Here is a 72,089-nt window from a genome sequence, read left to right as displayed (position 1 = left end):
AACCAATTTATTATTGCCTCTAGGGCATATTTCCAACAGTCTCCCACTTGCACTAGAGTCAATAATCTAGTTCACATCACCATGTGATTAACACTCACAGGTCACATCACCATGTGACCAACATCCAAAGAGTTTACTAGAGTCAACAATCTAGTTCACATCACTATGTGATTAACACTCAATGAGTTCTGGTTTGATCATGTTATGCTTGTGAGAGAGGTTATTAGTCAACGGGTCTGAACCTTTCAGATCCGTGTGTGCTTTATGAATATCTATGTCATCTTGTGGATGCTACCACGCGCTACTTGGAGCCATTTCAAATAACTGCTCTACTATACGAATCCGGTTTACTACTCAGAGTCATCCGGATTAGTGTCAAAGTTCGCATCGACGTAACCCTTTACGACGAACCCCTTTTCACCTCCATAATCGAGAAAATTCCTTAGTCCACTAGATACTAAGGATAAGTTCGACCGCTGTCATGTGATCCATTCCCGGATCACTATTGTACCCCTTGACCAACTGATGGCAAGGCACACTTCATGTGCGGTACACAGCATAGCATACTGTAGAGCCTCCGTCTAAAGCATAGGGGATGACCTTCGTCCTTTCTCTCTCTTCTGCTGTGGTCAGGTCTTGAGTCTTACTCAATACTCACACCTTGTAACACAGCCAAGAACTCCTTCTTTGCTGATCTATTTTGAACTCTTTCAAAATCATGTCAAGGTGTGCGTTCTTTGAAAGTATCATCAGGCGTCTTGATCTATCTCTATAGATCTTGATGCCCAATATGTAAGCAGCTTTATCCAGGTCTTCCTTTGAAAAACTCCTTTCAAACAACCCTTTATGCTTTCCAGAAATTCTACATCATTTCGGATCAACAATATGTCATTAACATATACTTATCAGAAATGTTGTAGCGCTCCCACTCACTTTATTGTAAATACAAGTTTCTAACAAACTTTGTATAAACCCAAAAACTTTGATCACTCCATCAAAGCGTTTATTCTGACTCCGAGATGCTTGCTCTAGTCCATGGAAGGATCACTGGAGCTAGCATACCTTTTAGCATCCTTAGGATCGACAAAACCTTTCTGATTGTATCACATACAACCTTTCCTTACGAAAACTGGTAAGGAAACTTGTTTTTGACATCCATCTGCCAGATTTCATAAATGCAGATAATGCTAACATGATTCCGACGGACTTAAGCATCGCTACGGATGAGAAAATCTCATCGTAGTCAACTCCTTGAACTTGTGAAAATACTCTTTGCCACAAGTCGAGCTTCATAGACGGTAACATTACCGTCCATGTCCGTCTTCTTCTTAAAGATCCATTCATCTCAATGGCTTGCCGATCATCGAGCAAGTTCACCAAAGTCCATGCTTTGTTCTGATACATGGATCCTATCTCGGATTTCATGGCTTCTAACCATTTGTTGGAATATGGGCCCACCATCGCTTCTCCATAGCTCGTAGGTTCATTGTTGTCTAGCAACATGACTTCCAAGATAGGATCACGCATTACTCTGAAGTAGTACGCATCCTTGTCGTCCTACGAGGTTTGGTAGTGACTTGATCCGAAGTTTCATGATCACTATCATAAGCTTCCACTTCAATTGGTGTAGGTGCCACAGGAACAACTTCCTGTGCCCTGCTACACACTAGTTGAAGTGACGGTTCAATAACCTTATCAAGTCTCCATCCTCCCACTCAATTCTTTCGAGAGAAACTTTTCCTCGAGAAAGGATCCGTTTCTAGAAGCAATTACTTTTGCTTCCAGATCTGAAATAGGAGGTATACCCAACTGTTTTTGGGTATTCTATGAAGACGCATTTATCCGCTTTGGGTTCGAGCTTATCAGCCTGAAACTTTTTCACACAAGCATCGTAGCCCCAAACTTTTAAGAAACGACAACTTAGGTTTCTCTAAACGGTGTCGTCTCAACGGAATTGCGTGGTGCCCCTTTTAAAGTGAATGCGGTTATCTCTAATGCCTAACCCATAAACGATAGTTGTAATTCGATAAGAAACATCATGGTATGCACCATATCCAATAGGGTGCAGTTATGATGTTCGGACACACCATCACACTATGGTGTTCCAGGCGGTATTAATTGTGAAACACTTTCCACAATGTCTTTAATTGTGTGCCAAACTCGTAACTCAGATACTCATCTCTATGATCATATCACAGACATTTTATCCTCTTGTCACGACGATCTTCAACTTCACTCTGAAATTACTTGAACCTTTCAATAATTCAGACTTGTATTTCATCAAGTAAATACACTCAGCATCTACTCAAATCATCTGTGAAGTTAGAACTTAACGATATCCACTGCATGCCTCAGCACTCATTGGACTGCACACATCAAAATGTATTACATCCAACAAGTTGCTCTCTTGTTCCATCTTACTGAAAACGAGGCCTTTCAGTCATCTTGCCCATGTGGTATGATTTGCATGTCTCAAGTGATTCAAAATCAAGTGAGTCCAAACGATCCATCTGCATGGAGTTTCTTCATGCGTTCTATACCAATATGTCTCAAATGGCAGTGCCACAAGTATGTGGTACTATCATTACTATTTTATATCTTTTGGCACGAACATGTGTATCACTGCGATCGAGATTCATTTTAGGTGCAAGACCATTGAAGGTATTATTCAAATAAACAGAGTAACCATTATTCTCCTTAAATGAATAACCGTATTGCGATAAACATAATCCAATCATGCTCAACGCAAACACCAAATCTTGATGGTAGAGGGAGCATGCGATGCTTGATCACATCAACCATGGAAACACTTCCAACACATATCGTCATCTCACCTTTAGCTAGTCTCCGTTTATTCCGCGGCTTTTATTTCGAGTTACTAACACTTCGCAACCGAATCGGTATCTAATACCCTGGTGCTGCTAGGAGTACTAGTAAAGTACACATTCATTTAATGTATATCCAATATACTTCTGTCGACCTTGCCTGCCTTCTCATCTACCAAGTATCTAGGGTAGTTCCGCTTCAGTGACCGTTCCCCTCATTACAGAAGTACTTAGTCTCGGGTTTGGGTTCAACCTTGGGATTCTTCACTAGAGCAGCAAATGATTTGCTGTTTCATGAAGTATCCCTTTTGCCCTTGCCCTTCTAGAAACTAGTGGTTTTACTAACCATCAACAATTGATGCTCCTTCATGATTTCTACTTACGCGGTGTCAAACATCGCGAGTTGCTCAAGGATCATCATCTATCATTGATATTTATAGTTCATCACGAAGCTCTAATAGCTTGGTGGCAGTGATTATGGAGAACCATCACTATCTCATCTGGAAGATTAACTCCCACTCGATTCAAGTGATTGTAGTACTCAGACAACCTGAGCACATGCTCAACGATTGAGCTTTTCTCCCTTAGTTTGCAGGCTTAAGAAACTTGTCAGAGGTCTCATACCTCTTGACGTGGGCACTAGTCCGAAATCCCAATTTCAGTCTTCGGAACATCTCATATGTTCTGCGACGTTTCAAAAACCGTCTTTGGTGCCTCAATTCTAAACCGTTAGCATTACGCACTGAACTATCACGTAGTCATCAAAACGTGTATGTCAGATGTTTCGCAACATCTACAGACGACGCTGAGGTTCAGCACACCGAGCGGTGCATTAAGGACATAAGCCTTCTGTGCAGCAATGAGGACAATCCTCAGTTTACGGACCCAGTCCGCATAATTGCTACTACCAACTTTCAACTAAATTTTCTCTAGGAACATATCTTAACCAGTAGAACTAAATCGCAAGCTATGACATAATTTGCAAAGACCTTCTGACTATGTTCATGATAATTAAGTTCATCTGATTAATGAACTCCCACTCAGATAGACATCCCTCTAGTCATCTAAGTGATACATGATCCGAGTCAAACTAGGCCGTGTCCGATCATCACGTGAGACGGACTAGTCATCATCGGTGAACATCTCCATGTTGATCGTATCTTCTATACGACTCATGCTCGACCTTTCGGTCTCTTGTGTTCCGAGGCCATGTCTGTACATGCTAGGCTCGTCAAGTCAACCTAAGTGTTTTGCATGTGTTCCGAGGCCATGTCTGTACATGTTAGGCTCGTCAACACCCATTGTATGCGAACGTTAGAATCTATCACACCCGATCATCACGTGGTGCTTCGAAACAACGAACCTTCGCAACGGTGCATAGTTAGGGGGAACACGTCTCTTGAAATTTTAGTGAGGGATCATCTTATTTATGCTACCGTCGTTCTAAGCAAATAAGATGTAAACATCACATGCAAATCATAAAGTGACATGATATGGCCAATATCATCTTGCGCCTTTTGATCTCCATCTTTGAGGCGCGGCATGATCACCTTTGTCACCGGCATGACACCATGATCTCCATCATCATGATCTCCATCATCGTGTCTTCATGAAGTTGTCTCGCCAACTATTACTTCTACTACTATGGCTAACGGTTAGCAATAAAGTAAAGTAATTACATGGCGTTTTCATTGACACGCAGGTCATACAATAAATTAAGACAACTCCTATGGCTCCTGCCGGTTGTCATACATCGACATGCAAGTCGTGATTCCTATTACAAGAACATGATCAATCTCATACATCACATATATCATTCATCATATCCTTTTGGCCATATAACATCACATAGCATACCCTGCAAAAACAAGTTAGACGTCCTCTAATTGTTGTTGCATGTTTTACGTGGCTGCTATGGGATTCTAGCAAGAACGTTTCTTACCTACGCAAAAGCCACAACGTGATATGCCAATTTATATTTACCCTTCATAAGGACCCTTTTCATCGAATCCGATCCGACTAAAGTGGGAGAGACAGACACCCGCTAGCCACCTTATGCAACTAGTGCATGTCGGTCGGTGGAACCTGTCTCACGTAAGAGTACGTGTAAGGTCGGTCCGGGCCGCTTCATCCCACGATGCCGCGGAATCAAGATAAGACTAGTAACGGCAAGTAAATTGACAAAATCGACACCCACAACTACTTTGTGTTCTACTCGTGCATAGAAACTACGCATAGACCTAGCTCATGATGCCACTGTTGGGGAACGTAGCAAAAATTCAAAATTTTCTACGCATCACCAAGATCAATCTATGGAGTAATCTAGCAACGAGGGGAAGGGGAGTGCATCTACATACCCTTGTAGATCGCGATGCGGAAGCGTTGCAAGAACGCGGATGAAGGAGTCATACTCGTAGCGATTCAGATCGCGGTTGATTCCGATCTAAGCACCGAAGAACGGTGCCTCCGCGTTCAACACACGTGCAGCCCGGTGACGTCTCCCACGCCTTGATCCAGCAAGGAGAGAGGGAGAGGTTGGGGAAGACTCCATCCAACAACAGCACGACGGCGTGGTGGTGGTGGAGGAGCGTGGCAATCCCGCAGGGCTTCGCCAAGCACCGCGGGAGAGGAGGAGGAAGAGGGGTAGGGCTGCGCCATGAGGGAGATGTGTTCTCGTGTGTATGGCAGCCCCAAAACCCCAATATATATAGGGGAGGGGGAGGGCTGCGCCCCCATCTAGGGTTCCCCCCCCAAGGGGTGCGGCCAGCCCTAGATGGGGCTTGGGGGGCGGCCAAGGGGGGAGAGAGGGGGCGCACCACTAGGTGGGCCTTAGGCCCATCTGAGCCTAGGGTTTCCCCCTTCCCCCCCTTCCTGCGCCCTGGGCCCCTTGTGGGAGGCGCACTAGCCCACCTAGGGGCTGGTCCCTTCCCACACTTGGCCCACGCAGCCCTCTGGGGCCGATGGCCCCACCTGGTGGACCCCCGGGACCCTCCCGGTGGTCCCGGTACATTACCGATAGCACCCGAAAGTTTTCCGGTGACCAAAATAGGACTTCCCATATATAAATCTTTACCTCCGGACCATTCCGGAACTCCTCGTGATGTCCGGGATCTCATCCGGGACTCCGAACAACATTCGGTAACCACATACAAACTTCCTTTATAACCCTAGCGTCATCGAACCTTAAGTGTGTAGACCCTACGGGTTCGGGAACCATGCAGACATGACCGAGACGTTCTCCGGCCAATAACCAACAGCGGGATTTGGATACCCCTGTTGGCTCCCACATGTTCCGCGATGATCTCATCGGATGAACCACGATGTCGGGGATTCAATCAATCCCGTATTCAATTCCCTTTGTCTATCGGTATGCTACTTGCCCGAGATTCGATCGTCGGTATCCCGATACCTTGTTCAATCTCGTTACCGGCAAGTCTCTTTACTCGTTCCGTAACTCACATCATCCCGTGATCAACTCCTTGGTCACATTGTGCACATTATGATGATGTCCTACCGAGTGGGCCCAGAGATACCTCTCCGTTTACACGGAGTGACAAATCCCAGTCTCGATTCGTGCCAACCCAACAGACACTTTCGGAGATACCTGTAGTGCACCTTTATAGCCACCCAGTTACGTTGTGACGTTTGGTACACCCAAAGCATTCCTACGGTATCCGGGAGTTGCACAATCTCATGGTCTAAGGAAATGATACTTGACATTAGAAAAGCTCTTAGCAAACGAACTACACGATCTTGTGCTAGGCTTAGGATTGGGTCTTGTCCATCATATCATTCTCCTAATGATGTGATCCCGTTATCAACGACATCCCATGTCCATGGTCAGGAAACCGTAACCATCTATTGATCAACGAGCTAGTCAACTAGAGGCTTACTAGGGACATGGTGTTGTCTATGTATCCACACATGTATCTGAGTTTCTTATCAATACAATTCTAGCATGGATAATAAACGATTATCATGAACAAGGAAATATAATAATAACCAATTTATTATTGCCTCTAGGGCATATTTCCAACAAGTAGCCCCCGGGACTGAAAGCAGTTGGTATAACTGATTTAAGGACCGTTGTATTACCAGGTTCTTACAGAGAAGAACAACCTGCTAACCCAAGAGCTGGAACAGTGTCGGGCGCAGCTAAATGCTGCTACCACCGAACTGGAAAACTTCAAGAAGTTGTCTACTGGTAACGTCCCCTCCATCGAGTAACAATAATTGTATACCAACTGTGCTAATATTGCCACTGATCACATAATAGGGTCGCCTAATCAACTTGAAAAGAAGTTGAAGATCGGCCAAGAGGGAGAAAGAGAGGCAAAGAGGCAACGTGTCGCAGGCGAGCATGTGCTGACCCGCGTTAGGGACGAGAAAAACAAGCTACAGGATTCCAACACTACGTTGGGTGAAGAGTTGAAAGATGTGCGGGCCCAGCTAGCCGATTCCGTGAAGGAGAACAAGAAGCTGCGGGGCGGCATATTCAGTATGTGTCTGAACTATTTTTGAAGTAGTTCAGAGAAAGGTGGAACTGATATAGTTATGATTGCAGGTATATTGACGGGCCTTCCTGAAGAGGAGGTGTCCGGATCATCAAGTGATCTGCTGCAAGGGCCATCGCGAGTGCACGAACAGGCTCGGCTGGCGATGCGGAGTGTTGCCAAGGCTCTATGGCCATCCGTCTCCTCTCCAGGAAGTATGGAGGAGCTTGTAGAGCTGTTCAAAGGAGCGCGGCGGCGTATGCGACTATGGAAGATATCGGCCTGTCGAGAGGGTGCGCAAGAGGCTTGGGCCATGGTGAAAACTCGGTATACCAAGCTTGATCCTAATCACATGGCTCGGGTTGGACCGCTAGGGTCGAATGGGGAAGAAATTCCCGTTAGTTTAGTGTATGACCAAGTAGAGGTGGCCACCAAATATTCCCAACGGGATTTTAAGTTAGACCGCCTGTTGGACGGTATAGAGAAGGAAGTGTTCGAGTCCAACTGACTATGTACTTTCCTTACCCTATGTAATTCTAGCTGAATTGTATAGCATTTGTCATGGCAGACCTTTTCGCTTCAACCTCCGGACTCGATGGTGCGGAGTGCTTCCGAATACCCTCGCGGCCGAATAGACCGGGGTATGCCTGGAAAACTAGGCGTAGGGGTCATAGTTGCTTGAACAGACAAGTTGTATTCTGCTAGTTATGTTATATTACATTGAAATAGTAAGAAACATCTTCCAGAGAGAATAGTTCCGTCAAGGGTTCCTTTCCCTGGGTGTGCATGCATTAGTGTACATGTCCGAATTGTGATGTGAAAATCACAGTGTGTATAGCTTCTAGGGGTTTATAATAGAGTGAGTGCAAAAAACATTTTTCATCTACCGACCGAATATTCCCTTAAGAACGCTAGCTTTCGGCTTCACCCAGTCTAAGGTACACATCCGGATGACCTGGCAGTAACAATCACAGAGGTGCTCCCTTTACCACCTAGCCGAACAATCAGGAACGTAGGGGTAAGCACAGGAGCCAGGCAACCCAACTTGGCCAAAACTTAAGTCATATCGATGCATATAATGGTGAAGAAAAGACATACGGGGAAAACGCATATGTGTGATGAGCTTGACGCTTGGAAAATAATATTAACAAGCTTCTGTTAAAGAAGCCCCCAGGTATAATGGGCATACATATGTAAAGATGTGTACGTCAGCAGTGTTCGGTCAAGCCGAATGAGAGCTTTAAAGCGCAAAAAATGTGTAAAAGAGAGAGAGAAAAAGTAATGGAAACTATAGGGGAGAAGGATACTAACAAAGAGTTCAGCGCTAGGCATAGAACCTTCGGAGTCTGGCCGCGTTCCAGGGGTTCGGCTCTAGGCGATTGTCTGATGCGTCACGAAGACGGTACGCTCCTCCAGTAAGAACTTCGTAAATTATGAAGGGACCCTCCCATTTGGGCTTGAGTTTGTCCTTTTTCTTCTCCGCCAAGCGTAGAACGAGTTCGCCAACGTTGTAAGTCTTGGCCCGTACTTCTCTGCTTTGATATCTTCGAGCCTGTTGTTGATAAAATGCTGAACGGGCTTTGGCGACGTCGCGTTCCTCCTCCAGGGCGTCTAGGCTGTCCTGCCGATCCAACTCGGCCTCTTTCTCTTCGTACATACGCACTCGAGGTGAGTCATGTATAATATCGCAGGGCAATACATCCTCTGCACCATACACCATGAAGAAAGGTGTGTATCCGGTAGTACGGTTGGGCGTGGTCCGCAACCCCCAGAGTACGGAGTCAAGCTCCTCGACCCGGTGCTTGTCTGATTCTTTCAAAGACCGCACTAGCCTGGGTTTGATGCCGCTCATAATAAGACCATTGGCTCGCTCGACTTGACCGTTTGTTTGCGGGTGGTAGACAGAGGCGTAATCGAGCTTAATACCCAGATTAGCACACCAGGTTTTCACCTCATCGTTTGTGAAATTGGAACCGTTATCAGTGATGATGCTGCGCGGGACACCATAACGGTGCACCACATCGGATATAAATGCAATCACTGGTCCAGACTCGGCCGTTTTAACTGGTCTAGCCTCTATCCACTTGGTGAATTTGTCCACCATGACCAGCAGATATTTTTTCTTATGGCTTCCCCCTTTAAGGGGTCCAACCATGTCCAAGCCCCAGACCGCAAAGGGCCATGTAATGGGGATTGTTTGTAGGGCGGTTGGGGGCATATGGCTTTGGTTGGCGAAGAGTTGGCATCCAACGCAGCGCTGGACGAGGTCCTGTGCGTCTGCCCGGGCCGTAGGCCAATAAAATCCTGTCCGGAAGGCCTTGCTGACAAGTGCCAGGGCTGCGGCGTGGTGCCCACCGAGACCGGCGTGAATTTCTGCCAAGAGTTGCCGCCCCTCCTCCTCGGAGATACACCTTTGAAGGACTCCGGTAGTGCTTTTCTTGTAGAGCTCTCCTTCGTGAACTTTATAGGCCTTCGAACGCCGGACAATGCGGCGAGCCTCGTTCTGATCTTCTGGGAGCTCCTTCCTATTAAAGTAGGCCAAGAATGGTTTAGTCCACGGGGCAATTACTGCCATGATGAGGTGGGTCGATGGTGTTATTTTGGTGGCTGAGCCTCCGATGATATCGGCGTGTTCGCTATCTATGTTTGTGTTCGGAACGGGACTGTCGTTGCTGTCTCCCCCTTGCCACACCACGGATGGCTTAAAGAGCCTTTCGAGGGAGATGTTAGGTGTCACGGGATCGCGCTTAGCGCCGATGCGATCAAGGACGTCTGCCGCCTGATTACTTTCGCGGGCGACGTGATGAAATTCGAGCCCCTCGAACCGAGCCGACATCTTTAAGACGGCATTGCGATAAGCTACCATCTATGGATCTTTGGCATCAAAGTCTCCATTAATTTGGGACATTGCGAGGTTTGAGTCCCCGCGCACCTCCAGGCGTTGTATGCCCATTGATACGGCCATCCGAAGGCCATGTAGCAAGGCCTCGTATTCGGCTGCGTTGTTGGAGTCTGTGTATAATATTTGGAGTACGTACTGGATGATATCTCCTGTGGGGGACGTTAATACGATGCCCGCCCCTAGCCCTACCAACATTTTGGAACCGTCAAAATGCATAACCCAGTTGGAATACGCGCCGTACTCTTTAGGGAGTTCGGCCTCTGTCCATTCGGCGACGAAGTCAACCAGTACCTGGGATTTGATGGCTCGACGTGGTTTGTACGTGATGTCGAATGGCAGGAGCTCAATGGCCCATTTGGTAATCCGGCCTGTTGCATCCCGATTGTTGATTATATCATTGAGGGGCACTTCAGAAGCCACCGTGATCGAGCACTCCTGAAAGTAGTGTCACAATTTTCGAGATGCCATGAAGACTGCATATGCTATCTTTTGATAGTGAGGGTACCGGGATTTGCATGGCGTGAGGACGGTGGATACGTAGTATACCAGCTTTTGGAGCGGAAATTTGTGTCTGTCCTGTTCTCGCTCGACGACGAGTACGGCGCTCACCACCAGGTGTGTTGCCGATATATATAGGAGCATTGGTTCGCCGACGTTTGGCGCGGCCAGGATTGGGTTACTTGCCAGAAGGACTTTTATTTCTTCCAGTCAGGCTGTCTCCACATCCGTCCACTCGAAGTTATCGATGCGCCGTAGAAGGCGATAAAGGGGCCGCACCTTTTCCCCCAACCTGGAGATAAAGCGGCTTAAAGCTGCCACGCACCCGGCGAGTTTTTGGACCTGTTTGAGTTCGGTTGGCGTGGCCAATTGTGACAGAGCTTGGATTTTGGCTGGATTTGCTTCAATTGCTCTATTGGAAATGATGAAGCCCAGTAGTTTACCGGCGGGGACGCCGAAGACGCACTTTTCCGGGTTAAGCTTGATGTCGTATGTGCGGAGGTTGTCGAATGTGAGAAGCAAGTCGTCTATTAGTGTTTCGACGTGTCTAGTTTTGATGACGACGTCGTCGACGTAGGCCTCCACTATCTTGCCGATTTTTTTCTTGAGGCATGTTTGAATCATGTGCTGGTAGGTGGCGTAGACGTTCTTGAGCCCGAAAGGCATGGTGTTGAAGCAAAACGGCCCGTATGGTGTAATGAATGCTGTTGCGAATTGATCGGACTCCTTCATTTTGATTTGATGGTATCCGGAATATGCATCGAGGAAGCACAGCGAGTCGTGTCCTGCGGTAGCGTCAATGATTTGATCAATGCGAGGAAGGGGGAAGGGATCCTTAGGGCAAGCCTTGTTAAGGTCTTTGAAGTCGACGCATAGGCGCCAGGATTTATCCTTCTTTGGTACCATTACCAAGTTTGCCAGCCAGTCCGGATGTTTAATATCTTTGATGAATCCGGCCTCGGTGAGTTTGGCTAGCTCCTCCCCCATAGCTTGTCATTTGGGTTCGGAAAAGCGCCGCAGTGTTTGTTTGACCGGCTTATATCCCTTTAGTATATTGAGGTTGTGTTCGGCCAACTCGCGTGGGATTCCTGGCATATCTGAGGGGTGCCAGGCGAATATATCCCAGTTTTCACGCAAGAAGTCCTGCAGTGCGGCGTCGACTATGGGGCTAAGTTGCGCTCCGATAGAGGCTGTCTTCTTCGGGTCTGTTGGATGGACCTGAAATTTGACCGTTTCTTCTACTGGCTTGAAAGAAGTAGATTTGGGTCATTTGTCCAGGATGACATCGTCTCTATCCACAGTGGAGCGTAGTGCGGTTAGTTCTTTAGCCGCAAGGGCCTCGGATAATGCCTCGAGGGCCAAGGATGCGGTTTTGTTCTCGGCGCGGAGTGCTATATCCGGATCGCTGACGAGGGTGATTATTCCATTAGGCCCCGGCATTTTTAGCTTCATATACCCATAATGGGGTATGGCTTGAAAGCGCATGAAGGCCTCTCGCCCTAATCAGGGCGTGGTATCCACTGTTGAAAGGGGCCACCTGGAAAGTCATCTCTTCGGACCGATAATTCTCCCGCGTGCCGAATACCACATCAAGTGTAATTTTTCCCGCACACCGCGCTTCCCGACTGGGAATGATGCCTCAAAAGGTTGTGCTGCTTTTCTCTATGCGGCTCCTGTCTATTTCCATCTTGTGGAGCGTGTCCTCGTAAATGAGGTTTAGTCCGCTGCTGCCGTCCATGAGGACTTTTGTAAGTCGAAAACCGTCCACGATGGGACTAAGGACTAATGTAGCTGGCGCTCGGACCGTTCTGTATTTGGGTTCGTCACTGGCGTTAAAGGTTATGGCCGTGTCATTCCAGGGATCAATTGCGGCGACCTGGCAAACTTTGGCGAGATCGCGCAGTGCCCTTTTACGCTTATTGTTTGAAGCGAATGTCTCGAAGACTGTCAATACTCTAGTGTCGTCGTTTGTTGGAGGGTGCTGTTCTGGGGTGTCCTTGATAAGGATGTCCTCGCCGCTCTTGGCTACCTGCCGAAGTATCCAACATGCTCTAAGGCTATGGGTTGCCACGGTATCCGGCGTCATGTGTATTTTGCATGGGCCATTGAGCCATCCCTCCAGAACGGTGCCGTGCAGCGTAATGGGTTTATGTTTTTTGACTGTTCGGCTGGGCGTGCCATGGGGGTGCGTCCTCTTCGCCTGTAGGATGAGTTGGGTTGGGACCGACGGTTCCCAGCGAGCTGCCTAAGTTTTCCAGGCGCTTTCCATCGCGCTGTACTTTTGTACGATAGTTGCTAAGTTAGTGAACTTTAGTACGCGGCGGTGATTGATGGCATTGAGGATACCCTCGTCCGTGCAGTTGTTGCAGAATGCTGCTATCGCGTCTTCGTCGTGGCAATCTTTTACCTTATTTTTGACAAGGAGGAATCTAGCCCAGAAGTGGTGGACCGTTTCCTGAGACTGTTGTTTGATGCTCATGAGAGCGTCTATGTCCGGGTAGGTGGGTGGAACGAAATCCGAACCCTGACCCGATTTTGGATCCGGAGTTTGAAGATCTACCGCACCTGGCAGTTCGGCCTTTGGGATATCGACTGATTTTTAGGCTCATCGTCCGACTCCATGTTCGGAGGACGGGACATGCCTTTCTGCCGGAGAATATCCAGCCCTTCAAGATCGGAGATCTGAACATAGTTCGTCTTCAATATGGTAGAAGAGTTGCTCCGCTCCTCGACTACCGCTATCTGGTGGGTGATCGGTGGAGTTTTAATTTCTCTCTGGTCGGGTTTAAGCCCAACCCGATCGTAGTCTGTAGTGACCCCCAAGGCGGCCATGCGATCCAGGAGTTCATTCAACGACGATAACTCCGTTGGATCCATTCGAGCGGAGTATTCGGGATCAACGCGGAGGCGATTTTTGATTACTTGAGAGGTGATCGTCGGCTTAAGGGCCGACCCGACGGTCATGACGAAGCCGCCCAGCCGGAGGGTTTGGCCTGGGGCCAGGGCTCCTCCGGAGATGAAATTATCCTTGAGAACAAGGCGAGCCATCAACCCTCTTAGCGACGGCACAGTGGAACTCTCAATGAAAGCACCAATGTCGGTGTCAAAACCGGCGGATCTCGGGTAGGGGGTCCGAACTGTGCGTCTAGGATCGATGGTAACAGGAGACGGGGGACACGATGTTTACCCAGGTTCAGACCCTCTCTATGGAGGTAATGCCCTACTTCCTGCTTGATTGATCTTGATAAATATGAGTGTTACAAGAGTTGATCTACCACGAGATCGTAATGGCTAAACCCTAGAAGTCTAGCCTATGTGAATATGGTAATGAGTATCCCTATCCGGACTGCGCTCTCCGGTTTATATAGACACCGGAGAGATCTAGGGTTACATCAGAGGGAATCTACACAGTCGGTTGCCAAGCTTGCCTTCCACGCCAAGTAGAGTCCAATCCGGACACGGGTACAATCTTCGATCTTCATGTCTTCACAGCCCATCAGTCCGGCCCACGGATAACAGGCCGGACGCCCAAGGACCCCTTAGTCCAGGACTCCCTCAACGGCGTCGGAGAAGTCGCGGCAGCTAAGCGCTTCGTCTCCGGCATCAACGCGAGCTAGCGGAGGCACTAGCGTTTGTGCGAGGTGGCGAGGTGGAAGAGGAGATAATGACCGCGGTGAGTTGTGTATATATAAGGAAAGGGACAACACAGCGTAATTACGCAGGTGTCCCTAGCGGTTCACATCTGAAGGACACGTGGTGAGCATGCAACATATTGGAAGTTGTTCCATGGTCCCACGCACGCCTGGACTGTCGGGTGATCGTTCCGGCTTCTCCGGGTTTCAGGCAATAAGGATATAGCATTTAATACAGATTCAACTTTTGTCTCTGTATCTTCTGCTGACAAGGACGCAGAGAAGACATTCGATAGTTTCAATAGAATGCATATGATTTAGATAGATAGAATCTGAGGTAGAAGCATAGAAGGGGATAGGGTCCGATCACATTCACTTAGATCAAAAGATTCAAACAAGAAGCCATAGCTATAAGTGAATGCTGTAGAGGACAGAACACAAATATATGTATATATCAGAATAAGACCAAATCAACATTGTGAAGATAAACATGAAGTCAAAACAATGTTGAAGACAAACCAAATGCGAAGACTTTGCAGATGAGACGCCAAACGAAACACTTCAACAAAAGTTTGGTGGTGGCGTTACCCACCGTATAGGAAGTATTAGACCCAAACACGACGCACAAGTATCGTGGCGCTCCGAAGTCATATTCCGCATTAATGTATTCACACTTAGAGTGTATGTCTTCATTGATTGAAGATATACTTTACTTCGTGTGTTGCACATCTAAGTCATCACATGCATAAGCGTTAGGATGTGTGTCCAATCACAGGACATTCGAGGATTCTAAGATATTTAGCTTACACCGCAATTTGCAAAACCTTTTCTCATCCAAGGGCTTTGTGAAGATATCTGCCAATTGCTCTTCAGTGTTGACGTGAATGATATCAATATCTTCCTTCATGACATGATCTCTGAGAAAGTGATGATGAATTTCAATGTGCTTTGTCTTTGAGTGTTGAACTGGGTTGTTGGCAATCTTGATGGCGCTTTCATTGTCGCGGTAAAGTGGCACTTGCTTCAGATGGATGCCATAGTCCTTGAGAGTTTGCTTCATCCGTAGAAGCTGAGCGCAGCAAGATCCAGCAGCAATGTATTCAGATTCAGCAGTGGAGAGAGACACACAGTTCTGCTTCTTTGAAGACCAACAAACAAGAGATCGTCCAAGAAAGTGACATGTGCATGATGTGGACTTGCGATCAACCTTGTCACCAACATAACCAGCATATGAGAATCCAACTAGATCAAACGCTGAGCCCTTATACCATAATCCTAGTGTTGGGGTGTAAGCCAAATACCAAAGAATTCGCTTCACAGCTAAGTGATGCGATTCCTTTGGTGCTGCTTGGAATCGGGCACACATGCAAACGCTAAGCATGATATCTGGCCTAGATGCACATAAATAGAGTAAAGAACCGATCATGGAGTGGTATACCTTTTGATCAAACTCTTTACCATTGTCGTCGGGGCCCAGATGACTTTTTGTTGGCACTAGCGTCGTGTATCCTTTGCAGACTTGCATTCCAAACTTCTTCAGGCAATCTTTGAGGTATTATCTCTTGTGATATGAAGATGTCGTTGCTCTTCTGACGTATTTGAAGACCGAGGAAGAACTTTAGCTCATCCATCATGGACATCTGATATTGCTCTTGCATCATGTGTCCAAACTCATCACTGTATCTTTTGTTAGTGCAGCCGAAGATAATGTCATCCACATAGATTTGGCACAAACAGTTCTCCATCATATGTCTTCGTGAAGAGTGTAGGATCTAGAGAACTAGGTTTGAAGCATTTTCTCTTCAGGAAATCTTTGAGTGTGTCATACCAAGCATGAGGGGCTTGTTTGAGGCCATACAGTGCCTTGTTGAGCTTGTATACCATATCAGGATGTTTTGGATCTTTAAAGCCAGGTGGTTGTGCAACATATACTTCTTGTTCAATCTTCCCGTTGAGAAATGCACTCTTCACATCCATTTGGTACAATCTGTTGAGAAAGCAATGAATCACGCTCCTTCTGAAGATCTTCATAACTCATCCTTAGCTTTTCAAGATCTTGCTTTCTTTGAAGAAATCCATAAGAAAGCTTCTCATGATCAGATAAGAGAGTGTTATGATGACTTTGAAGGTTGTCAAACTTGGACTGAAGTCTCTGAAGATTATCAGTCAAGGTTTGAGTGCGATCCATTTCTTCACCCAACATATCATCGCTTTCATCAAGCATGTTTTGAACTTTTTCCAAAGCTCTTTGTTGTTTAGTGGCAAGGGAAGCAAGTTTGGTATAGCTGGGTCCAAATTCATCACCAGATTCATCATCACTAGACTCAGATAGATAGCATTCAGTTACCTTGGCACCTTTTGCCATAAGGCATGGTGTAGAGGATGATGATTCCGGATCAAAGTCATCGTCTTGAGCGATTCCTTGAAATCCTCAAACCAGGGATCATGACGAGTTCGATGACCTTCATAGACCTCAGAAAGTCGGTCCCAGATAAGCTTCGCATGGCTGGGATGCAGAATGTTCCTGAACTGATTTTGGGACAGATAGGAGCAGATGATGTCCTTCGCCGTGAGGTAAAGCAGGGTGTACTTGCGAATATCATCAGCCTCCGCCATCTTGCATAGATCGGTAAGACCAATCTCAGTGATGGTCCATAGTTTGCTGTTCATTGCCATGAGGCGCTTCTTCATCATGGCCTTCCACTTGGGATAATCATGACCGTCAAAGATGGGGCATGTCTTCATTCCTGCGGTCGACATAACTAAAACTCCAGGTGGTTAAACCAAAATCACACAGAACAAGGGAGTACCTTGCTCTAATACCAATTGAAAGTGCGTTATATCGACTAGAGGGGGGTGAATAGGCAATTTTTACAAATTCGTCACTGAGGAATTTCAAGGTGAGGAAATTCCTAAGTCACGAACAACTAGCAGCGGAATAAGTACTCAGATGCAAGCATAACAGAGCAGTAGCACAGTCATCATGATGAAATGAAAACAAGCACAGAGTACAAGTAGCATAAACACAGGATAAGCAGGATGAAGACAAACTGACTGAAGAAATAGGATTGAGGAAATTGTGAAAGTCTTCAGTCAAAGTATTCAAACAGTAACGATCAAGTACTTCAACACAAAAATGAGGTAATGAAAGGGTTGAGGAAATAGAACCAGTAGCTCGGTGAAGACAGTGATTTGGTAGACCAGTTCCAACTGCTGTGACAGTCGTACGTCTGGTTGGAGCGGCGAGGTATTTAAACCTGAGGACACACAGTCCTCACCGTATTCTCCTTGAGCTAAGGTCACACAGACCTCACCCAATAACTCATGGTAAGTCTTCATGTGACTTCCAAACCTTCACAGACTCAGTCACTCGGCGATCCACAACTTCCTCTTGGATGCTCTAGACCATGATGCCTAACCGTCTGGAGGATGCACAATCCTCAAAGGTAACACGTGTCGGTTCCACACAGGAACAATCTCTTCAGTGATGCTATCACTTTGGGTTTGTAGGTGTTTGGGTTTGGGTTTTCCTCACTTGATGATTTTCGCTCAAAGTCCTCGGAGGATGGGATGCTCTCAATGACAAGTGTCAGTTTCTCTCGGAGTAGCCAGCTAGCTAGTGGTTGCAGGGGACGGCTATTTATAGCCTAGGGAGAAGCCCGATATGATAAGACATAAATGCCCTTCAATGATATGACCGTTAGGTGGGTAGATATTTTGGGACAGCTGGCGCATAGCACAGCAACGGTCGGAAATTTGACTATCAAATTCCTCAGGGCTATCATGTTCCTCACTTGTAGGCAATCCGCACTGGCGAATTCCTAACTCCTCAGTCAGAACAAATTCCTCAGAGACCAGAATATCTTCGTCTCTGTCACTGAAGAAATTGACTGAACCGTATGATATTTCCAATGGCTTCACTCGAAAGGATTGGTAGGTGTAGGATTTTGAGATGAGCATCACTTGGAAACTTTTCCTTAGTTTTACCTCGACCCCCTTTAACAGTACGGTGTTTCTTATGACTCAAGAAAGAGAAAATGAAACTACGAAAACAAAAAGTCTTCACGCTTCATAATCCTCGCATGAATATCAAGTCTTCAGGATCACACCAAATTCTTAACTTTCAAAGTCTTTAGAAAGCCAAAGTCTTCAGTTGAAGACATTCATTTTCAGGGGTCGACTTTCTCTGTAAATATCAAACTCCTCATAGACTTATAGACCTGTGTACACTCAAAAACTCATTAGTCCCTTAACCTATAAGTCTTCAATACACCAAAATCACTAAGGGGCACTAGATGCACTTACACTCGGTCCTGAAGATATGCAAGAGGCAAAGAAATCTATGAAATAAAAAAGGTATTAAAGCTGAAGATGTTAAGAATTTACCACCTATTGAAGAAATACATGGTCTCGATACCCCGATATAGGTAGTAAGGTTCATTACGGTAACATGATCATACCCTTGGGGATTCATGAGGTCTACTCATTGAAGCCCAAAGCTTTTGTCTGATATTATTATCTTAATTATTGGGGCAACCTTGCAAGACGAATAGGGCCTTCAGTAGGACAACTAATTCTTGATGCAGGACTCGCGCCGGTCAGGATGTTATTTGGACACATCCCCCATTCCAAACGAAGCAAGGATCTCTTGATGGGTGGCTTCCAGAGCACAAATTAATATCATTTTTTATCCCAACATCAATACATGGTTGTAAGCATTATGACCTCATCCCCGTACCTTCTTTTTATTATAAATGTTTGAATCACCATTTGCTTGCTGATCCGGTCAAAAGCTGGATTTGACACTTTAGCAAAAGCTTGCTAGAGACCATAGCTTCAAGGGAATCTTTCTCTCGTGGGTTTGATAACTCAGGGTCACCTCTGGGGAAATAGGTGCAGGATACTCTTTTTAGTTCCAATACCGGGTCAACAAAAAGGAGATATCAGATGCGCCGGCCAAGGTCTGCAGCCGGCTGCCATCGACAACCTTAAAGACGAAACAATGGAGACCCTATGCCCAACTCTTCGAGTCGCCCGGAGGCTCGGAGGCTACTGATGGGGGGATGATCACTACATGTTGTTGCCCAATCCCGCCCCAGATATCCACCATAGCCTTGATCTCACCTGTATGTTTTAGCCATCCCATGGCATCTGCTGTGAGAATACCATGGCAATATGCCAGCTAGGGCTCCGCCGAAGGACGCGTCATTTTCGAAGCCTTTTCCGAATTGACTGAGTGTCATCATCGCCCCCGTTATACATGCACAACAGATGCTGATGTTGCTGAAGAGTTGGACTTTTCGGCTGATGGCCATCACCATCACATCTATGATAGTGTGGCCAGTGTTTGTTAAACATCTCACCTGAGCTTCTAGGCGAGCCATGTCGGTGTCATCCTTTTGAGCAGCGCTTTGCGGTCTCCAGCTAAAGCGTTTCTTGGGAGGATCCGAAGAGAAAGACGGGAGCCCGCGGCGAACCGGGTCATGCAGTGGGTCATCAGCCATATAAAACCACTCGGATGCCCACGTATTGACGTCTTCTTGAGGGGTGCCAGTGGGGTAGCCAATCCCGGCTATTCGGCATACCTCGGCGGCCCCCACTTCATGCAGTTTCCCATCTCGGGAACATGGCATCACGCAAAAGTAATTCCTCCACAACCCGAAGTGTGGCACGCATCCGAGGTACATTTTGCAAAGGGCGACACACCCTGCGATGTGTAGGATCAAACTGGGGGTCAGGTGGTGGAGTTGGATCCCATAGAACTCAAGCAAGCCCGGGAGGAACGTATGCGTCACATGACACTGAGGAGGAAAGAAACAAAGCATACCCGCTCATCCCCGTGAGGGATGGGATGGCTGTCGGCATGCGTCTGCCCTTCTACGGATATTAAGCCCGGGCGGGTGGAGGCCGAATCTGGATCCGGCAGGTAGCCCTGGGTGGAAAGCCAATTCAGTTGAAGACATGAGACAGAGTAGCTTCCCCAGTTGCCCTTGAGGGGACCATGGGGGCGCCTAGAAGAGCCCGCGTCGTTTGCCATTACTGGAGCTCTTGAAAATAGACTTTGGACAATGGCGCTGAACGGTGAGAGGGGAAGGCCAAGATGCGCTTGGTCGTGACTTTGGGCCAGGTACCTGTTAAATAAGGCGAGAAAAGGCGACGCTTCAACGTTTGACCATAAAAGTGGCTCGATTCCCCAAACTGCACAACACTCGAGACAACGTGCGACGGGACTAGGGCCGAACAGAACTCATATGTTCAAGGCGAAGACTTCAAAGTCGAATTCAACTCATGAATAGGAACTCGCCTGTTGAGTCAAAGGCTCCTAGCCGAAGTTGTGTGTCCATAGAAGACTGACATCCTCGGCGTCAAAGACCAGTTCCGGGGCTACTGACGTGTCCTGGACTAGGGGGTCCCGGCCTAGTCGATCTAGTCCATGGGCCGGATTGAACCTCCGTTGATGAGGAAGGACTCCAAAGGCTTCTAACCTGTGGTGTAAGTGTATCGGGCTTCACTGAGGACTTGGCGTGTACTCCAAGTATATCTATTAGGATCGACATGTAACCCCTAGATGGCAACCGACCATGTGTAACCCTAGACACTCCCGGTGCCTATATAAACCGGAAGATTTAGTCCGTAAAGACACATTGATCATCATCACCATTACCCTTAGGGTTAGTCCACAACTTACGATCTCGAGGTAGATCAACTCTATACTTTGATACACCCACAATATAAGCAAGAGCAGGACGTAGGGTTTTACCTCCTCAAAGAGGGCCCGAACCTGGGTAAAAACACCTTGTCCCTTGTTACCCATCAATCCAATCTAACAGCTCGGGCCCCCTACCCGGGGTCTACCAGTTTTGACACCGACAACGGGTTACCTCTTCAGATTTGCTCTCTTTCCTAGCCTATGATCAACATAGTTGTAGTGTGTCGCCACATGTGCTAGAGCTTGCAGCTGCTTCACCACTTATCCCTTTCATACCTATTGCTTAGTTTGTCTAGTCACTGTGTGTAATAAGACTTGCGGAGTATGTCATGCACTCACCTTGCTTAAACCATTCTTGCAACTTCTTTAGAACAAGTATGGTAATGGATGACGTTAGCTTGGTTGCCTTCAGACAACAGTCTAGGCAGGGATATGAACATCATTTGCTTTACTTTGAGTCTTATTAAGGCAATTGTTGTTCCTTAACTGTCTAAGGTTTTATTCGCTTAGGTTGTATGAGCTCTATCTTGATCGAAAGACTCTTGTTGTATCTAATTTAGCTTTTCGAAGCTGTTGTTGTTTTTGAAGAATATTTGTAATATGTGTGATACCGACCATCCTCTCACACAGTGTGCACATTTCCAACGCTTACGCTTTGTGAAGGTGGTATCTTAGGATCAGTATTATGCGGATCCGCAGTGTCAGCCCCCGAGGCCTACAAGTTGGCATTAGATCCCAGGTTACAAAACCTTAGCCGCTTCGTTATGAATGGTTAACAAAGCAATGGGGTTTGCATATGCATGTAGGATAACCAAGCTGACGAACTCGACTTCGGATCGTTAGCTTCCAGGGTATGGGTACATGGACAAACTTCATGGATAGTAAAATCTAGAAGATAGAAAAAAAATCAAACAATTCTAAATTTTAGGTTAACAAACCCGGTCGATTGTTCTACCCACATGTGAAGTTTGTCTAAGAAAACAAATCATATCTCCAAATTGCTTTGAACATTAGGTTTTTATAGCATCATTTTTGTCCCTTTTACCCAAAATATCACTGATATTATTTCTCCATGAAACTTTACATGTGAGTAGAACACTTGACTACGTATATAAAAAAATCCAGAACTATTTGATTTTCTGCCATTTTCTTTGATTTAATATTCATAAAGGATGCGTGTGTGATGAGAATTAGACATATCAATATTGTACCACTTGGTCTTGCATCTCTGGATGGCAATGTGTGACGCCCCCGATTTTGACCGTACACTAATCATGCACGCAAATGTGTACGATCATGATCAGGGACTCACGGGATGATATCACAACACAACTCTACAACATAAATAAGTCATACAAGCATCATAATACAAGCCATGGGCCTCGAGGGCTCGAATACAAGTGCTCGATCACAGACGAGTCAGCGGAAGCAACAATATCTGAGTACAGACATAAGTTAAACAAGTTGCCTTAAGAAGGCTAGCACAAACTGGGATACAGATCGAACGAGGCACGGGCCTCCTGCCTGGGATCCTCCTAACTACTCCTGGTCGTCGTCAGCGGCCTGCACGTAGTAGTAGGCACCTCCAGTGTCGTAGGTGTCATCGTCGACGGTGGCGTCTGGCTCCTGGACTCCAACATCTGGTTGCGACAACCAGATAGAAAGGAAAGGGGAAAAGAGGGAGAGAGGCAATCGTGAGTACTCATCCAAAGTACTCGCAAGCAAGGAGCTACACTACATATGCATGGGTATATGTGTAAAGGGGCATATCAGTGGACTGAACTGCAGAATGCCAGAATAAAAAGGGGGGTAGCTAATCCTGTCGAAGACTACGCTTCTGGCCATCTCCATCTTGCAGCATGTAGAAGAGAGTAGATTGAAGTCCTCCAAGTAGCATCGCATAGCATAATCCTATCCGGCGATCCCCTCCTCGTCGCCCTGTTAGAGAGCGATCACCGGGTTGTATCTGGCACTTGGAAGGGTGTATTTTACTCAGTATCCAGTTCTAGTTGTCATAAGGTCAAGGTACAACTCCGGGTCGTCCTTTTACCGAGGGACACGGCTATTCGAATAGATAAACTTCCCTGCAGGGGTGCACCACATAACGCAACATGCTCGATCCCATTTGGCCGGACACACTTTTCTGGGTCATGCCCGGCCTCGTAAGATCAACACATCGCAGCCTCACCTAGGCTCAACAGAGAGGTCAGCACGCCGGTCTAAACCTATGCGCGCAGGGGTCTGGGCCCATCGCCCTATGCACACCTGCACGTTGCGTACGCGGCCGGAAGCAGACCTAGCCCCCTTAATACAAGCGCGAGCTTACAGTCCAATGTGGCGCGCGCCACTCAGTCGCTGACGTCAAAAGAGCTTCGGCTGATACCACGACGTCCGGATACCCATAACTACTCCCGCGTAGATGGTTAGTGCGTATAGACCAAATGGCCAGACTCATATCAAATACCCAGATCTCGTTAAGCGTGTTAAGTATCTGCGAACGCCGACCAGGGCCAGGCCCACCTCTCTCCTAGGTGGCCTCAACCTGCCCTGTCGCTTCGCCATAAAGTAACAGTCGGGGGCCGTCAGGAACCCAGGCCCAGCTCTACCGGGATGGAGCCACCTGTCCTTTTAGCCCCCTCATCAGAATCACTTGCGGGTACTCCTCGAGCCGACCCGACTTTAGTCACCACATGTGTCATGTATATAATGTATATAGTATATACTCGTGATCACCTCCCAAAGTGATCACGGCCCAGTCGTATAGCATGGCAGACGGACAAGCGTGTAGGGCCACTGATGGAACACTAGCATCCTATACTAAGCAGTAGGATAGCAGGTAAGGGTAACAACTGTAGCAACAATGACAGGCTATGCATCAGTATAGGATTAACCGAAAGCAGTAACATGCTACACTATTCTAATGCAAGCAGTATAGAGAAGAATAGGCGATATCTGGTGGTCAAGGGGGGGGCTTGCCTGGTTGCTCTGGCAAGGAGGGGTCGTCGTCGACGTAGTCGATCACAGGGGCAGCATCGGTCTCGGGGTCTACCGGAGAGAAGAGGGGGAAGAAACATTAAATATAAAGCAAACATAGCATCACAAAGCATAACGTGGTAATACGACGTGTCGGGTGTGACCTAACGCATGTCTACACGAAATAGGGGAAGGGGGAAATTCAACCGGGAATGTTTTCCCGGTTCCGGACTTGTGACAGACAGATGACCGGAGGGGGAAAGTTCCATGTTCAGCATGCTAGAGGCATGTGACAAATGAACGGACCGCGTATTCGGATTCGTTGGATTTTTCTGAGCAACTTTCATATAGAAAACATCTTCATCCGAGCTACAGATTATTTTATATGATTTTTGAAAGTTTTAACAATATTCTGGAATTATTTATATTAACAGAAAAGGAATATGACGTCAGCATTGCGTGGGAATGACGTTAGCAGTCAACAGACTCGCTGCCCAGGTCAAACTAACCAGTGGGTCCCACCTGTCATCGACAGTGGACTGACAGTGGGTTATTTTAATTAAACATGGCTAATTAGCAGCTGGGCCCCACATGTCAGTGACTGTTTAGCTTAACTAATTATTTTTAATTATAAAACATTTTAATTAGTTTAATTAAGCGGCGGGGCCTGCATGTCAGTGGCACTGGGCTGCCCAGTCAGCAGTTGACTGGGTCAACCCAGTCAACTGGGACCCGTGGGGCCCACTGGCAGTGAGCCAGGGGTGGGGCCCGGCCGGCCACGTCGGCAGGGCACCGGAGAGGGGCTCCGGCGAGCTCCAATGCGGCGGCGAGGCACGGGTGAGCTTCGGGTTTCGCCCACAGGGCATCCCCGGGGCTGTGGTTTGGCCCATTCGAACGGCCAGTCCACACCGCGTCGAATGGAGGTGGTGGCGTGGCTGGGGACGGCCGGGAACGTCGCCGGCGGCGAGTCAGGTGGTGGTGGGTTTCCGGTGAGCGGCGAACAGGGGGCTACGGGGCACGGCGAGAGCAGCAGACGCGCGCGTTGGGCCACTAGGAACCCCAGGAGCACGATGCGGCGCTCGGCCGCAGGTGAAGGCGACCATGGCCACGGCGCCGAGCTCGTCGGCGGCGAGGTTCTTCGGGCGAGCTACGGGAACGGGGCTACGGGCGTCGGAAAGCTCGGGAGAGAGAGGGGAAAGAAGCGCAGGCTCACAGTGCTCCTGCAGATGTGCTCAAGCATGCTCGAGGAGGGCTCGGTGCGGCGGAATCGACGGCGAAGCTCGTCGGAGAAGAGGAGGAAGACGGCAACATAGGGGATGATGCAGAGGCGCTCCTGCTCGGGTGATTCGTCGGGGAGGAAGAGGAGGTCGAGGCGATCCTTCTTGGCGCGGAGGAGAGGCGAGGCGGTGTCGGGGACCGCGTGTGTTACGCCGGCAGGACCACGGCAGCGCTCGGATGCGGTGGGGAATGGGAGAGGCGGAGAGGGCAAGCAGCAGCTCGTGGGGAAGGGGGGAAAGATCTCTCGGAGGAGGCAGGGGGGGCCGTCGTTGGCGTCCTTATCCTCCCCGCGGCGCCTGTAGCAGCGTGGCCGGCGAGGTGGTTCGGCGGCGACGCCCCTGTTGCGGTCTGAGAACGAGGAACAGGGCGGGGGGGAGAGAGACCGCTGCGAGGGGGCACTGGGCTGGCTCGGGTGGGTTAGGTGGGCCAGCCCAGGTGGGTTCGGTCCAGGGTAGGGGGGTTGCTCTCTCTCTCTTTGCTTTTTCATTTTTTTAAGCTTTTACCCTTTTATTTATTTTCCTTTTCTGTTATAGTTTTGCATCCTATTATTTTAGTTTTAGTAAAATATATACTTTGTTTATAAATTAGTATTTCAAATTAGTCCATACTCAAAAGTCCGGTCCTCAATAAATTAGTTTGACATTTTATTAATTACAAAAGTTTTTTTTTAAAATAATTATTTTGCTGCTGTTTTATTCATCTCATATTATTTAAACATTTTATAAAGGTGTGGTTTCTCCACCATAATTATCTATGCAATATTTGGTTCACTCCGAACAATTTAATTTTAATATTTGAAAACTTTTATTGTTTGCTTGATTTTGGATTTGAATTAGAATCGGTTTCGAACTAACGTGAGATTAACAACAATAACCGAGGTGACGTGGCATCATTAGTAGATGGTTACTGTAGCTTAATTATCCGGGCGTCACAATTCTCCTCCACTACAAGAAATCTCGTCCCGAGATTTAAGAAGGGGAGTAAGGGGTAAAGGTCTGGTTACGAAATTATAACGAATCTTCTCGGTCTTGGTTGCTCTTCTCGAAGAGGTCGATCCATAGCGTTGATTTCTTCATACCTATGCATGAATGCATCATGATGAAGTTGTCGTCCTTTCTTCAGGAACTCCATCGTACTTACGAAAGAACAAGGGGTAACTTCGGAAGAACGGGCCTTACAAGGTTGACTATCTGGCAGATAACTCAGGGAATGTGGTAGAAAGTAGCTCTCGAATAGCTACTTAAGAAAATATTGAGAGTAAATTAAGAAGGTACCATGAGAAGTTTCCAATGGCAGGCAATCGTTGGATGGCCTAATCAGAAGGTGAAAGGGGTTCAGAGCAACAAGAATAAGTATTGCGTCTGATACCAGAATTGATGATATCTCGGAAGGTGGCTCGTGAATTACATATGAGGCCACGTGCGAGGAATAACTTTGGAAACAGGGGGTGTATAGGAGATTCAGGTTTCGATCCTGTGGAACTGTGGGTTATAGGCCCACATGTGGGTTAAAAGCAGGAAGGCGCTAACATTTGCACGGTCAAGATAGCAAAGTATGTCAGAGGATAGCCTGTCAGTTTTGTTGGCAACAACGTTGGTACCAAGGGCGAGGGACGAAGAGAACCATTTTCCTGCTCGTTGAAACGAGGCGGACCAATAGGCAAGGTTCTCGTCCATCGGTGGTTACCGAAATGTCACCAACAATAGTAACAGGGTCTTACTGACAGAGTTGTACACCGAGGTGTTTACATAAGCAGGACAATATTACTGCTTAGATCATATAGATCACTAGAAAGGTTAAATCAAACAATGGAAAGGAAAATATGATTATCAGATTAAACAGAAGAATGGAAAGGAAAATGTGTTTAAACACATATTTCAAGGGTATATCCTTCCCAAGGACAAGCAGAGCATGATATCCATGACATGATATTATGTAGAAAACTCTCTAGGTACGGGAGAGAATTTTCATGACATTACCCATACAGCGGTGTTTGGATAATTGTGCAGGAAACATTTAGCATTGTGCTTCAATGTTCCCGTTGAAAATCGGAGTACCATAGACATGGTTTGAGATAGCATTGACATGGTCAACAGGTGAAGATCATAATTTGGAAACAAAAAGGATCCATCAGGAACAACTTATAGAATAAGTCTTACAATTTCCTCATGGGAGAATGGCTAGCCTTGCTAAAAAGGAAACTATAACAATAGGTCCCCCGGACAGGTGTGTTAAGCATGGCATCACCTTACCGGGTCTTATAAGGACCAATGTTATAACTCTTGGAAATATGTTCCAACCATCATATTTGACCGAGATTCAGATCTGATTGGTGTCAGGATAACTCAGACTCAGGATGCCTGAGAAGAAAGGTGCAACACAAATTGTCGAAACGACATCGAAGATTCTCGGGAGATGAACTATGGAAGCGAGTTCCGAACAAGGGTTCATCATTACATCAAAGAGAGGTGAGGAGGTGACTGATTGACTCAGCGACAATCCATTGAGATTTCCAAAAGATGGATTTCCACCACTATGTGAACAAGGAGATAACATTAGCTAGATCGAATGACTTAATGATGTATGCTCGAGGAAAACATACACAGTTAAACATTGGTTGAAATGTGCACCCGAAATATGGGCTAGGTAGCACAATCAATGTTCGAATCATGATTCATTAAGCCATAGACGTAGAATGAAACTATAGACCAATAACTTCAAAGCAATAGGGTTGCTAGAAGTTTAGAATTTACACATCACGGACCATTTGTCGGTATTTCGTTTTAGAAACAACACGGGGACCAAGAAAGAATGGTGATGGCGAGAAGTATCACTGTACCAAGAATTCTTAAGAGGTGGAGTAATGCTCACGACATTCTTGACATCAAAGATGGTAATACTCCACGGTAGAACATAACATAAGTTGGATAGCAGGGAAATCAAGATACAACACAAAATATGAACAAGTTCGTGTTGAGGGGAGGCAAGAATGTTGTCGATGATAACACAATTCATCGAGGGGCAAGGATGGTATTTCTCACCCTGAATTTCGACACACAACTTGGAAGAAGTCAAATTGTTGACAATGATCACGACAAATTTGGCGAGAGGTTTTCAAGAAGATGTAATTGATCGACGATGACATCAAGTCAAAGGAATGATGAAAGCGAAAGGTTGTTGGAACCAGGGGTACGACACAAACTCGAGACCAAGCTTGTTGTCCAAGGCGAAATGATAAGACGAGGGAGGTCGACGTAAGCTTAGCTCATCGTCGAAAAGTTGTGTTCCGGGAATAAGAACCAGGTAGCACACTTAAAATCATCACGACAATGATATAGCCAAATAGGCTAGGGATGACGTGATCGAGTACAAACTCGTAAGCAAAGGAGATTACTAAGAGTTGTTTAATCGTGATGCGGACTCGATTCAGTTATCGATGTCCTTGAGTGTTTAATAACTCGGGGCTCGTGAAAAATTGGAATAAATGAGAATGTAATACTTGATGGAGAACTCATAAGAAGTTATGCAGTTCCGTGATAATCTCGAGATACCAGGGGGGTAATACTCGACGACAGATTAAAATAGAGGTTGGATTGGGTATTGCTCTACAGAAGTCAAGTGCTTAAACTTGTACGAGAAATGGTGTTTAAAGGAGAACATGGTCGGAACCACGATTGAAAAAGGCCAAATCCCAGATATAAGATGAACTTATACCAATGGAATAATTAATTTAAGAAAAGCTTTAATGATAAGATCTACGTCGTGTCCATGGGCATGAACGCAAAGTTCAAGGTGTGAAAACCTTCGGGTTCATACGGTTTTTTTAGGGAAGGTATAGGTTCAACCCATCAGGGCATCTTAGGAACTTATACCACAAACTTCGGAGTAAATAATACAAGCTCGAAAGTAGAGCATGGGTGTCAAAACGAGAGGATACAATTTACTAAAGGCATTATGTATCAGGGAAAGAACTCACAAGGTTATTCAATATGAAGGACACTGTCGGATAAAATCCAACAAAGGAACCGATGGTCCACAAGGGATCTGATGTGAGCATCGGTACTCAACCAGAGGAAGAAGAAGGCAAGGAGATCTGATTATAGAAACAACTGACTAACTCAAAGTTCGAATGCAAAAGAATTATGATCTCCAAATCAGGGGGTCAGAAGCAACGCTCTGATCAAGGATGGATAAGTGAGTAGGCTTAGGGGTACAATCGATGGCAATTTGATAGGTCGAGATACAGCTCATGTTAAAAATGACGTTTGAGCCAGAAGGAAGAATTCTAGGATCTGATTGAGGATTGCGAGCATTCGCAACAAATTGAATCAACGGACTCAAAAAGATAATGACAAGAGATGCTAATAAGATTACGAGAATTTTGGGATTAACCATAATGCAAGCAAACAAGAATTTCAAGAGCAATAGGCTCCTGAGGATTTTCGGAAGATCGAATAGTATTTTGAAGACTATTGTGGAATACTTGAATCAATTGGGGATGACCGGATACTCGGTAAGTGCAAGAATTATCCGTAGGGGTATTCAGGTGACAAAGAACAGCAAGGCAGTAAGCTCAAAGGATTCTCGGAACAACAGAGAGAATTTCGGGGTATCTTGTAATAACAAGATCAACTGGGAAACATTGTATGAGTGGCGAGTATACGTGGTTATCCATAGGAGTTTATTGATGAAAGGGAATTGCAAAAGCGATGAACACAAGTTCTCGGGGTATCAGCGGAGAGTATCTTCAGGGTCTTCACGTGCAGCAGACGATCATCAGTAATAAGGGGCTCTCCGGGTGAAAGTGATAACGGGATCCTAATGTTAGATTTAGCAAAATTCATTTAACCCGAATAGAAGAGATGTCAGAGTCCCAGAGTATAGGTTGAGGAATAAAAGATCCTACTACCACCCAATGGCGACGTGGGCCCGTAAGCCACACAGCCATGTTAGTAAAATAGTTTTCACTGACTAGACTCAACTTCGGCCAAGGAGTTGGAAAGGGGGGTTCCTACAGGCAGTCGGCTCTGATACCAACTTGGAGCCACCTGTCCTTTCAGCCCCCTCATCAGAATCACTTGCGGGTACTCCTCGAGCCGACCCGACTTTAGTCACCACATGTGTCATGTATATAATGTATATAGTATATACCCGTGATCACCTCCCAAAGTGATCACGGCCCAGTAGTATAGCATGGCAGATGGACAAGAGTGTAGGGCCACTGATGGAACACTAGCATCCTATACTAAGCAGTAGGATAGCAGGTAAGGGTAACAACTCTAGCAACAATGACAGGCTATGCATCAGTATAGGATTAACCGAAAGCAGTAACATGCTACACTATTCTAATGCAAGCAGTATAGAGAAGAATAGGCGATATCTGGTGGTCAAGGGGGGGCTTGCCTGGTTGCTCTGGCAAGGAGGGGTCGTCGTCGACGTAGTCGATCACAGGGGCAGCATCGGTCTCGGGGTCTACCGGAGAGAAGAGGGGGAAGAAACATTAAATATAAAGCAAACATAGCATCACAAAGCATAACGTGGTAATACGACGTGTCGGGTGTGACCTAATGCATGTCTACACGAAATAGGGGAAGGGGGAAATTCAACCGGGAATGTTTTCCCGGTTCCGGACTTGTGACAGACAGATGACCGGAGGGGGAAAGTTCCATGTTCAGCATGCTAGAGGCATGTGACAAATGAACGGACCGCGTATTCGGATTCGTTGGATTTTTCTGAGCAACTTTCATATAGAAAACATCTTCATCCGAGCTACAGATTATTTTATATGATTTTTGGAAGTTTTAACAATATTCTGGAATTATTTATATTAACAGAAAAGGAATATGACGTCAGCATTGCGTGGGAATGACGTTAGCAGTCAACAGACTCGCTGCCCAGGTCAAACTAACCAGTGGGTCCCACCTGTCATCGACAGTGGACTGACAGTGGGTTATTTTAATTAAACATGGCTAATTAGCAGCTGGGCCCCACATGTCAGTGACTGTTTAGCTTAACTAATTATTTTTAATTATAAAACATTTTAATTAGTTTAATTAAGCGGCGGGGCCTGCATGTCAGTGGCACTGGGCTGCCCAGTCAGCAGTTGACTGGGTCAACCCAGTCAACTGGGACCCGTGGGGCCCACTGGCAGTGAGCCAGGGGTGGGGCCCGGCCGGCCACGTCGGCAGGGCACCGGAGAGGGGCTCCGGCGAGCTCCAATGCGGCGGCGAGGCACGGGTGAGCTTCGGGTTTCGCCCACAGGGCATCCCCGGGGCTGTGGTTTGGCCCATTCGAACGGCCAGTCCACACCGCGTCGAATGGAGGTGGTGGCGTGGCTGGGGACGGCCGGGAACGTCGCCGGCGGCGAGTCAGGTGGTGGTGGGTTTCCGGTGAGCGGCGAACAGGGGGCTACGGGGCACGGCGAGAGCAGCAGACGCGCGCGTTGGGCCACTAGGAACCCCAGGAGCACGATGCGGCGCTCGGCCGCAGGTGAAGGCGACCATGGCCACGGCGCCGAGCTCGTCGGCGGCGAGGTTCTTCGGGCGAGCTACGGGAACGGGGCTACGGGCGTCGGAAAGCTCGGGAGAGAGAGAGGGGAAAGAAGCGCAGGCTCACAGTGCTCCTGCAGATGTGCTCAAGCATGCTCGAGGAGGGCTCGGTGCGGCGGAATCGACGGCGAAGCTCGTCGGAGAAGAGGAGGAAGACGGCAACGTAGGGGATGACGCAGAGGCGCTCCTGCTCGGGTGATTCGTCGGGGAGGAAGAGGAGGTCGAGGCGGTCCTTCTTGGCGCGGAGGAGAGGCGAGGCGGTGTCGGGGACCGCGTGTGTTACGCCGGCAGGACCACGGCAGCGCTCGGATGCGGTGGGGAATGGGAGAGGCGGAGAGGGCAAGCAACAGCTCGTGGGGAAGGGGGGAAAGATCTCTCGGAGGAGGCAGGGGGGGCCGTCGCTGGCGTCCTTATCCTCCCCGCGGCGCCTGTAGCAGCGTGGCCGGCGAGGTGGTTCGGCGGCGACGCCCCTGTTGCGGTCTGAGACCGAGGAACAGGGCGGGGGGGGGGGGGGGGGGAGAGACCGCTGCGAGGGGGCACTGGGCTGGCTCGGGTGGGTTAGGTGGGCCGGCCCAGGTGGGTTCGGTCCAGGGAGGGGGGTTGCTCTCTCTCTCTCTTTGCTTTTTTTTAATCTTTTACCCTTTTATTTATTTTCCTTTTATGTTATAGTTTTGCATCCTATTATTTTAGTTTTAGTAAAATATATACTTTGTTTATAAATTAGTATTTCAAATTAGTCCATACTCAAAAGTCCAGTCCTCAATAAATTAGTTTGACATTTTATTAATTACAAAAGGTTTTTTTTAATAATTATTTTGCTGCTGTTTTATTCATCTCATATTATTTAAACATTTTATAAAGGTGTGGTTTCTCCACCATAATTATCTATGCAATATTTGGTTCACTCCGAACAATTTAATTTTAATATTTGAAAACTTTTATTGTTTGCTTGATTTTGGATTTGAATTAGAATCGGTTTCGAACTAACGTGAGATTAACAACAATAACCGAGGTGACGTGGCATCATTAGTAGAGGGTTACTGTAGCTTAATTATCCGGGCGTCACACAATGCGATTAGGGTTCCCTGTCTTCGGGTTGCCACACCTGGTGGCTTTAGGGCCATGGAGGTGTAGTGGATCCTGCCTTTGCTGACGAGAGGGCTCGAACTCCGTTTTTAGTTACAATTTTCAGTTCGGTTATAGGGTTAGTGCCCTTACCAGTGAGGCGAGGCAACACCATCTTATGGTTAAATGGAATAAGGTCCTTTCCGCCTAGCCTAGCCGCCATCTCGATGGTGCATTAAGCGTCGTTAGAGGCCATGTGGAGGCACGCCGAGTGATTTTCACGGGGTTGGTCTTTGGTGAATCTGTTTGGATATAGTCTTTCGTTCGTGTAGTGTCACGTTGGATTCTTCCGATTTTTAAACTTATCTTTATCTGCTATGGTTGCTATTTTGGTGCGTTGGCCCTCTGGGTTCTTAGCGGACAACTTCCGAGTTTCGACTGTCTACTAGAACAAGGTTTTACCGGCTCTAGTGAGGAAGGGTTGATGACAACGGCAAGGTTTCGTCTTGCTTTAGTGTTTGTAGTCGTCATTAGCTCGTCAACTTATACACATCACGAGTACTACTTGTCCTGATTTTATTAGTCCTGTTGTATTTTGAGTCAAATTTTGACCTTTGATTTAATTATAAAAATAAGTTATATACTAGGACATTTTTTATAAATACCAGTACAAAATTAGTATAATTGAAAACCTCTTTTGAAAATGAATCCAACAATATAAGTTTTTCATCTACTGTCAAAATTTGACATAAAATACGAAGAAGACCAACCTAGACAAATGTATAGTAGATTGTAAGTTTATAAAAAATAAAAAATAGAGAGCGTGTATCCGGTTCCAAAATCCGGCTTCCCCACGCACCTTATAATAACGAGAAAGCCCTTCTTCTTATCTCCTCCAGTTTTCTCAATCTAGTGTCCATCAGCGTGTCCTCCCATCTCCACTTTTTTCCCCTCTAAAACCCCAACGCCCTTCTCCAATCCCCCTATCCTCACAGCAAATGGTGGTGGTGGGTACACGCGGAGGAGAGACTTCGTCCCTGTGATGCCCTGCCATGGCTGCCCGCGCGCTGGTCGCACCCCCTCTGCCTCCTCCCCCCCGTCTGGGCACCATGCGGGCAACCCCGCGCGCCGCCGCCGGTCTCAGCTCAGCGCTGACCGGTCACCGGGGAAGGTCCCTTCCTGGATTTCATCCTCATTTGGTTGTGTGGATATCCTGCTGATACCGAATCTTCTTTGTGTGGTTTTGCTTAGTGGCTTGCTTCTCGCACATTATTAAAGTAACAGTTCAGAGTTCCTGTATTTATCGTGAAATCATCGTGAGTGAATTCTTGGATTAGTCTTATGTTTGCTAATAATAATAATAATTATATGGAAGGCAGTAAGAAGAGTTCCTGGATTGTTTCTGATTCTAGTGGGCAGTAGAACAGTATCTTTGCTTGCTTAGATGAACGGAGCTTCAATTTCCCTTGTGCCACTTGATCCCGTGGTTGATTGGCAACTCATATTTATTCAGGCACACTTTGTGTTCAGTGCAATTGACGGAATCCCCCAGTGGCAATCTTCAGGTGGAAGCAAACTCGTCTCATTCCCCAACTCAACTGATGTCTACAGGACGTGGTAATTTCTTTAGCTTAGGTTGAATGCCTTCATATCTTTTAGGTACCATGTGATAAACTATGAGAAAATATGGATACGTTACTTGGCACTTCTATGGACAGTCAGTCAATTTTTGTATGCTAGTCTGTAACTTTGGTATTTTATTGTTTGGTTATCTGAATTTACAATCTGTCGTGCTAATACAAAGTTGTACATTAATTATGATTTCTAGGTAATATTAGTCTAGGTTCACATTTATTCCATATCCTTTATGACTTTGATTGAGTGTATGCAAATGTGAAGTCACCATCATTTTTAATCATTACTATATAAGGGGCAGCCCGGTGCATGTAGCTCCCGCTTGTGCAGGGTCCGGGGAAGGGTCCGACCACTTTGGGTCTATAGTACGCAGCCTTTCCCTACATTTCTATAAGAGGCTGTTTCCAGGACTTGAACCCGTGACCTCATGGTCACAAGGCAGCAGCTTTACCACTGCGCCAAGGCTCCCCTTCAATACAGAATTTCTCCTTTGCCTTCAAATTAGAAAATTTGATATATTTTGTCACATAAAGGCTAACTCTGCATTCATATTCGTTTAGTTCAAATTTGAACTAAAACCACGACAAGAATTATGGAACAGAGGGAGTATGTTTTCAGGTATATACTGTGTCAATACTTAAGTAAATACAATATGAAATCAAAATATGGTTCGGTTTCTTTATATACCATATTATTTTGGTACATACCAAACTAACCAAAACTGACGTGAATTTAGAAATGAGGTAACAACCTTTTAGTTTTCTTTGTATATTTCAATGAATAAATATTGGATATCGATAATTTTGAAACCATGTGATGTCATTGTTTGGCTCTGTACTAGCAGTGGGGGAAGGTTAAGAACACCAAAACAACAAGAAAAATTATCCAGAAGTTCCAATCTGCACAAGCAAAGTCAAATAGGCAATAGCCAACACCAATCGAGAATGTTTGTGTAGCACCAGTAGACTGGTTGATTTTTCTGTTTCAGTAAAGCTGTTCATTTTTGTTTAGTGTTAATATTAAGGTTAAAGACATGTGCACCTAAAATACTTCATCACATTGTGGATATTTTGAAGTTTATGTCATCCCCAATTGGTTTCTTACAGATGACTCAGCCATAACATGTAAAGGATTCTGTACGATATCATGGAGCGTTAAAGCAGATGTTATGGATGGTCACATTATCTTCATGACAGGTGATCCAGTTACCCTGGGTTGTTGGGAACCTGATATGGCTGTTCAGTTGAATCCTTCTGTGAAAAGTAGCAATAAATGGACGGCTGTAATCAAGGTAACTCTTCCAACCGAAATAACTTTGTGCCAAACTAGTCAAGTGAGATGGTACATCCTTGGACAGTTTCCTAAACTTGTTACATCTAAGCAAGTTAATAACGAGCAAGTTATATTCAATAAGGCATGCTGTGGTTGGTCTGGTCAAGGTAAACTAGAAAACGAACTGGACCAGCGCAAACAAAGTGACTTTAGCATTCTGGAAGAGATCTTGCTTAGTAAATAAAATATGCCTATTTATCGATGTGTACTACCTTTTCTGTGTAAAAGTGATGCATATGCTTGAAACATATGATGGTTTCCAAGGGAACAACTAAAACATTTAGTTACGCTTTTTCAGCCTATTACAGCAATTAGATTATATCCTGTCGTTCATTTCAAGTGTTTTGCCCACTCAAATGTTTTATTTTGTTCCAGTTCCTTTCATTTCCTTTATGGTTTAGCATCAAGACCATATTATTCTTTTCTTCAGTGGCTAATAAAATGTGCTACTCCTGCGCTATTACATCGACCAACCAATCAACCATGTCTCGCGGCATGTTTTACGACTAAAACGAAACTACCTTTATAACTACCTAGTTACGAAGGAGAGTTTGATAGATCCTAAGTCGATTCACGTCCTGAGTACATGAGAAGATCTCAAAGTCTAGGACACGACATATAAGTTGTACTTGAGACTAACAAATTACAATATCTTGATGCGTCTTGAAGTGGATATGTTCGACTCGGTGATCCCCATCCCCGAGTTCATACTATCGGGCAGCATGTCTATGCCCATGGCTTGCGAAACATAGTCATTAACTGAATCATATACTAGTCAAAGGATATGTGTTTGTATAACCTTATCAACCAGGGAACATTAGAATAATCATCATACAATATATAGTCTAACAAACAAGTCACATAATTGTCGATACATATCAGTGATGATGTGCAAGGACAATACAAATAAGTCATGAATACATAGGGAATAACATCATCACATGATTGCCTCTAGGCCATATTTCCAACAGTCCCCCACTTGCACCAGAGTCGATCATTTAGGCATCATATGCCCATGGCCCTTGTGTGCGCCTGATGCTTTGGCTGCGGGAGAGGCTTCTTTGGTGGATCACCAATATTTAGATCCGTGTGTACTTTGCATATCTTTACATCACCTCTCTCAACAATCTCTCATATGAGATGATATCGCCTGAGTATGTGTTTGGTTTTCTAGTGATGCCTTGGTTCCTTGGCTTGTGCGATAACTCACAATAGGGATCGAAAGAATTGGACACGCCCTGAACCACACCGAGTTCATAAATTAAGTTCTTAATCCGAAAATCTGCCTTCGTAGCTTCAGAAGCCGTGATGTACCGGGCCTCCGTTATAGAATCAACAACCGTTTCTTGCTTGGAGCTCTTCCAGCTCACTGCACCTCCATTTAGAAAGAACACAAAACCAGATTGCGATTCATAGTCGTCCTTATCAGTTTGAAAACTAGCATCAGGCCCTGTTTGTTTGGGCTTTTGCTTCTGCTTTTGCAGCTTTTCCACTTTAACCAGAAAGCCATAAAAGCTCCTAAATAGGTGCTTTTGGAGTTTTTTTGGCTTTTGATGAATCAATGTAACAATATTGAGCTCCAAAAGCCATAAAAGCACCTATTTAGGAGCTTCTATGGCTTTTTGGGCAAAGTGAAAAAGCTGCAAAAGCAAAAGCAAAAAAGCCCAAACAAACAGGGCCTCAGTGTAACCCTTTATAACGAGCTCGTCCTCACCTCCATAAACTAGAACATATCCTTAGTCCATCTCAAGTATTTAAGGATATTCTTAACTGTTGTTCAGTGATTCTCACCTCGTTCAGCCTGGTATCTGCTCATAACACTTGAGCATAGGAAACATCTGGTCGAGTACATAACATTGCATACATGCTGGACCCGATAGCTGAAGCATACAAAATGGCATCCATGCAACTTCGCTCATCATAAGTCACGGGACTCTGAGATGCCATGCAACATACGCAAGAACCCTTTCTTGGCTTGAGCCGCTCCAACACCTTCTCTCTATGTCCGTTAGAACTGCTAGGTTCTCAAACCAGGATCCACTCACCGTTTTCTCAATACACATGCACACAAGGAAGTATAGTATTAAGCTCTGTAGGTTTATACCAATAACACACCCTTACTTCTACAAACAGGAGTACATGTCCTTCTATAGGACTAGCCAAACCGGCTATGCTAGCAATACTTAATAGCTAAGCTAGGACAACACAGCGTGGAGGCAATCATTTCGACTAGTCCAGTGATACACATCGTGAAGTCGTCGATCTGCTCGCCATCCTTGAAGGCGATTGTTTCAAACTCAGCATGGAGGCGTTGGGCATTCACCTCCCGCACGTGACCGCTGCGCTGCGTCCTGGTCGCGTCCATGCCTCCTTGGTTCTTCGCTGCGAGCATGCTGTGCTTCTCTGGCAGGGTGGACTGGATCAGCGTCGCCATGGCCCGCCGATCGTCCTTTTAGGAGACGGTGTCGTCCTTGATGGCATCCCACAGGCTTGCGGCCGCATGTTGACCTCCATTACCAGCGCCTAGTCGGAGTAGTTCGAGCAGGTGAGCATTGGGAAGGAGAGGTTGGTGCCGCCGCCGGGATTGTGCACCACCTGTTGCACCATGATATCTCCTCCACTGTCGTGTTGCATCTTGCCGCGTCCGTGGTTTGGTAAGTGCCAGTGGCGGTGGGGTTTTGGAGCCTGACGAGGCAGTCCTCCGCCACTCACCATGCCTCCTCCCCCTCGGAACAAGTCTGATGCGGACTGTTCGGAAATCAGCTCATCGGAGCTCTTCCCGAGCATGGACACACACACACACACGCACACATGAGAGAGAGAGAGAGAGGAGGGAGGGAGAGGGGGAGAGGGAGGGAGGGAGAGAGAGAGAGAGCAGTGTTTTGCGCCGCGTGCACAACTTTGTTGGCCAGAAATCAGCTGACCGGAGCTCTTCTTGAGCACGCACCCCCCAGAAGAGAGAGGGAGGGAGGGGCGGAGAGAGAGAGAGAGCAGTGTTTTGCGCCGCGCTCACTGCCCGAGCTCTTCCCGAGCACACACCCCCCCAGAAGAGAGGGAGGGAGGGGCGGGAGAGACGGAGGGGGGAAGGAGGGGTAGAGAGAGAGAGAGTAGGCACCTGTCCTCCACAAAAGGCAAAATGTATATGAAAAAAAGTTTGATTGAACACAATGGGTTTGGCTTTAGGGCGGGAGGGAGGGGCGAGAGAGGGAGGGGGGGCATCCCCTTGTACATGTATATATGCTGGCTTTGGCCTCCTAATGATACCCGTTGCATCATAACATGGTATCATGAGCCTAGGTTCAGAGATTTGTTTTTGGCGCCACAACTCGCCTCTGATCCAACCTTGCGCATCGCCGTTGCCTTCTTTGCCGGTGGTCGTTGGCTTCCTCAACCCCTAATCTACAACCGCATCTAAAGGCCAAACGCCCAATTCACCCGATCCGCTATCTGGTGCCAATGTCTTCGGTTGGAGGACTCGGTCACTGTCACTCCCGTCTCGATCCGGCGGCTCCCTCGTCCTCCTCCAAGCGCCATCCACCCCGGCCCACCAGGCCCTACCAGCTGCCTCCTCCTGGCCATGGCCCCACCATGACTGCTCACCGGCAGCTGCCTCCTCCAGGCCGTGGCCCCGTTGTCGCACGCTGACCGGCCTTGGCCCATCAGATCCAGGCTGTTGCCTGCTCCCGTCTGGCTGCTTCGCCGGCCGCGCTGAATATCCGCTCGTTGCATCGTGTGCGTGTGCTCGTTTTTGAGCCAGCGTGATGCCGCTCCTCCGGCCGGTGGCGGCTTCGCTCTATCTCGCCAGTTGGACGCGCCCGACCTTGCGTGGTGCTTCTCCAGTGTCGGCTGTGTCTCCTGCAAGCTCGCGTGTTCTGCTGCTGCCAGACTTAGATCTGGATAGCGCGTGACGGTTGAGCGTCCGTTGTTTTATCCCCCGGGCTTCCTTCGTGAGGGTGAGCAGCAGATTGGTTCAGTTAGTATCTGGTTAAACCGTGAGCAAAAAAAATGCCCTCGCATCCTGGTTATATGGTGATTTTCGATGGTGTTCCCTATGTTGACCCCGTCTCGCACATATGTCATCGCTCGATGCTTGGTTCTCGTTCGTCTGTGATGCTGTCCCCTATGACGTCTTCGGTAGACTGTGATGGTTGCTATACGTTGGCTCCTCTCGCGGCTTCCGTGCGCAACGGTGACCGCTCTACGTTAACTCCTCTCGTGGCTTCCGGGCGCGGCGGTGACCGCTCTACGTCGACTCCTCCAGTGGCTTCCACATGCGGCTCTACATCGACTCGCTACTCTCTGTCGACTCTACACGCGGCTTCCACGGGTGGTGGGTCGGCAGGTATTTCTACCTCGACCCTCTTCCACTGTGTCCCAGTCTGCGTGTGAGATTGTGCAACTGCGATGCCTGTTTGCTGCTTGGGATTCTTCACCGACAGGTTCTGTAGGTTCTGTGACCGACTCTTCATGCACTGAGAAACCACCTTCTCATCATTCAGGTACATCCCCATGGATTCTTGATACTGGAGCGTCTTTTCATATGACTTATGATTCTTCCACTTTGACCTCCGCTCGACCTGTCGAGTCTCCTGTTCGTGTTCTTATGGCTGATGGCACTCCTCTCTGTAGCTAGTCGAGGCACTCTTAGCACTTCTTCATTTCATGTTCTCTCTGTCGCTCATGTTCCCCGACTTACCATGCAGCTCATATCTGGTGGTTAGATTGTTGACTCTAGTTGTAGGGTCATTCTTGACTTTGATTTGTGTTCTATTCAGGATCGTCGCATGGGCGCCCTGCTTGGTGCTGGCCCTTGACACTCTGATGGTCTCTGGGAGCTTGACTGGCTTCGTCTTCCCTCCACTGCCACCGCCACTAGTCCCGCAGCCCCTATTGCTGCATCTACCAGCTCTTTTCAGCAGTGGCATCATCGTCTTGACCATTTATGTGGTTCTCGTCTCTCATCTTTGGTTCATGGCGGTGTTCTAGGGCCTGTCTTCGATAACGCTGTGTTAGATTGTCTGGGTTGTAGGCTTGGTAAGCAGATTCAACTATCCTATCCTCACAATGAGTCAATGTCCGAGCGCCCTTTTGATCTCGTTCCCTGATGTTTGGGGTCCGGCTCCCTTCACTTCGAAAGGGGGTCATCGCTACTATATTATCTTTATAGACGACTTTTCTCGGTACACTTGGATCTATTTCATGTCTTCTCGTAGTGAGTCTTATCTATATGCAGAAAATTTGCTGCCATGGTTCATACCTAGTTTTTCACTCCTATTCGTGTTTTTCGCGCAGATGCAGCTGGTGAGTATATCTCCCGTGCGCTGCGAGGATTCCTTGCTGAGCAGGGTACTCTTACTCGGTTCTCTCGCCCTGGTGCTCATGCTCAGAATGGTGTGGTTGAGCACAAGCATCGTCACCTTCTCGAGACGACGCGTGCGATGATGATTGCCGCTTCTCTTCCACCTCACTTCTGGGCTGAGGCTGTTACCACTTCCACCTATCTCATCAACATTCAGCCATCTGCTGCTCTACAGGGTGGTATTTCTCTCTTGCACCTTTTTGGTCGTTCTCCTGATTATTCGACGCTTCGTTTGTTTGGTTGCATTTGCTATGTTTTGCTTGCCCCTCGTGAACGCACCAAACTGGCCGTTCAGTCTATTGAGTGTGTCTTTCTCGGATACAGCGATGAGCATAAGGGCTATCGGTTTTGGGATCCTGTCGATCGCCGGATGCGTATTTCCCGGGATGTGACCTTTGATGAGTCTCAATCCTTCTACCCGCGTCCATCCTCCTCGGCCATTTCCACAGAGGACATCTCTTTTCTTATGTTTCTGGATACACCTCCCTCTGTGCCCAGTATTCCTACTCGTCCCGCTATTGCAGATCTGACGGCATCCTCTCCTATGGTTTCTCTCCTCCCTCATCGCATGACTCTCCACCTTCATCACCGATATCTTCCGCTTCTCCACCTTCATCACTGATACATTCCTCGTCTCCACCTCCAGTGATTCCACCTCTTCCCTCTTTTCCTTTCCATTATACTCGTCGTCCACGTGTTGTAGACATGTCTAATGATGTGCCCTCTACTTCCTGTGTTGTCTTCCTCCTCTCAGCCGACTTATGGTCTTCGTTCTCGGCCTTGTCCGCCACTTGACCGATATTCTCCTTCTCGCTATGGTCTTTCGACCGTTCTTGAGCCGACTTCTTATCGAGATGCAGTTGTTCATCCTGAATGACAGTTTGCGATGGCAGAGGAGATTGCTGCCCTTGAGCGCACTGGCACATGGGATCCGGTTTCTCTTCCTCCCCGTGTTCGTCCCATCACTTGTAAATGGGTCTATAAGATTAAGACTCGCTCTGATGGTTCTCTTGAGCGCTATAAAGCTCGTCTTGTGGCTCATGGTTGTCAGCAGGAGCATGGTTGTGATTACGATGAGACTTTTGCTCCTGTGGCCCATATGACCACTGTACGCACACTTCTCGTTGTGGCCTCTGTTCGCCACTAGTCTGTGTCTCAGCTAGATGTTAAGAATGCTCTTCTTAATGGCGAGTTGCGTGAGGAAGTTTATATGCAGCCACCACCTGGGTATTCAGTTCCTGATGGCATGGTTTGCCGTCTTCGTCGCTCTCTATGGACTTAAGCAAGCCCCCCGCGCTTGTTTTGAGCGTTTTGCCTCTGTGGCCACTGCATCTGGTTTTTCACCAAATGATCACGATCTAGCGCTATTTGTCCACCTTTCTGCTCGTGGTCGCACTCTTCTTCTATATGTTGATGACTTGATCATCACAAGCGACGATTCTGAGTACATTGCCTTTGTCAAGGCCCGTCTCAGTGAGCAGTTTCTTATGTCTGATCTTGGTTCTCTTTCTTACTTTCTTGGGATTGATGTTTCCTCCATCTCTAATGGCTTTTTTATTTCCCAAGAGAAATATATCTAGGATCTTCTTGCTTGTGTGGCTCTTAGTGATGAGCGCACTGTTAAGACTCCTATGGAGCTTAATGTTAACCTTCGCGCTTCTGATGGTGAGCTCTTGTCTGATCTGACGCGTTATCGTCATCTTGTTGGGAGTCTTGTCTATCTTACTGTCACTCGTCCGGATATCTCCTATCCTATAATATTCCGAGTCAGTTTGTTTCCGCTCCCACTTCAGTTTACTATAGTCACCTTCTTCATGTTGTACGATATCTTCGTGGCATGATCTCTCATCGTCTCTTTTTTCCCGTTCCAACTCGTTACAACTCCAGGCTTATTCGGATGCTACATGGTCTAGTGATCCTTCGGATCGCCGTTCACTTTTTGCCTACTGTGTTTTTCTTGGTGGTTCTCTCATTGCTTGGAAGACGAAGAAACAGATTGCAGTTTTCCGTTCGAGTGCAGAGGCCGAGTTGAGAGCTATGGCTCTTCTGACGGCATAGGTGACTTGGTTATGATGGTTACTGGAGGATTTTGGTGTTTCTGTTACTACGCCTATCACCCTCTTGTCAGACAGTACAGGTGCTATCAGTATTGTGCGTGACCCCGTGAAGCATGAGCTTACCAAGCATATTGGTGTTCATGCTTCTTATGTGTGCGCTGCTGTGCAACATGATGTTATTGCTCTATGTGCCTTCCGAGTTACAACTAGCGGCCTTCTTCACGAAGGCCCAGACTAGAGCGCAACATAGATTTCACCTCTCCAAACTCAGTGTCGTGGATCCACCATGAGTTTGAGGGGGGGCGTTAGAGTTATATTGATGATGGCTTTTGGCCTTTTGTATTCTGGTCTTTTGGCATCCCCTTGTACATGTATATATGCTGGCTTTGGCCTTCTAATAATACAAGTTGCATCATAACAAATGAAACCATGACACATAACCATGGCATCATCAAAAGATTCTTTCAGATTTGAACTTTAAAAAAGTTCTATCTCCCGAATTGTTAACCTGATTGACGATCCACTTTCACCTTAGCTTTCTCATGGCGAGATCTTCAAAACTAGATCCCATGTCGGCATGTTTCAACAACTTTTTTTTGTCGATACTTGCAGATTACTATCACTGGCCATGTTATTAGTCAGATAGTTACCGGATTTAATTAACTTAGTTGCCAGATTGCTCAACTAAAGTGTAGGCTGATGCTTCTTACTCGTTAACACTTGAATAATCACTATCTAGCTTTGCATAACATTGCAAAGTTTAAAAATATACAAAATTATTGTCTGGTAACTACTCATAATTTTTGTGGCAACCGTGATGACAACTATGGTGACATAATCTGGCAATTCGTGGCAGCGATTTTTTTTTGACCGGAACATGTCACATGGGATCTTGTTTCATAGCCCTCGCCGAGGCGAACCCATCGGTTAAGACCGATCGTTATTGGATTAATGGTTTGTGAGATAAATCATTTTAAAAATTCAAAAAAGCAATTAATGTGATGATGTCAGCATGATGTGTAAGATTTTCTTGCATGCCTGCATGTGCTCTCAATATAGTAAAAAATCCCATTGAAGTGCACGCATGCACACTAACGCAAAGTAGAATTTCCATTCCTTTTTGGGTTGCTCGGTTTAGGTTTTACTTCACAAATTCCTTTGTTTATGGATTTGTGATAAGAAACATTGTTATATGGAACCTATATTGGGAGGATGAGGCACATCTTTCTGTATTTTATACATCTGAGAAACATTATAAATTCACAACTTTACAAACAGTTTTCGTGTCAAATGCTATGGGTAATTGATTTAATTGACATACCTGCCTATTCATGGTTATTATCAGAAACACAACAGTCACTTATTATGATTGTTAGAAAAATGATATCATTCTTTTGACATGTTACACACTTTCAGGTACCATATGGCGTGCATTTCAAGTATAATTATTTTGTTCGAGAGGGAAAAAATTCCTCTAATGACATCGTATGGAGGCCTGGACCTGAGTGCTCCTTATCGATACCTTCTGTTAGCCAGAAAAATCATGTCATCCTTGTAAAAGATCAGTGGATGGAAACCAGTGTGGCAGGTATTTCCTCTCCTTCCTGGGGATCGTGGCTGATGGAAGCTGATTCTGTTGAAGATCAAATTGCTGAGAGAGGGAAGCATGAGAGCATTGTGAAAGCCCACTCTGTTATAGATATGGTGGACGGAGCTTCATCTGTAGGTAATGTTGCTCTACCACATATTTTCATTTAATCAGTATTGACTGAGGCCCTTAGAGTTGCTGAACACTTAAATGTTTTCAGTTGATTGGCAGGTGAGCATATTATAATGAGACTTTGGAATGGCACACCTTTAGCTTCAGTCAGTCCATCCATCAGTGTGCATGATGATTTTGCTGCAGCTGATAAATCAAATGCAATTAAAGTAAGTGTAAACCAGCATGAGATAAATCAGCCTGTTGAGGAGCCATGGGTTTTTGGACCTATCGTCTCAGCAAAGAACTCTGTTGCACAAGTGAAACGCAAGAAAGACAGAAGGAAGTTTTTGAATACGGAAAAGGATTCAGGTGAAATAACTGAAAACATGCCTGAACAGGACCAGCCTGTGGAGGAGCCATGGTTATTTCAGTCTTGGGTGACAGCAAACAGAGCTGGTGTTATATCAAAACGGAAAGTAGAAGCAAAGGGTATTATGAAAAGGTTAAAAGAATTTGATAAACCCTCAGCAGCTTCTGAGAAGGATATGCTCGCCAGTGGTGAACCGCCAAGAGTCATATTAATTAACTCCTCTATCTGCAGTACACAGAGAATTGCAGTATTGGAAGATGGGAAATTAGTTGAACTCTTGCTGGAGCCCATAAAAAACAATGTACATTGTGACAGTATTTATTTAGGTATAATAACAAAACTTGTGCCTCACATGGGAGGTGCTTTTGTCGACATTGGAATTTTGAGACCTTCACTTATGAGCATAAAGCAAAACCGTGATCCATTTGTGTATCCTCAAATTGTCAAGGATATTAAAGGAGGTTCTGCTAATGATTCTGGTTATAATGATGAGAGCCTTCTGACATACGATGATGATGATGATGTTGATGATGATATGGCTGACAACGAGTTTGCAGATGAAGAAAATGACGATGATTCATCAACATTTCTGGCTCAGAATGTTAAGGAAAATGAAGAAGGCTTGGACATTGTGTCCCATTCTAATATAAAGAAGATTGATGGTGCTGAATTTGAAAATGTCTCTGGTTGGGATGATGAAATTGATGATCATGTGGAAGATGAATACAATGATGATCACTCACCAGGAGATCGGTCAGAGATCTGCAATGATATTAAGACATTATCTTCCATTCAGCATGCTTTGAGGGAATCTAACGATGATACAAATGGATGTAGGTGGTCTCAAGTTCGCAAGGGCACAAAGATCATGGTTCAAGTTGTCAAGGAGGGATTGGGCACGAAAGGTCCAACACTGAGTCCCTTTCCATGCTTAAGAAGCCGATTTTGGGTGCGTAAGATTAACATAGTTCATTAGTTCTCATGCTCTTCGAGCATTACATTTTTAAAGCTTTATCATCTCTTGTTTAAAAAAATTAATGCTTCATAATCTCTTGTTTATCACCAAAGAACTAGGAATGGACAGGGATGCGTGTTAGCTATTCACGTGCCAGAACCATGAGTTGGTTTCGAGATCTTATGGGTTTTCAACTCTAGCCTACCCCAACTTGTTTGGTCTTGTTTGCCACTGGTACAGCAGTCGCACAAAAGGAATATCTCTGACCACTAAATGCGGCTTGGTTAGTTCATGGAACCACAACTATTTGTGTCTGCACCCTGTTGCAAAAATGCATGTTACGCACATGAAAAAAATGTGAAGAAAAATCTGGGATGTACAACATCCTTAACACGCGCATTTGCAAAATATGCCATAACAAGCTGTTTCATGCTTCACTATGTAAGAAACCTTTTTGAGTTCTGATCTTGAACAAAGCAATGATCTTAACTTACCTGGAATATGTCGCTTACGGACATTTGCCATGATGATAACATGTTAATGATATCACCGACGACTAACTATTCGAGGCACATTCTGATCTAAGTACCAAAACTTTTGAAAGAATGCCCTTGTTCTGACAGACCCCACATTGTATGGTGCATAGGTGCTCAGGTAGAAACTTTTTTAGCTTTGGAATGAGCCTTCCATTTTGAATTGCAGATATTGGTCTCTCGTGGCAACAAAGTTGGAGTTTCAAAAAAGATTACTGGGATAGAACGCACCCGGTTGAAGGGCATTACAAAGTTATTACGACCTCCTGGATTTACTCTGACGGCTCGTACAGTTGCCGCTGGCCATTCTTGGGAGGAGTTAAACAAGGACCTTGATCGGTTGTTATCTACCTGGAAAGGAATAACTGAACATGCTCAATCTGCTGCCCTAGCTGCCGAGGAGGGTGTGGAAGGTGCTATTCCTGTTATGTTGTATAGATCAAAGGGCCAGGCTCTATCTATTGTTCAAGATGATTTTAATGAGAAGGTGAGTTAAGTTTGCATACTATTCAAAACACAGCAGAACCAATAAAATTATGTCATGAGTACATTTCTTTTCAAACGCTTTACTCGAATCCCGATTAACTGGTATTCTTCATATAGGTCAAGAGGTTGGTTGTGGATTCTCCTCGCACCTACCATGAGGTGAGTAGTTTGATATATGATATGTTTATAGTCATTTAAACTCTTGAAGAAATATTTTTTGTAAAATATTTTTCCTTCACACCGATGCATGCTTTATGGTGTGTACCTCTAGACAGAAGTTGAGTTCTATATGCCTGTTTTTTCTGTAATCCAAGAAGTAAACACTTGAAAATATATTCTCCGAAAATTTGCTGCACATTTTTTGTTGTCACATAAGCCTGTTGAATGAGTGGCCCATGTGGCCCACGTATTGCTGGCCCAGGATGGCTAGGCCCATACCAGAGTGACCCGATCTTCACGAAGTGGAGGTGGATGTGAGGAAGAACACGAAGAACACGAGGGGAAACACAATGGGAACTAGTACAAATCAACACACAAGTTGCAATAAAGATACACATAGATAGATCCTTGATCCAAATCATCCACAAGAGAGAGATGAAACAAGATAGGGTTCTTCCCCAAGTCCTAACACAAGGAGGGCTTGAATTCCTAGAGGAATCTTCACCCGTAGGTGGCCTTGATACTGCGAGAGTCTTCTCCCTCGGGAGGTCGTGTTCTCCATGAGGAGTCATCTCCACAATGGAGGAATCCCACTAGGAGACGTAGATGAGCTAAGCTCCATCAATGAGTTCTAATCTTAGCTAACCCTGGATCTAAGGTGGGGGAGAGGTTTGGTTGTGCTACCTGTGTTTGTGTGTGTTTGCGGTGTGGACCTTTTTCGGTAAGGTGGGGGAGAGGTATATATAGGTCCACCCACGAATGGGTAAGTGAGGAGGGGATACATGGCTCTTGAGCCCAAAACTTTGCGCAGTCAGTCTTACCGGTCAGTCTGGTCGCGGAGGACTGGACAGTCCGGTAGTGCAAATCTTCGGAGGCTTCAGCGCAGGACCGGATAGTCTGGTCGGTCGGACCGGACAGTCCAGTGGCGAGTCTTTTGGACAGTCTGGTGGCAACATAAGGTTTTGAAGCTGTGCAGACCGACACGGACTGTCCGGCTAGCCATCCGGATGCACCTCTTCTTCCATTGCTGCCTCTTCTTCCGTCATTGCTTTCACGCTTCCCTCTTGGATGGCATAGTCGTACTCTTGTGCTTGCACTCCCTCAACATGCGCGAAGCTCAGCTTAAACCTATACATGCATTAGGAAGGAGGGTCAAGTAGTATACCATCCTCGAAGAGGCAAGTAAACACTACGTAAAGGAGAGAAATTCACCTTCATATGTATGATGTGGGAGATGCGTGTGTCTCTTGACGGTGGGGCACTTGACATGGTGATGTCCGTGGGATGCTTCGCATCAAGATGGGAATGAATGATATCTATCACCCCACTTGAGGGCGAGTGTTGTACGAGTGGCCCATGTATTGCTGGCCTAGGAGGCCCAGGCCCATACTAGAGAGTGGCTTGTTAGAATACTATTTATATAACCATGTAGCCTTTTGTATTTACCCCATTGTATAAGGGGTTTTCTGCATATCCTACACCTGTACATGTATATATATTGGCCTATGGCGTCATGGGAATACAAGTTGCATATTCCTAACATGGTATTAGATCTCAGGTTTTTTTAGCACGCACAACTCGTGCTTGATCCTTTCCTGGCATCGTCGTGTTTTCCTTGTCGGACGTCGTTGTTTCGTCGCCGCCTCGTTTCTCTACTCCGGCAGCTGCTTGCCCACCCTCCCAATGCTCCGGTCAACGCCGCTGCCCCGAGCCGCTCGCTTTGTCTCGAATCAAGTCGCCCATGTCCCGATCTCCAGATCGAGATGCCGCGGGACTCCTCTGGATCGAGCCGCAGACTTCCGCGGGACTCCTCTAGATCGAGTCGTCCAGGTCCAGCTTTCTGGATCGCGTCGCCCGCCCTGGTTCCCTCCTCTGGATCGCCTCCTGATTCTGTCGAGCCGCCTAGGTCGTTGCCTCGTTAGGTCACGGCCCCGCCAGTTCGTCATGTCGGCTCTCGATCGCGATTCTAACCCCAGCTGCCGTTCCTCGCCGACCTCAGCCGCTGGCCATCGATTCCTGTCACCACCGGCCGCTGATTCCTTGCGCTGGCCGTCGGACCCGGCCACCTCCGGCTGGAATTGATCTCCGGCTCACCTGTTGCCCCTTGGTCCTGTCGGGACCCTCTGGTGGTAGCCCGTGAGGGCTGCTACTGTCTGCCTGTTGGTCGGTCGTGAAAAAAGGAGAAAAAAGAGATGTTTTCATCGGGGTTGTATGTCCCTCGCTGCCCGATGAATCTTGACGTTGTTTTCTTCACTACCCCTGTCTCGCACATGGGCCGTTTCTCGGCGCTTGATGCTTGTTCACCTGTAACCTCGTCCCCTTCGGCGTCTTCCACAAGTTGTCCTGGTCGCTCTTCTTCGGCTCCTCCTGTGACCTCCTCATATGGTGATTGTTGCTCTACACCGACTCCTCTCGCGACTTTCACCTGTGAATGCCGCTCTTCCCCGACACCTCTGCGACTTTCACCCGCTGTACTATGCGTATGACTCCATCGACTGTGCCTCACACACGTGTCTTCCCTTGGCCCTTGGTGCTTGTCTGCATACGGCCTTGTCTCCTCCACTGGCCTTTGCCGGTGCTACTGGTCATGCTACACCGTCACATTTAGCGGCTTCCACAGGTGGTGGTGGCCGCTCCTCTCCTGGTGCTACTATGTCAACTACTTCAGCAGTGTGCTTCACTGTTCACTGAGGAGGAGATTGCGTGACTTCGCGCCCTGCTGATTCCTCCGACTTTCTATTGTCGGCTGCATCTACGTCAACCTCTTCAGTTGAGCCCCTGACCGAGCAGGAGATTGTGCTACTTCGATGCCTGCTAGCTCCATCTTTCGGTTCTCCATCGACAGGTTCTGCTGGTTCTGCTACTGACTCTTTGGCATTGTGAGACCACCTTCTATACAAGTAGGTACATCTCCGTGGATTCTTGACACGGGAGCATCTTTTCATATGACTCATGATTCATCCACTTTGTCCTCTACTCGACCTCTTGATTCTTTTGCTCATGTTCTTACTGGTGATGGTACCTCTCTCCTGGTTGCTGGTCGAGGCATTCTTGGCACTTCATCTTTTCATGTTCCTGATGTTGCTCATATTCCCCGACTTACCATGCAGCTCATTTCTGGTGGCCAGATTGTTGATTTTGGTTATCGTGTCATTCTCGACTTTCACTATTGTTCTGTTCTGGACCGTCATTCTGACGCTCTCCTTGGTGCTGGTCCTCGACATCGTGACTCTCAAGGCCTCTGGGAGCTTGACTGGCTTCATCTTCCGTCCGCTGCCTGCTGCCAGTCTCCCCCCCTCTGCTGCCTTGTCTACCAGCTCTTTTCAGTAGTGGCATCATCGCCTTGGTCACTTGTGTGGCTCTCGTCTTTCATCCTTAGTTCGACGTGGTCTTCTTGGATCCGTTTTCGACGGTGTGTCTTCAGATTGTCAGGGTTGTCGGCTTGGTAAACAGGTCCAATTACCTTATCCTCATAGCGACACTATGTCTCAGCGTCCTTTTGACCTTGTTCACTTTGATGTCCGGGGTCCAGCTCCCTTTGCCTCAAAAGGGGTCATCGCTACTAATCTTTGTAGATGATTTCTCTCGATACACCTGGATATATTTTATGTCTTCTCGTAGTGAGGTGTTATCCATCTAAAGCATTTTGCTGCCATGGTTCACACTTAGTTCTCTATGCCTATTCGTGTGTTCTGTGCTGACTCTGCTGGAGAGTATATCTCTAAGATGTTGCATGGAGTCCTTGCTGAGCAGGGTACTCTTGCCCAGTTGCCATGTCCTGGTGCTCATGCTCAGAATGGTGTGGCTAAGCGCAAGCATCGTCACCTTCCTGAGACGGCTTTGCATTGATGATTGCTGCCTCTCTTTCACCTCACTTCTAGGCTGAGGCTGTCTCCACTTCCACCTATCTCATCAACCTTTAGCCATCCACTGCTCTGCAGGGTGGCGTTCCTTCTGAGCATCTCTTTGATAGTTCTCCTGATTATTCAGTGCTTCGTTTGTTTGGTTGTGTTTGCTATGTTCTTCTTGCCCCTCGTGAACACACCAAACTGTCCGTTCAGTTGAGTGTGTCTTCTTAGGTTATAATGATGAGCATAAGGGCTATCGTTGTTGGGATCCAATTAGTCGTTGGATGTGTATTTCTCGGGATGTGACTTTTGACGAGTCTCGTCCCTTCTACCCTCGTCCATCTTCCTTGACCTTTTCAATGGAGGATATATCTTTCCTCACTTTTTGTGACACACCTATCACTCCTGTTCAGCCCTTGTCCGTCATTCCTACTGCCCCTGCTTCTCCGACTGTTGCATATCTGACGCCACCATCTCCCATGATTTCCTCACCTCTCTCGTCACAGGATTCTGCTTCTTCATCCCCGGTGTCTTCTTCGTCACCCTCACCTATCTCGTCGATTCTTCCTCGTATTGTTCCATCTTTTCCTCAGTATTATACTCGTCGTCCGCGTAATGTGGATGTGTCTATTGATGTGCCATCTTCCTAATCTCATCAACCTACTTATGGCTTGCGTCCTCGTTCGCTTCCGCCTGTTGATCGACTTGGTTTTCCAAGCGCAAGCGCTGCTGTTCTTGAGCCGACTTCATATCGTGAAGCTGTTGTTCATCCTGAATGGCAGTTTACGATGGCCGAGGAGCTTGCTGCTCTTGAGTGCACCGACACGTGGGATCTTGTTTCTCTTCCTCCTCGTGTCCGTCACATCATTTGTAAGTGGGTCTACAAGGTTAAGACTCGTTCCGATGGTTCTCTTGAGCACTACAAAGCTAGTCTTGTGGCTCGTGGTTTTCAACAGGAGCACGGTCGTGATTATGATGAGACTTTTGCTCCTGTGGCCTAGATGACCACTATTTGTACACTTCTTGCCGTGGCCTCTGTTCGCCACTGGTCTGTGTCTCAGCTTGATGTTAAGAATGCCTTTCTTAATGGTGAGCTGCGTGAGGAGGTTTACATGCAACCATCACTTGGGTATTCTATTCCCGATGGCATGGTCTGCCATCTTCGTCGCTCTCTCTTTCTGGCCTTAAGCAAGCTCCTCATGCCTGGTTTGAGCGTTTTGCCTCTGTGGTGACACCAGCTGGTTTTTCATCGAGTGCTCATAATCCGGCGTTGTTTGTCCACCTTTCTGCTCGTGGTCGGACTCTTCTTCTCTATGTTGATGACATGATCATCACTGGCGACGACCCCGAGTATATTGCCTTTGTGAAGGCCCGTCTTAGTGAGCAGTTTCTTATGTCTGATCTTGGCCCTCCTTGCTACTTTCTTGGAATCGAAGTCTCTTCTACCTCCGATGGCCTTTTTATTTCCCAGGAAAAGTATATCGAGGATCTTGCTTGTGTTGCTCTTACAGATGAGCGCATTGTTGACTCCCATGGAGTTCAATGTCCACCTCCGTGGTATTGATGGTATCCCCTTGTTTGATCCAACACGTTATCATCATCTTGTTGGTAGTCTTGTCTATCTAGCTGTCACTCGTCTGGATATCTCTTATCCGTTTCATATTCTGAGTCAGTTTGTCTCTGCTCCCACTTCGGTTCACTATAGTCACCTCCGCCGTGTTCTTTGGTATCTTCGGGGCACGATCTCTCACCGTCTGTTCTTTCCTCGCTCTAGTTCCTTGCAGCTTCAGGCTTATTCGGATGCTACGTGGGCTAGTGATCCCTCGGACCGCGGTTCACTTTCTGCTTACTTTGTTTTTCTTGGTGGTTCTCTCATTTGCCTGGAAGACGAAGAAACAGACTGCAGTTTCCCGTTCAAGTGCAGAGGCTGAGTTGCGAGCTATGGCTCTTTTGAAGGCAGAGGTGACTTGGTTACAGTGGTTACTTTAGGACTTTGGTGTTCCTGTCACTACACCTACCCTGCTATTGTTTGACAGTACATGCGCTATTAGCATTGTGCACGATCCTATGAAGCATGAGCTCACCAAGCATATTGGTGTTGATGCTTTCTATGTGCGTGCTGGTGTGCAGGATCAGGTTATTGCTCTTTAGTATGTGCCTTCCGAGTTACAGTTGGCGGATTTCTTTACGAAGGCCCAGACTAGAGCACAGCATGGTTTCTATCTCTTCAAACTCGGTGTTGTTTATCCACCATGAGTTTGAGGGTGGGTGTTAGAGTACTATTTATATAGCCATGTAGCCTTTTGTATTTACCCCATTGTATAAGGGGTTTCTGCATATCCTACACCTGTACATGTATATATACTGGCCTATGGCCTCATGGGAATACAAGTTATGGCTGACCTAGTTGAGGTAGAGCTCCAGGCAGCAAAGGAGCGGGTTGCCAGAACAATCTATGAGTTCGACCACAGGCGTGCCTCCACTGTCCTACAAAGCATAATAATTAAATATGGATAGTTGTACTGTTAGCATATTAGTGTACCTTAAAACAACCTTAAAGCGAAAATGTACAATTTACATTTTACGGTCAGCATATTAGTGTTTCCTTATGGATATAAAAGCAAAACATGTATTGTGTGCCCTACCTTTGTCCATTCTTAAGTAGAAAATCACATTTTCCAGACCTGTTGATGTAAAAAAAAGCTTTTCTTCTTTCGTTTCTAGGTTACGGGCTATCTCCAAGAGGTTGCACCTGAGCTCTGCAATCGAGTCGACCTCTACGAGAAAAGAACTCCCATATTCGATGAATATAAGATTGAAAAGGAGATCGACAATATTCTCTGCAAAAGGTATGATATCTCTTCCTGCATTACTGATGTTCGTTTTACAGCTGCTAATGTTTTTGCTTCCTGTGTGTAATATCTGGGAGCCATTCTACTGGAGAGCAAAATTGCATCTGTAACTGTATATTTGAGTTTGATAAGTAGCTTCAGTATGTCTGGACCAAGGAGCTGCTTTTGTGGAGTAGTGTGGATGTTATCTCTGTATTGCTGCAACCATAGCTTTTACCACTTCCTAACTAAGAACAAATTAATTTAATAAAAACCAATCCAAAGAGCAGAGTGCAACAACTACAGTGGCTTGGTGTCGTAGGTATTTCTGCGTAGAACTTGCTCAAAGAGTTAAGTTAACTTAGAAGTTGGTTTTGTAATAGCTGATCCATCATGGGCCAAACAAGTCAATTGGCCCATGACCGGATTGACATTGGCACCCAAGGGAGCCAAGGAAAAAAAAGAAGGAAAAATGGCACAAAAAGGAGGTTCCCTCGGGAATGAGTGAACTGTCCCAACCCTCTGGCCAGCAAGCAGCCAGCCCGGCGGCTCTGGCTCTGACCCAGGCACAACCTTCAAGAAGGATATCACTGAGAAGGGTGCGATCGTTCGGTTGTGCTTTGCTGAAGGTGCAGGCATCCCTGTGCTTCCAGATCATCCAAGATGTTAGGAGTACAGTACTAGTGAGGCCTTTTCGCCGTTCCTTGGAGGTTCTCTGCTTGGTTTCCAGCCACCAGTCGATGAGGGTCTCGCCAGGATCAGGCCCCCTGGAGGAGGCACGGAACCAAGGCATGACCTCATGCCAAATATCCCTGGCGAACAGGTAGTGGACCAGGAGATGCTGCATGGTCTCCAAAGTTTGGGCGCAGAGCAGGCAAGCAGGATTATGTGGCAGCGCTTTGTGGGCAAGGGCGCTGCGCATTCCAACAACGATCCAGACCGGCCAGCCAAAAATTGACTTTACGAGGAGCCCATGTCTTCAAAGTAAGTTTCCAGGCACAACAGTGACAGACCCATGGAAAGTTGCCCTATAGCCTGGTCTGGCAGAGTAGACACCAGACTTAGTCCATCTCCAGACAAGGCATTCAGGCTCATTGAAGGGTTGGTAGGCTCGCCAGAGTGTCACAAACTCTCAGAGCCCCAACAAGGAAAGCTGAATCAGGATGTTGTCAATCCAGGCGCCGTTGAGAAGCCCCTGGGCCACGGTGCAAATTTCACCTCGACGGTTAGGGATCTTGGCGAGGATGTCAGTTGATAATTTTGCCACCGTGCTACTGCCAAGCCTGCGGTCGGACCAAAACCGGCAAGAAGACTGCCCATTGCCAATGATAGGGTCCTGATCTTCCGATGAGAGGTACTCCTTTGATTTTATAGGAGTTGACTTTGACGATCCGACTACAATGTGTGTCGACGCTGTGCCATGCAATCGCTAAACCAACTCCAGAGTTGTTATTGACCAAGCTATGAACAGCAATGTGAGTATTGCGAATATGAGTTGGGGTTCTGAAAAGCGGTTCGCCGGCGGTCGTTGGACACATCAGTTTACACGAAGTTGCAGCAATATCCTAGGGCGGTATTTATGGAGGGACGAAGGGGAAATTCGGCCATCCTTGGGAGCCAGAGGCGATGAAATCCACCATAAGTCGGCTTCCTCCACTTATACAGACTCTAAAAACTGCCCAAAAGTTAGGTGGCACAACATCTATGGATGATTATTGACGGAATTATGAGGTGTCATCTTGTATATTTCGTCCATGTCTTCCTTCAGCGGCTGGTTTTCAGGGGTTCAAACACTAGTGTCCTTCTGATAGTGACAGGATGTTAGGTAATTAACACATCAAGCTAACGCACCAAAGTAAATGAAGCCCAGCCCATGTAACATTGTGGCCTGCCCATGTGTTTGTTTTGCCCCGGGCTGTGCCAATGGTCAATGTGATAGATCTGATCAATTGGTGTACCACGTCTCGCTGCAGGGAGTTTAGGAGGCCTACCGTTGCCTCCGCCGCTCGTCACGACGCCATCCACAATCGCATACTAGTACACAGCTGGATGCCAAGCGATTGGAGACCAGCGAGTATTCAGTTCGCCTGCAACAGCCACCACTTATTGAGTCACCAGCTTTTCGCATGTCTGTACCACAACTCTTGCCTGAAAGGATGGCAGAGGACAATGACGTCGTCAGCGTACAGGGATTTAGCCAGGATTTGCCTATGAGGGTGAAGAAGCCAAAGTCCAGGGTAGGCTGAACCAAGCGGCAGAGGGTGTCGACGGACAGTATGAAGATTTGCGGGGAAAGCGGGTCCCCTTGCCACATGCCCTTCCGGTGCCAAATCGGTGCGCTGGGCATGCCGTTGATCAGGACCCTAGTATTGGCGTAGGAGCACAATATGCACAGCCAACCGCAGAATTTCTTGCCAAAACCATAGCGACAAAGAACCTTGAGGACGAATGTTCAGGAGATCGAGTCAAACGCTTTGGTTAGGTCGAGCTTTAGCAGCTCCCGCGGCAACTTGAGCTGGTGAAGGAGCCACGCCGATTGATATTAGAGATGCTTATAAATTTCTGCCTTATTATATGATAGTGTTTCCTTTGTTGCAGGGTTGTGCTACAGAATGGGGGTTCTTTAATTATAGAACAGACTGAAGCTCTAGTTTCCATTGATGTGAATGGTGGCCACAGTATGTTTGGTCAAGGGACGTCGCAGGAGAAGGCTATTTTAGATGTCAATCTTGAAGCTGCAAAGCAAGTATGTGCTTTATGCTTTTGCTTTGCAGGAAAACAGTATATTTGCTTCCAAATTGTCTCTCAGAATCTATCTGTGTCATGAACTTATCCTTCTGTCGTGATTCACTTTCATTGCTTTATTAATTGCTACAGATGCAATTCATTGCACTTTGTCTTGCACGGCACAGGTTTGCTATGAAAATTGCTCTTGCTTCTTGTTATGAGTGAACATATTTATGATGAAACTATCGACTTTGCAGTAGCACTTAAGGGATGCAGTTGGTGTATGTGCTAGAGCTGCTACTCCCCTGTTTATATATAAGGGGTGTTTGACTTTTCAGTCTCCAATGCATGATCTTGAGTACGATTTTTACTTTATAATATGCTTAAAAAATTAGTAAAATGATATATGACATGCAAATATTTTGCAAGACAAATACAACAACATTAGTGGTCAAAGTTTTAAAAAGTTGATCACATGTATACTTATGTGCCTTATGTTTTGAATAGCGGTAGTATATCAGTAGTTTATACTTAGACCAGCACCTGTCCAGGCTGTTGGTTGTGTTTGGCTATTCTATTAATTTCATATTGTTAGCTATATATTAGCATCAGTGTATCACATGCTCATATCACAAATTTTCATTAGTTCTTTTATATGTTGGTTATCTAATCCCAAGGCAGGATGACCTAATGAGCGGGCTGCTCACACACACACGTAGCTATTGCACATTCAAAAATAAATGCATCCCTTCTGGTGGAATGTAACATCAAATAATAGCGTAATATTTGGATTTTATCATTTTACGAGTGTTGTTGACTTCCTGTCATTTAGGTGATTGTATTTTGAGAAGTGATATCTGTGTATGGTTCACAAAGGAATTGTTACTTATTTCATTTCAAGTACTAAATAAAAAATTCACTGTCTGATGGCACACATTTTACTTCATAACCTTCTGCTTTTTAAGATGAAATAGTGCATATTTCTCTTTTTTTTAGCTGGGACAATCAGCCTTCATCAGGATATTTTGTACTCCTCCGTTCATAATATAGTGCAAATTGGTTTTCTTAGAAGTTAAATTTCAGAAACTTTGACCAAGTTCATAGAGAAAATTAGCTATATCTACTATACCGGATATATACCATATGAAATATAATCATGATTAAAATAATGGTATTGATTTGGAATTCTAGACGCTGATAATTTTTTCCTATAAACTCGGTCAAAGTTTAAAAGTGCCTTTGAAAAATCTAGTAAACACTATTTTGGAACGGAGGGAGTGCCATTTATTACTCAAATTATACTTGCATTGATATCCCTATTAGAAAATTGCTTTGCAGGCAACAACCACTTCACAGGTATGATTCCCCCACAGATTGAAGGAATCTGAGATGATGGAGAGCTCTCGCCCCGCCTCTCCCCTCCCGCCTAGCTCCGCGTAGCCTCCTAGCCCCGCCGCCGTCGAATCCCCGCCGGTAGCCCACCTCCTCCTCCCTTCCCTTGTCCTCCAGCCCCCATGGCGTCCTCCAGCGCTAACCCCGCTGACCGCGGCGTGACCCTCTCCGACGAGTGCGTGTCCTCCGGCGACCGCTGGCTTGACTCGGGGAGCGAGTCCTCCACGCGCTCCTACTGCGAGGTCGCGCGCCGCCTCGCGGCTCCCCCCGTGTCGCTGGCGCCCTCGGCCCCCCCTGCGGCAGCGCCACACTGTCAACCCGCCAGGACCCGGCTCGGCCCTTGATCCGAGGTGCACCGCGTCTTCGGTGACGACACGGTCGATGGGGACGGGTTCCAACAGCCAAGGCGCAGGAACCGCCGCCGCCGCCCACGCCAGGCCGACGTGCCCCGCTCCCCCCCGCGCCGCCCGCGCAGCCCTTCCCCTGAAGAGGTGGCCGTTCTCTGTTTCCGGTGCCTGGACCCCGGCCACCGCGTATGGGACTGCACCAACGAGATCAGATGCTGCCGCTGCTTGACTTTCGGCCATGACTCCCGCTCCTGCGACACCCACAGCCAAGAGGCGGAACTTCGCCCCCGCCCCCAGGGCAGCTACTGCCGGGCCGACGCGGCACCTCCTCGCCCCCAGGCCACGCTCCTGCCGCCACCTCCCCGAGCTACTCCGGTCGCGCCGCTGCCCGACGCTCGCTCACTCGAGCCGGAGCGCGTCATCGTGTCGCACACCATGGAGATGGAGGAGGCGGAGCGGGTCCTGGCCCGCGCGCTGGTCGCTTCTGTCACTGGCAACCGACCGCAGGTCTCTGCCGATGAGGTCGCCGCGGCGCTCTACGTCTCCTTTGGTCTGGTCGAAGGGGACTTCACCGTGCACGCGCACCACCCGGAAGATTTCCTGATCCTCTTCGGCTCTCAGGCCGCCATGGATCGTCTCGCCGGCGAGCACTTAATTCGCTCGCCCCGCTTCTCCCTCTCGATGCGCCCATGGAGCAAGCTTGCCCATGCAGGCTCTGGCGAGTTTTGAGTACCGCGTCGAGCTCGAACTCCGCGGTATTCCCGCCCAAGCCTGGCACCTCTCCGCCGCCGAGCACATACTCCGGAGGAGCTGCTGGATCGAGCGCCTCCACCCCCACACCCTCTCTCGCGCCGACCTCGCCATGTTCCGCCTTTCCGGACGCACGCACGACCCGGCTGGCATTCGTCGCGCCGCCGTCCTGCAGGTGGTCGAGCAAATCCCCGCGCGATCTAGCTCCGACGCGCCGTCCATCAGAACGCTCACATTCCCGATCTCCATCGACATAGTCCGCGCCGAGATGATCAGAGCCACGCCTCCTCGCGCACCGGCGGGACCGGGTCCTGACCCGGATCGGGGCGCCGGCAACGACAACGACGAAGGGCCAGGCCATGGCCCTGGCCGCGCTCGCCGGCGCGGCCGCAAGCGCAGGCGCTTGGAGATGCAGCCCGCCGGCCGTGCTGATGGCATGGCGGTGGACTGCCTCGGATGGCGCACCAGCGACCTCACCTCCCGTGCGGACGGAGTGGCCATGGCGAAGGGCTGGCCTGCCCCGCCCGACGCGACGGTGCGTACGGCCGGCCTGACTCGAAATGGCATGCTGTCGTGGCTTGGTCAGCAAGGTGCCCCATGCCGTTGTCATCGCGCCAGAAAAGGAAATGGTAAAAGGAAAGCTAGATGCGCTTTGCCCGTGGGCCAGGGCTGCAGCGCTGATGGCGCCCCTGTGGGCGCGCGGCCAAGCTCACCAGGGACAGCTGGCGACCTGCCAATGGCTTCGGCGGCTTCGGACCCCCCCGGTATTTCGAATTCGGTGGCCTCCCAGCACGAGGACGATCCCGCGGGGCCACCAACTGCCGCTCCTGCCCCCTCGGATCCGGTGGCCTCCCTGCCCGAGGACGATCTTGCGGGGCCACCAACTGCCGCTCCTGCCCCCTCGGCCTGTCCCTCACCTGCCCCCTCCGCCTGTCGGGATCTGGCCGTGCTCAGCGAGGTCCCTGACTCGCTGCTGGCCTCGCCAGCGCTGACGCCCACCTTGTCGGGCCAAAGCGGCATATCCCCCACCTCTGTTCCTGTGGGGGCGCCGATCCCGTGCGTTGACCAGGTCGCGACTCCGTCGACCCCGTCCGCGCGTGATGGATTGGACCGCACGGGGCTCGAGCTTCACGCCGCATCTCCCGCCCGCGCTTCACCGCCCACTCCTGTGCCGCGGGACCCACAGACGCCCATGCAGATTCCCGCGGCCCCTATCGCCCCCGGGCCCACCACGGCTGCCCCTGCCAAACCCCGAGCCGGCACGTGCGTGCGTGCATGGGTCTGGGCCCGGCCGTTTCGCCTCCCCACCTATTATGATGCGCCGATCCCGCGGGCCTCCCGCCGCTCGCTCATGGACACTGGGAGACTTCCTTGCCGCTGCCACCAAGGAGCTCAACGTCGCCTTACTGGCGCCTAGGAAGAAGCCCCGCCGCCCCCTCGACTTTGCCCCCCGCCGTGGCCGCTCAGCCTCTGCTACGCCCACGACCGCTGCTCCTCTCACCGCCGCCAGACACGCACAAGTGCAGGTCCTCCGCACGCTTGGAATCGTCGGGACTAACCAGATGATCTCGGCCGCTGAGATGAAGGCATACGACGATCTATTCGCGGCACCCATCCCGATGTCCGTGCTGTCGGCCATTGCCGCGCTGGTCGATCGTGAGATCCCAGCTTGCTTGGCGGGGCAGCTGATCGCACCGGCGCACGTCGAACCGGTGTACGTGACTTAGGTCTCTCTGGACGAAGCCTCCCGTCGATCCAACCTTTATGGATCACAGCCTCAAGATAGCTGTATGGAACGTACGCGGTCTCAACGCCCGTGCGCGGCGCCACGCCATTCGCACGCTGCTCGACACGACCGGCGCCTCCCTTATATGCTTGCAACAAACGAAGATTGAGTTGCTTTGCTCGTCCGTCGTACATGACACGCTTGGCTCAAAGTTCGATGATTACACGTACCTCCCGGCGCAGGGCACGCGCGGCGGCATTCTTCTCGCGTGGAAAAGCAGGGCCGTCTCCATCTCGGACCCCCTGTTCACCAACGACGCCATCTCGGCCCGCGTCGCTACCGTCGGAGGCACACCGTGGTGGATCACGGTCGTCTACGGGCCTCAAGATGATGCGGCCAAGATCGCCTTCTTGGAGGAGCTACATGAGATTAGAGCGGACTGTCACGGGCCGTGGATGTTATGCGGCGACTTCAACCTCATCCTCCGCTCCGAGGACAAGAACACGGACAACATCAATCGGCGCATGATGGGAAAGTTCCGCCGCCTAGTCAACGATCTCGCGCTTAAGGAGGTTTACCTCAATGGGCGTCGGTACATGTGGTCGAACGAGCAATCACCATCGACCCTTGTGCACCTTGATCGTGTGCTGTGCACGTCGGACTGGGAGGACGGACACGGCGAATGCCACCTGACATGCCTGGCATCCGTCGTGTCAGACCACGCGCCCCTGCTGCTGGACTGCGCCCCCGCACCTATGCTGCACCGCAGGTTCCACTTCGAGGAACACTGGATGCGCCTCGACGGATTCCACGATACGGTGGCTGCGGCTTGGGGCTCCGTCCACGACCCCGACCCATTCCGCCGCCTATTGCTGCGCCTCCAGGCCACGGCGCGCAGTCTAACGAGTTGGAGTGCCAAGGCAGTTGGCAACGTGAAGACCAAGCTGGCCATCGCCCGAGAGCTCATTGCGCGTTTTGACAAAGCCTAGGAAGACCGCATCCTCACTCCCCCCGGAGGACTGGCTCCGCAAACAGCTGAAAGTCTCATACCTGGGGCTCGCCTCCTTGGAATGGACGATCGCTAGACAGCGCGCCCTCATCGCCACCCTCAAAGACGGCGACGCCAACACCGCCTCCTTCAACCGGCAATGCTCGTTCCGAAGGCAGAAAAACCGCATCTTCTGTCTCTCCGCGAATGGCACTCTCCTCACTGATCACGGCGAGATGGCTGAGGCGGCTTTCAGGCACTACGACGCGCTACTTGGCACGGTGGCCGAGTGCGACCACACGGTGGACCTGTTGTAGCTCATTGAGGGGAGCGATCTCTCCGACCTCGACGCGGCCTTCTGCCCGGAGATCTGGGATGCGGTGAAGCGCCTACCTGCGCACAAGTCACCTGGGCCCGACGGCTTTAATGCTGAATTCCTCCGCGCGTGCTGGAGCATCGTCAAGCAGGATTTCATGGATGTGTTCCAGCAGCTCTTTGAGCTGAGTGGTCGCGGCTTCTATAAGCTTAATCAGGCCCTACTCACGCTGTTGCCGAAGCGCGCCGATGCCCTGGAGTTGCGCGACTACCGGCCGATATGCCTCATCCACATCGTGGCCAAGGTTTTCGCCAAGGCCCTATCGCTCCGGCTTGCACCAAAGCTCGACCGCCTTGTCAGCCGCAACCAGAACGCGTTCATCATCGGACGGAGCCTCCACGACAACTTCGTGCTCGTCAAGCAATCACTCAAGATGCTGAGCCAACTTGGGGCACCCAGGGTGATGCTTAAGCTCGACCTCACGCGTGCCTTCGACTCCATCTCCTGGCCGTTCCTCTTTGAGGTTTTGCGCCAATATGGGTTCGGGAGCCGGTTCCTCGAATGGATCGCCATCCTACTGTCCTCGGTGAGCACTGCTGAACGGCGTGCCATGACCACCAATATGGCACAAGGAAGGGCTGCGGCAGGGCGACTCCTTGTCCCCGCAGCTGTTCGTGCTCGCGGTCGACACCCTCGGACGGCTGATTTCGCGCGCCCACAAGACGCGAAGACCGATACCGGCTATATCTCTATATGCCGACGACGTCATGCTCTTCTGCCATGCCACAGAGAGCGACGTGACCGCCGTCAAGGAAATCCTTGACTTGTTCGGCAGAGCTTCGGGCCTCAAGGTGAACTACGCCAAGAGCTCCGCCACCGTCCTGCACGGGGACCAGACCGCCCACGAGATGATTGCCAGCCTGGCATGTGCAACTGCCGCACTCCCGGTCACCTACCTCGGCATACCTCTGACGACGCGTTGCCCTTCCGCGGGGCAGTTGCAGCCTCTCGTCGACAAGGTCACTGGGCACCTACCCACCTGGAAAGCGTGGCTAATGAACCGTGCCGGCAGGCTGGCCCTTGTCAAGTCTGTCCTACGCGCTATCCCGGTGCACCAGCTCTTGGCTTTCGCCCCTCCGAAGAAGACGCTGCAGCAGCTCGCGAAGATTCAGCGAGGCTTCTTCTGGGCTGGGCGAGCCGCCGCCAATGGTGGGCACTGCCACGTGAACTGGCGTCATGTCACTCGCCCCCTTGCTCTGGGCGGCCTCGGGGTCCGCGGCCTGGAGCGAGCCGGCCTCGCGCTCAGACTGAGGTGGCTTTGGCTCTCGCGCCTGGCAAGGTTTGGACCTCCAGTTTTCCAGCGCACCCTGTTCTTTGCCTCCACCTACATGTCCATCGGAAACGGCACGAACGCCCTGTTTTGGGAGGATCGATGGCTCAACGGGCGCTCGGTGGGCGAGCTAATGCCGCTGCTATACAACTGCATCCCCACGCGCCGGCGCAAAGGCAGAACGGTGGCTGAAGGCCTCAACGGCGACACTTGGGCCCGCGACATCCAAGGAGTCCTTGGCATCCACGAGATTGGTCAGTACCTGCAACTCTGGCAACTCGCACAGCAGGTCACCTCAGCGACGCCCCTGATCGGCTGATCTGGAAGTGGACGGCAAGCGGCACATACACGGCGCAGTCCTGCTACGAGGCCACCTTCCAAGGATCCCTACACTCCTACTCATGGAAGCTGATTTGGAAGGCTTGCCCCCCCCCCCCTCGGGTTAAGTTGTTGGACTGCCGACCGTCTGGCCCGCCATGGATTGCAGCACCATCCGTGCTGCCTGCTTTGCGACCAGGCGCCGGAAACGATGCGACACCTTATGCTTCACTGCCCCCTCTCCAGGCAGGCATGGCATGAGACCCTTGCCTGGCTACGCATACCGGCGCCGATCCCCAACCAGGAAGCTACACTCATGGATTGGTGGCAGCACGCCAAGGAAGCCACGCCGCAAGCACAATGCAAGGCCCTGCAATCCGTAGCACTACTCGTGCCATGGTTGATCTGGAAGCATAGGAATAGCTGTGTCTTCGACAACGCGACGCCCTCCCTAGGCACTCTGATAGACCGGATCAAGGAGGGCGGCTCCTGGGCTAAAGCCGGAGCGACAGGTCTTAGAGTAGTCCTGCCCCCTTCATGGGATGTGCACTGAGCATTGTACTTGTCCGCTGATTATTCGTCCTAGGACGACTGTAACAAACTCCCTACCTTTTCAATGAAAAGAAACGCAAAGGTCTTTTGCGTTTTCTCGAAAAAAAAATTGCTTTGCACAATGATACCATACCTGCAACTGGTACTTGTGTTTTGTGTAACCAGCAACCATACACACGCTATGGAGCAAGATAATAAATCTGGCTTACATAGATTGATCGTATATTCGAAGTATGGAAGATTATTAAAGTACTGGACTTGATTGCTAATCTTGAAATTTCTTCAACACAGATTGCTCGCGAGCTGCGCTTGAGGGATATTGGTGGCATCATTGTTGTTGATTTTATCGACATGACGGACGATTGTAAGATATAGCTTCGACTCTGGTAGAACTAATAATGTCATGTAAATGCATATCCAGGATTGTGCATTTGTTTTACATATTCACACTAAACTTGCATTTATGTTTTTCTTTCTTTCTTTATTTTTTCTGCCAGCCCGTTGATACTTGACTATCTTGTACAAATTTATATCGTATACTAGTATCATTTGTGCAGCCTGATGTTTTAGAATTTACTAGAATGCAGTCTCATTGAATATCATTCTGTGACCTGTACCTTCTCATGTTTTCATATGCTAGGGTAAAATTACCTAGCAAATGATGTTGCTTATTGATGTTAAACTGCTAGATTGTTTTGTAAAAAATCAAGTATAAGATTTCATTTAATGGCATTCTTTATTAGCGAACAGTATATTACATTTTGTACTCAAACACTTGCATATCATTACTCCTGCCAGTAAGATTCAGTCTGGTGTTTGTCCTACAAATTCTTCTTCTTTACCTGTTAAGTTGTTATATGTAACTGGATGCTGGTAAATTTGGTTGGATTTTCAACAAAAAATTGATTAAATTTTGCTCAGTATATCTCTATAAGAATATTTGGCATCTGATCTGGATACTTTGCAAATGTTAGGAATTGTTTGGCTAGATTTTTGTGTGTGCCATCATTTCTCTTCTGACAGGAAATTCACGATTTGTAATTTAAAAAGTGCATTCTGTTCAAAACTGAATCTTCATGGAATTTTTAGAGCTTTGCTTATGCTCTGAATTAAGGCCACTACAGGTAATAGAGAACACCGCTTTTACTTGTACCATTTGGGCATCCTGCATAGTTGGTTAAATTGTTAGCTGACATCGTGGCCAATCTGTTATGGCATTCCCATTTTTCTTCTGATGGTTGAGACAAATTCCTTCCTGGTTATTTAATCAATGTTTCTTGCACTTAATGATGTCCATAAGATTATGTGTATTTTCCTGCTCCTTTTTTTTATCCTTGATCTAATCTAGCATTTTCCCTCAGCAAACAAAAGATTAGTCTATGAAGAAATGAAGAAAGCAGTAGAAAAGGACCGCTCAACCGTTGGTGTTTCAGAATTGTCAAAGCTAGGTTTGATGGAAATAACTAGAAAAAGGGTAATGTGCTACTGACACTTTGCCAGCATGCTGACACTATGTTCTTGTATACTGGAAACTTTTTTTGACAGAAAGACTGTAAGGGAACCCCCTATAGTATAATTGGTGCAACAAACCCAAATTGCAAGTACCATGTCTTGAACCTGGGTGGGTAGGAAGGGATCAGCCCCTTCCCACCACTAGGCTATGCCTTAGTCTGATAAATCTTGTTGGTTGTAACTTGGAGTTATCAGTGGCAAACTCGTAATTGCTTGGATCACTTTGCCAGCATGCTGACAGTTATCCAAGAGGTTCACAATAACATGAACACATATTTATCTGATTATATAGTACGTATTGAGCAATAGTAAGTTGATGAAACCAAGGGTATCCAAAGAAGGCTAAATAAACAAAAAATATTGAGAAATCACTATTGCCACATTTATTGTCCATTTTCCTTTTAAAATTTAAGACATAATTAGGTGAGGTATCCTGAACTGATTAATCACCCATCGTTCTGATCCACGATTTGCCTGACCTATGCTTGCTAGGGTGCAAACTCTGACTAAAAATGACATAGTTTTAATGAGAATACCTATTCTCTATATTGAAATTTGTGAAGATGGAAGTGTGATTCAGAAGTTCATATTGTCAGTGTACGTACAAACGTTTTCTTCTCATCTCAAGGTTTCTCTGTTCTCTCCCACGGTCATGGTTTATACTGAATTTCCAGTATATGGGGAATCTGGCAGAAAACACTGTATGTCAGCATCTGAATACTGCCAAAATCAGAAGTTCAAACTCAGGCCTTGTTTTGCTCCCTGTATCTCTTCATAAGTTGTTACCAAGAAAATGGCTTCCATGGTCGACCTTCCAGGCATGAAACCAAACCGATTTTTGGTCACGCTTGTCATTCTTCTTAAGCAGTGCTCAATGACTCTCTCCCATAACTTCTTTGTATGGCTCATCAGCTTAATTTCATGGTAATTAGTACAACTCTGAACATCCCCCTTGTTCTTGAAGGTTGGTGCTAATATACACCGTCTCCATCCTTCTGGCATCTTGTTTGCCCGAAAAATGTGGTTGAAAAGCTTGGTTAGCCATACTATCGCTGTGTCCCCGAGGCCTTCCCACACCTCAATGGGGATACAATCAGGGCCCGTCGCCTTGCCTCCTTTCATCCTTTTTAAAGCCTCCTTGACCTCAGACTCCTGGATTCGCCGCACAAAACGCATGTTGGTCTCATCAAAGGAGTCGTCCAGTTCAATGGTAGAACTCTCATTTTCCCCATTGAACAACTTGTCGAAGTACTCCCACCATCTATGCTTAATCTCCTCGTCCTTCACTAGGAGTTGGTCTGCCCGTCCTTGATGCATTTGACTTGGCCAACATCCCTCGTCTTCCTCTCTCGGATCTTGGCCATCTTATAGATGTCCCTTTCGCCTTCCTTCGTGCGTAACCATTGGTAGAGGTCCTCATACGTCCGACCCCTTGCTTCACTGACAGCTCGCTTTGCGGCCTTCTTCGTCATCTTGTACTTTTCTATGTTGTCTGCACTGCTATCCAGGTATAGACGTCTGAAACAATCTTTCTTCTCCTTAATCGCCTTCTGGACATCATCATTCCACCACCAGGTATCCTTAACTTCGCTTCTCCTTCCCATGGACACTCCAAACTCCTCCGAGGCCACCTTACGGATGCAATCGCCATCTTCATCCACACATTGTCTGCATCCCCTTCTTCCTCCCAAGGGCCCTCCTTAATGACCCTATCCTTGAATGCCTGAGCTACCTCCCCCTTGAGCTTCCACCAGCTTATGCTGAGGGACAACACTCTCTCCAGGTATCACCTTACAATCTAGGCACGCACGCCTATCTTCTCTTCTCGAGAGGACGAAATCAATCTGGCTAGAGTGTTGGCCACTACTAAAAGTCACCAGATGTGATTCTCTTTTTAAAGAGGGTGTTAGCTATGATCATGTCGTAGGCTAGAGCAAAGCTTAAGACATCTTCTCCTTCTTGATTCCTGATGCCATAGCCAAAGCCCCCATGCACCCCTTCAAAACCCGTGTTAGATGCACCCACGTGGCCATTGAGGTCTCCTCTTATGAAGAGCTTCTCGCCAGTCGGTACACTCCTCACCTGTCCTCCAAGCCTTCCAAGAGCTCCCTCTTGGTGTTCTCATTGTGGCCTACTTGCGGGGCATACACGCTGATAACATTGAGAACTAAGTCACCAACCAGCTTGACCAGGATAATCCGGTCCCCGCGGAAGCTAACAATGGCGTGCAAACTCCAGCAAGGTGAATTCGCCACCGTTCTCAGTGCGGAAGACACCCATGGCCTCGAGCGCCATGCGATTTTCCTGGTGGTCGCGTCGCCGAATTCGGTGGCTTCCCACAGATCATGGGCCTCCAGCTTCACCCTCATGAGGAGCCTCCAATCCTCATAGTTGCTCCTGAGTCAGCTGCAGGAACACCGCGCCGTTGACTTCCTTCACCCCGCGCTGGATGGCAACCTCTGGTCCGTCATGGCGCCCCCTGCGCCTTGGCTGCGTGGAAGGCGAACGACGACTATAGACATGCTGCTGTGTGCTGTGACTGATGCGGCCACCCACTGAAGCTAACATGGTCTTGGATCAGCACCTTGCTTTCATATCGAATGTTAGAACTCAGGCTGAGATAGAGAGACAGAGGGAAGCTGGGTCTGAACACAGGATAGTGTTTTTCTGAAGCTGTTGCTTGTATTGCTGCCCTGGGGTCTATAGATAGTGGGCAAGTCGATTGCTAATGCTAAACCGACCATGCAGCTCTAGCAGCTGCTAGTACATGCAGAAAGCAAATTGACTACTAGCTGCCTGCCTGCATATTTTTTGGGACAGAGGGAGTACATACTAAGAAAGCTCGAGCGGACCTACACTAATACTCCCTCCGTTTCTTTTTAGTCTGCATATAAGATTTGGTCAAAGTCAAACTTTGTCAACTTTGACTAAGTTTATAGAAAAAAATATCAAAACTCACAATATGAAATCAATATTGTTAGATGCACTATGAAATTAATTTTCATACCATATAGCTTCAATATTGTAAATGTTGATATTCCAAAGAATAAAGTTGGTCAAACTTTATAAAGTTTGACTTTGACCAAATCTTATATGCAGACTAAAAAGAAACGGAGGGAGTAATAGCCAAGTAAATACAACATAAAGATTACAGCTAACATCAATTGTCTTTTCTCTTTGAAAACAAGGTTGTGACTGCTTAGTCATCAGTAGTTTCTGAATGTTCTTGTTTTTTATTTTAATGGTGAAATTATGTTCGTGTAGCAACATACTTACTACTGTTATTTGTTTATTACTTTTGAGTCATCCCGACACCCCTCCTTTAGATTATCATGTTGCCAGTAATGTTGATATGCCTGGTTGGTATGCAGGTTCGACCAAGTGTTACTTTCATGATCAGCGAGCCTTGTCCATGTTGCCATGGTATTGGTCGTGTTGAAGCTCTTGATACGTCCTTTTCTAAGATAGAACGTGAAATCTGTCGACGCCTGGTAAGTCCTACAGACAATGCTTGTTTGTTGTCCGTCCTCAGTTTAAGGCTTTAGTTTGTGTTACGCTATCGAAATGAATGCTCACACCTGGACGTAGCTAATTTTCTAGAGATAATTTGAAACAATACTGATGACCCATGGAATTGAAATCGCATGTTTGTTTAGATAATTTGGCATTATGATGAACCTTTTTCTTCTGGATGCACATATGATCTCCTTATATAGCCAAAATTCCAGACATAGAACTTCAGGTCATGATGTACTCAGTGTTTTAGTCATAGTTATTGACAAGGAATGTTTGTCTTAAATCTTTTCCAATGAACAGGCCGTCTCTGGTCATAAATCAGATCCAGAGAAACCAAAATCGTGGCCAAGATTTTTGCTTAGGGTGGACCATGAGATGTGCACGTACTTGACATCAGGCAAAAGGACTAAATTAGGGATCCTTAGTAGCTCCCTCAAAGTTTGGGTTTTGTTGAAGGTAATAACATGCCATGCGTTTCTTTATCCATTTACACCCTCCATGAATCTTCAATAATGATAAACTTAAGCGAACTCATTTTGCTAAATGAAAACAATTCAGATTGCTCGAGGTTTTACACGGGGTGCATTTGAATTGCTACCATATTCTGATCAGAAGGACACAGATGAGCAGAAGGAATTATCACCAGAGTCACCACTTCCAAGGGAAGCAGGAAGACCGAGACTGTCTGTTTTTCCTATAAAGAAATGGATGAGCCGTGCAAAGCGAGCCAAGTGAATATCTTGCAAAGATGAGACGAACTTTTTTTTTCAAAGAGCTGAACTGAATCCCAGATTGACAAGGGGTGATTTTCCGAGGGCTTTGCTGTGTTCCAACGGTGATCCCAACAGCGGATATTCATGTTTGCCTGGCTAAAGTTTGGACAACTGTCCTTGATTTTGTAGTTGCCACTCAGTGAAGTTTAACGTGAAATGTGGGAAGATTGTAGGACGCAATGAAATTAGATTGTGTGAAAGCTGTGGGGGCAGAGCATAGTTACGTAGTTGTTGTATCGCCCTAGTCAGATTTTTTGTTTATTTATTCAATCATTGTTAAACGGTAATGATAACTCCCGAACGTTTAGGAGTTAAGCATGGCAACCCGAACGGGTTTAGATGGCAAGTTAGTTTGCGTGAGATTAGGAAAACTTGGCAATTTTTTGACAAAAAGAAAGGATGAAGTTGCCATCTCCTATCAACTAAAATTGCCCTATCAACTAAAGTTGCCATCCTTTATGAACTAAAGTTGTCATGTATAAACTGTCATGTAAAAATGTTCGGGACGAAATGCTCAAAATCCGAACCGTTCGGGAGTTATTGAATTCCTTGTTAAAACATGAAATGATAGTATTCGGAACAAAGATTGTATTGAATTCCACGGCAGCTGACACATCGAACACATATCATTTGTTAGCTTTGAGAGTCATGTGGGTTAACTAGATAAACTAGACGATGCCTCCTGCAATTTCACGGAAATCGTATCAGAACAAATGTATAAGTAGGTGCTTATAAGGGAGTGCTTAGAACTTATTTAGATCAGATATAACTTCTGAAAGCCCACTCACCCTCCACTCGACTGTTCGTTCAGAGTTTCTTAGTTGATTGTTTCGTTCACGTTCAACAGGATATCGATCAGGATTAGGTTCGTTTGATAGGTTGTAGTTCCCGGTCCCAAAATAAGTGTCGTTGATTTAGTACACGACACTTATTAGGACGAAGAGTTGTCTCAAGTTGGCTAGTTATCATGTGTATTTGTTTTCTACAACCTATGCTTGAGGTACCTTGCTTCTTTCTACTCCTCCAAGGAAAAGACCCCTTAGCACCGCCATCATAGGGCGGCGCTCGGGGGATCAGATCCCAGCGCCGCCACCACAGGGCAGCGCCAGGGGGATCAGATCCCAGCACCGCCAGCCCCCATCCCATAGCGAAAGATCCTGCTGTCGCTGGCGCTGGCATTGGCCGTGGTGGCAGTGGCACCCGGTGCCAAGGCACTGAGGCAGGAGGAGGTGGCGGCAACCAATCGAGGCGGCTGGGGCACCTCGGGTTGGGGGCTTCGCACCGCGGCCAGGGCGACTCCCTGGCCGTGCGGCGGCAACCGACAACCCGATGGTTGGTGGTGTTGGCGATGGTGGGCATGGCGGTGGCCGCGGGTCTGGATCTCACCCAGATCCGTCGTCGATTCTTCATGTGGATGGTCGGCGGTGCGATGAGGGCTTTGGTGAGGGGATGGAGGATCTCCGCCGGAGTACCGGCGGCGGCATCCGTCTTCATGGCGAAGCTCCGTGCGGTTCAGATCGGGACGACACGGCTTCCGGTGAAAACCGCGTTTGACTGCGATCTTGGCGGACGATGGCGGCATCTCTGACGTCGTTTCCTTCTTCAGGCATCGTTGTTGCAGGTCACGTCAACTCGATCGGGATGTTTCGCGG

General features: G+C 47.7%; 1 protein-coding gene across 3 annotated transcripts; it reads left to right on the top strand.

The window, feature by feature from the left end:
* The first annotated feature begins 33,787 nt into the window (after window positions 1–33,787).
* On the top strand, window positions 33,788–70,724 carry LOC109775322 (ribonuclease E/G-like protein, chloroplastic). Of its 3 annotated transcripts, XM_020334074.3 has the most exons (15): window positions 33,801–34,094; window positions 34,437–34,540; window positions 35,665–35,849; window positions 44,723–45,032; window positions 45,126–46,131; window positions 46,216–46,327; window positions 47,036–47,353; window positions 47,470–47,511; window positions 54,084–54,208; window positions 56,789–56,936; window positions 64,928–65,000; window positions 65,998–66,110; window positions 69,520–69,639; window positions 69,965–70,120; window positions 70,223–70,724. In XM_020334074.3, exons 1-15 carry the CDS (start codon window positions 33,976–33,978, stop codon window positions 70,397–70,399), a joined length of 3,108 nt encoding a protein of 1,035 aa, XP_020189663.1. In that variant the 5' UTR covers window positions 33,801–33,975; the 3' UTR covers window positions 70,400–70,724. The 3 variants fall into 3 exon arrangements, with proteins under 3 accessions (XP_020189664.1, XP_020189663.1, XP_020189661.1); XM_020334075.4 differs by having other exon boundaries at window positions 33,788–34,094; window positions 45,115–46,327; XM_020334072.3 differs by having other exon boundaries at window positions 45,126–46,327.
* The last annotated feature ends 1,365 nt before the right edge of the window (window positions 70,725–72,089 follow it).

Source organism: Aegilops tauschii, chromosome 7 (assembly GCF_002575655.3).
Source record: "Aegilops tauschii subsp. strangulata cultivar AL8/78 chromosome 7, Aet v6.0, whole genome shotgun sequence".
NCBI classification, from domain to species: domain Eukaryota; kingdom Viridiplantae; phylum Streptophyta; class Magnoliopsida; order Poales; family Poaceae; genus Aegilops; species Aegilops tauschii.
Note: the sequence above shows the minus strand (reverse complement) of the source record. Positions and strands in the feature narration are given on the sequence as shown.

Bases quoted from the DNA above. Each gene is read 5' to 3' on its own strand.
- LOC109775322 (XM_020334072.3), top strand. From the start codon at position 33,976: ATGGCTGCCCGCGCGCTGGTCGCACCCCCTCTGCCTCCTCCCCCCCGT. The intron at 45,033-45,125 runs GTAATGTTGCTC...GTTGATTGGCAG, and splicing joins GGACGGAGCTTCATCTGTAG to GTGAGCATATTATAATGAGA. The intron at 47,512-54,083 runs GTGAGTAGTTTG...TTTCGTTTCTAG, and splicing joins CTCCTCGCACCTACCATGAG to GTTACGGGCTATCTCCAAGA.